This window comes from Gigantopelta aegis, unplaced genomic scaffold, assembly GCF_016097555.1.
Source record: "Gigantopelta aegis isolate Gae_Host unplaced genomic scaffold, Gae_host_genome ctg3438_pilon_pilon, whole genome shotgun sequence".
NCBI lineage: Eukaryota > Metazoa > Mollusca > Gastropoda > Neomphalida > Peltospiridae > Gigantopelta > Gigantopelta aegis.
The window spans coordinates 1-72,089 of NW_024533343.1; the positions used below are offsets into that span (position 1 = coordinate 1).

Sequence of the window (72,089 nt, forward strand, 5' to 3'; positions counted from 1 at the left end):
TATATCTTTAAACAATAGATACTATTAATTTCTATACTTTATTATATCAATGAGACACCCCAGTCCTCCTGGTAACTATTGGTAGTAATGTGACACTCATTGTAATGTATCTCCAAGTCCTCCTATTAACACTACTTGATTCAATGTGGGACCACTGTGTCCAGTGAGTTACATTATCACAACCTATTTCTACTTATTAAAAATGTGACATTGACTGTTCCTACAGGACATACACAACAAGGGAATTACTACTGTATTGTTAAATATAATGGGATCAATATTAGGGAGAGGACATACTCAAATTTCTGTAAAAGGTAAGGAATATAACAATAGCCATTTTCTTTATAAACTATTATTAAAGATCTTTCTAACCTATTGGCAATAAGTAAATCTACTATTATTGGGTCTAATGTCAACTCACAGTTGATATAACTGATAGTTTTATTACTGACTATCTTCGTGAACTCAATTGGTATCATAATGATCAACAGATTGTTAATACCTTCAAACAAGTACAGTATTACTAATGATAATAAGACACTGATTATTACTAATATTACTAAAGAAGATGTAGGAGAATACTCTGTTAAAATTTGATAGTCTCAGACTGTATCACTACAATAGAGACTGTGAACAGAAAGTCCTACAACTTCTAAGACACTATCCAGTATTGAGTCCTACTGTGTTCTATGTCTTTATTAAGGGAAAGCTAGGGACCACTTTGTATAACTAGTATAAACTTTTTATTAATTTAGGAAATGGAGATGCTATTACAAAGTTAGCTAGATTTTAGGTTCTAACTGTACCCTGTCACTGTTTTTAATAAGACAACTCAGAAAGCTGTAGTCATTAGTTTTCTTAATTAAGACAAACAATAAATAATGAGGCACAAGTAATTTGGTATCATGATGGTAGTAGGGTTACCTCAGGACCTGACCAGTAGTCATTTGGGGGTTATATTCTAAACCATTATTATAGTTTTGAGTATTAATAATCCTATTGTGTTACACTCTGGATTTAATGAGTCTCAACTAACTGTTACATCTTCAACAGTACTATCATCTATTGAGTTTTGTAGTACTTATATCAAGACTTCTGACTTCTTCCAATTATCTTAATTATTCAACTATTGTCATAGATTCTATAGTACAAAGACTGGAATACTATGGTTAGTATATACTAATACAACTAAATATAACATTATGATTAAATCTTTATTATAGAAAACTCCATCGTAAATTTGACACAGATTAAAACCAGTTTTTACCCAACCATCTATGCTGAGTTAGTGTGTTCAGTTAGTGGTGGTTATCCTCTATATTATAACATTACATTGATGAAGAATGGACTGTCTATTGCTAACACTATTGGATCATCTCATTTAGTCTATAATACTGAGGAAGATCAAAGTGGTAGTAAATATGGAGTGTATAAGTTGTGTTGTGGACAATACAGTTATTATAGTAACAAAATGATACCGTTACATTAACAGAGGAGACTACCACAACTACCAACATTACCACAAGACTAACACTACCAACATTACCAAACATTACCACACTACCAAACACTACTAACACTTACCAACCATTACCAACACTACCAACATTACCAACATTACCAACATTACCAACACTACCAACATAACCAACACTACCAACATTACCAACATACCAACACTTTACCAACATTACCAACACTACCAACATTACCACACTACAAACACTACCAACTACTAACACTACAACATTACCAACATTACCAACATTACCAACATTACCAACACTACCAACATTACCAACACTACCAAACATTACCAACATTACCAACATTACCAACATTACCAACATTACCAACACTACCAACATACCCACCTGATTACCAACACTACCAACACTACTAACACTACCAACATTACCAACACTACCAACATTACCAACATTACCAACATTACCAACATTACCAAACACTACCAACATTACCAACACTACCAACATTACCAACACTACTAACATACCAACATTACAACATTACCAACATTACCAACATTACCCAACACTACCAACAACTACCAACACTACTAACACTACCAACATTACCAACATTACAACATTACCAAACATTACCAATACTACCAACATTACCAACACTACCAACATTACCAACATTACCAACATTACCAACACTACCAACATTACCAACATTACCAACCACTATCAACACCACATCAAAAACTGATGCTGGTACTGCTAATAATAGTGATAGTTTTGTTAGCTGGGCTGTTTATAGCTGGATTCTTTAGTTCATCCATTGTATTTGTGATTGTCATTGTGATTGGAGTGTAAGTCAAATTGAATGTATATGTTTTAATTTGAAAATCTATTTAGCGTTGGTAAGACAATACTTTATCGTAATACTACAGAAAAGAACAATGAATCAGAAAATGTTCATTTCAGTTCAAGTCAAGGTGTTAGGGTACAAGATGTCAGCCTACCAATAAAGAAAGAAGTATTTTAATAATGATCCACAACCTTTTAATGTACAAAAACCAGCAATGAAACAGCAATGTGAAGTCCAAGTCTGTTGACACATTCAAAGATCAGCTGGCAAACCCTAATGTATGAACTAACCCCGTCACTAACTTAGTGACAAGATAATTAGCTATAACAGAACTCAGGTACACTTCAAATAAGCTACACAGTATTGATATAGATATAAGCTACTTAGAATTAATTAAAATATTGTCTTTTATTTATAGTTTTTAAATATATCCTCCCTTGGCTAAATTTTTAAAACAGTGATTAATCAACAAGGGGTGGAGCCAACTTATGAAAATTAATTAGTAACCCGTAACGAACGATAATGCCACGCCCACTTTTGTATGGGTTACAAGTGTAAATAAACCACAACAAAGTATTTGAAGGAGAACACTTATAGAGCAAACATCAGAGCTCTTCCTGCACTTGAAAGACCCTCCTGCAGAAGAAGGAGGGATTTGTCTCTCAACAAACATTCTACTGTGGCGTTTAACTGATGATCAGTGAATAACAGATCTTAAATAATTTCAGTGATATAATTTTATTAGACATGAAATAATGATTTCTAGAAATGGAAGATTGGTCAAAGCAAAATCTCAAGAGGGAAGCAATAAAATTAATCCTTCATTCAATGTCACAGCTGCTCTTGTCAAATATGATACTGAGCTCTTTCTATATTACATTACTGGAAACTATTGACTCTGAAAATCCATCTTTAAATAGATTGAAGAGAGTATTTGGATGACATCATCATTTGATGATATTGATACCCATGAAGGACTTTACAGTTAAATGCTACTATCTTGTACTAAGTGTTAATAAATATTATAATTTGTAATTGTAATTGGTATTTTTGTAATAAAATTATGTGATTTTTATTAACTTTATTGTATACAGTATGTTATCACAAAATGTATACATAATATTATACCATATTCAAGTAAAAATACTAAGAAAAAAGTGATAGTATATTATTATACCAATAAGTCCTCTTAGATGCCAATCAATACTATCTATGAAATGTTGAACACTTGACTTTACAAATTATACAAAAATCAAGATTCAGTATTTTATAAAACTCCAAAGCATCCATCAACAGCCTAGCTGCGCTTGTGTTTGCTCTAAAGCTAGAATGCCTACTATATCTGAAGCAAAGTTATTTGTTTTAAGAAATAATTATATTGCAATACTTAAGAACAGATACATATCAACTGCTGAAATACAAAGTAAAAATTCTAACATACTTGATGAGTGATTATATAGTTTGTAAACTGTTGATGCATCTAACTGAAGGTTATGTTTTCCTCTAATGTTTTTTTTATTTGTTAATAGAGTTTTAATGACTGTAAACAAACAAACAAAGAATCTGTTATAAAAAGTAAATTGATCTGTATGTAAACATGCAAACTTACACTAATTTGATACCATTTTAACAGAAAGAACAATTCTTGCTGTAACTGGTAGTTGTCCTTAGTACAAAATAGACATAATCTAAGGCACCTCAACTTACTTCACCATGGAAAGTCCAATTCTAACCTTCTTCTAATTTAGCAGGACTCAATGAGAATATAATATTAAATGGCAATGTTAATTATTATATGTCTGTATGTTAACATTAGTATTGTATTCTCATTACAACTTGTATTGTGTTTCTTATAATATAGTGTACTATATTGTTCTATATAACTAAGAGTGACATCAATTTTACAATTATATTACATAAATTCTATTTTATTTTGAAATTTGAGTAATGGACTATAATATACTATTGACACAGTTACTAATTGCCTTCAGACAACTTTCTTAAAAATGTTTAAATGTGCTTTTTTTTCATGATAAACACTTGCAATCATAACGCAGTGATGGAATGTATCATATATAGTGTGTTGTGTGTGTGTATATATATTAATATATATATATATATATATATATATATATATATATAGATATATATATATATATATATATAATACATATACAAAAATTAAAACATGTGGGATGCTGCTATAAAAACTAAAGAAACAGAGCCATATAGGGATGACAATAGTAGGTTATCATCACTACATAGCAGCACAGTGAAACAATACCATTGGACTAATATAACAAACATAAGTTGGTAACAATGTTGATTGTTGGATCTATTTGTAAGTGAATGTGAAAAGTGTGATGAAATTGTTAATCCTGCTTATCAAGATCAGCATCTTGCAGTACTGCAATGAAACGGTACCAAATTTGGTAGTTTTGTCATATGCAATTAAAATAAACTGAAACTACCACTGGAGTAAACTTGAAACTATTGAACTAGCAATTCTGAATCCACTGATCATTGTGTCTATTCATTTAAAACTAATTGAATAATGTGAGGAAATTGTCAAACTTAAGACAATAGAATGAAACATTGTTAAATGTTAACAACGGTTAATGTTTTAGAAATGATATTGTTTCACTGTGTAGTGATGATAACCTACTATTGTCATCCCTATCATCCTCTTGTTTCTTTAGTTTTATAGGCAGCATCCCTACATTTTTTAATTTTTGTAGAAATTTTTTTTATTACTAGATCTCCACTTTTTTTAAAATATATTATTATTTTTGAATGACTTCACGTGACTGCACATGATGTAATGGAGGCAATGTCTAGTTTAAGTAAGGTTGTAAATAATTAGCTTTCTTTTTAAATACAGTAGTATACAAAATTACTGTAATTTACATTACATGTCAGGACACATAAACAAAGTTTTGTTTAAGAGTCTTTTTAGTATGATTGCTTGAGGGATATTGAAGTTTTCTTATCCTATTCCAAGAGTAAATGATATCACTAATAATTATAAAGTATACAGTTTCTAACCTTATTTTGGTTAATGATGTTATTGAAACTTCATCAAATAGTGTCAGCAGATTAAAACTCCAATGCTTCCTTTTCAACATGGATCCAACTCAATGCTTACGATAGTTATAAAAAATAAACTAATAGATTCACTTACTAATAGCAACTTCTAATCTTGGAGTATTTTTATGATAGGTTTCCAAAGTTTCTAATATCTGAGAAACTCGAACAGAAAAGCTCCAGAATTCTCTCTCTGCAGTCAATTAAACAGCTGGTGAATTCTTCTCCCGTTAATCTTCCGTACATGGAGCGTTTACAAGTAAAATGGCGTATTCTATTGAGGACTATAACATTTGTCATAGTAAATAACATTACAAAGTTAGTTCTTCAGTAGCTTTTTCTCTATGACAAAAGCACACAGTGGGTGTTAAGCACTGATCTTTGGTGTTTAAATCAAGAGAATCGGTTTGTGTAGTTAATGATCTACGGCAGTGGGAAAAAAAAAAGAAAAGCAAGAAAGAAAACTTTCGACTTTTTGTGATTTGCTGAATCTAGAATTCTAATTCGTTCTAGTCACTATCGAGGTTTTAGTCATCTGAGGTCAGCTTAGAAAGTGACTTTTAAATAGTTATAAAGCCTAGCACGCAAAAACGATTTTTGAGAGAGATCGTCGTGTAAAGCGTAATAAAGTTCAGTGGAGAATGCCATTTTTTACGGGGCATCCGCACATATATAATATTATAATTATATATATATATATAATTATATTATATATAATTATTATACTCTACTAATGAATAATGTTGCATGTATATTTCATCCATTTGTTTTTGTCTAATTCTCAAATTCTCAATAAGTCAAGAGTTAACAATAATGGAATTTGACAGGACTGTTCTTTGCTAGGTTTCATTAGTACTACAATGCTATGTGGAATAATCATTATTCAAATTATTTAAGTTATATATTATATTATAATAATTTAATCATTTTTATAGTGTTTTTGTTGTTGAAATCAAGAAAAAGCTACAGCAACAAAGACTTCAAAACCATAAAAGAAATACAACATAAAGCAAAGTCTACAACTAGTAGTAAACCATTAGACAAAACACAAGTTACACTAAGAGCAAACATCAAGTACAGGTCCTAGTAGTCAGTACTATTGAACTGACACAAACAGATTTTACTACAGCTAACCATCTCAAATGAAAAATGCAAAGGAAAAGTAAATACCTACAAAGCAATGATGTCAACGTATGAAGACATTAGTTGTTATCAAGGACTTTATACCTTAACCAAAATAATTAGTGTCAAGCTCAACAAATATGTAGAAGTGAAGTATAAATATTGATATGGAGAAGTTACTGGTCAGTTGGTGGGTGTTGTAAGTAATAATTTATCTAGTATTATAGGATAGCAATTGGATGCTGTTAGTATTTAAGTAAATTTTTATATTTGAGTTATGGAAGAGTATGCTTATAGTCAGTTTTAATTCTTAAGAGGAATTCAGACATAGCACCATTAGTACGGGACAAATTTAATTGTTGAAGAAATGAGACATCTACCTCTTGGTTCTAACTAGTAAGCTATGGTATCACAGTTATTATACAGGCTCTTGGATAAATAGTTCAGGCAAAATAAATCACAGTTTAAATTAAATTTTTCCAGAATTAATGTTCAGAAAAAAATACTGCAGTTTGACATTATGTAAAAGATTGTCATACAGATGCAGATAACTGTACTAATTGCATATGCATGGCAGTTTGCTTAGAGATGGGTAGAAAAAGTGGTGATAAATGAAAGGCAAGTTGAGATATATATAGATCGATGGAATATAGATGACAATAAAATCAATGTTATTTGTCTTATTATCAGTTAATTTGAATGTAGACAATAGGGATATTATGCTACACGTAAGATATAATATAGTAATTAATCATTAATTTATTAATACATTACAGGGTCAATTGCTATCAAATATATACAATAGAATTCTAAATATATGGAAGAGTTACATGACTATCGTTATTCAAGTTGTACTAGGAATGAAACGATACTTGTGTGAGGGACATCAGAGCAGATTCATAGTCAGGTATGATATTATAACAACAAACAATACCACTGCAGTTTGTGTTTCAATATTTATAGAATCATGTACAAATATTGGTGCTATACATTTGTTTGATGTAAGTCATTGTGTCTTAATGGATACTGGGTAGTGCATATAGTACTGGATGGAATGAACAAGAATTCTCACTATAGCTAGTTAGTTACATGTAGATAAGTTGGATATCATCCAAAAGGTGATTAGGTGTTTGGATTATGTTTATTTTTGTATAGAACATCTACCAGTTTTACAGCAAAGTCTGTTTAAAACGGCATCAAATTAATGTAAGTGTTCATGTACATGATGAATTAAATATCACTTTACACTCTTGTTTGCATTTCTTGTTGTTTTTTATAGTCATTAACCACTATTACAAAGAAAAACACATTAGTGGAAAACATAACAGTAATGTTTAATGTGTCAAGTCCTGTTCTATTAATATTTAATCATATATAATCATACATTATGTATAAATAATCATACATTATGTATATGTAAGTTATCGTAGTGACATTTATCTGTTCTTATAGTACTGCAATAAGTGCTAATATAGGTAAATAACATGATAACAATTATCTGTTCCTATACCACTGATATAAGAGCATCATATCCTCATTGTTCATACCAACACATCTCATGAATTGATCCAATTCCCCTCCAAAGATACATCATACACTGGAATAATTCCTATACATAGAAGGCAAGAGTATAATAGTAACACAGTGTTGTTGATTACATTTATATGCTGTAAGTAGTATTATATTCTCACTGCAAACTAGTATTGGGTTTCTGCAATAGTGTACTGTATTGTCATTAAAAAAGAACTAAAACTGACATCAAATTTGTGCTATTACACTATATGTATAAATGCTATTAAGTTTGGTTCCTAATAAAATTATAGATCATGACATTAGCAATCATAACAGAATGTAGTATAATAGTATTAAATTAATATTACTATACATACTAAGCATAAACTAATGGAATAATAAATACATGTATATTTATTCATTTGTGTTTGTCTAATTCCCACACACGTGTTCATTTTTACATAAACTAAAAATATCTTAGTCCGACAATTTATAATAATAAACATATATATCTACTAGTAAGTGCTATATATACAGTTTGAGTTACTTTGTGTTAGTTTCATGTTAATATGATGTATTTTATCATGGAGTTGATTCTTTCAATTATCTCATTGTTCCTTTGTGTAAAGGTGGTCTATTTGTCAAATGTGTACTCACTAATAATAAGTGTTCTTTTATTATCATTTTTTTTCTTTGTTTTAGGTCAGTATAATAGCAATTGTGAACAAGGCTCATTTAGACTGGTAAATGGAGGTGGTTAGTTATGGACGACTAGAGATTTGCATAAATTTTTGTTTGGGGTACAGTATGTGATGACTCTTTTAACATTAATGATGCTTAAAGTGGTTTGTAGACAATTGGGATATGAAGTGGATGGAGGACAAAGTGAGAATAAAATATTACTACATAATTTTTTAGTACTTAATAGCTGTGACATACTATCCAAATGCACATTATGGACATGGTAGTGGACCAATATGGTTGAAGTATCTCTAGTTGTACTGGTACTGAGAGTAATCTATTGAATGTCCCAAGAGGATATGATATTGCATATCTTTATATTACTGCTCTCACTATGAAGATGTTAGTGTAGTTGTCCAGGTATAGATACTATATACTAAACTAATCACATAATTATTATAATTTTATATTCTAGTTAACCTCTTGTACACAAGGTGATGTTCGTCTCATGATGGACTGGTACCAAATGAAGGAACAGTTGAAGTGTGTTATAATTGAGCTGGAATTCTGTGTGTGATAGTTATTGGGGATATCAAGAAGCATTTGTAGTCTGTAGACAGTTAGGTCTTCCAGCAACAGGTATAATAATAATAATAATCATAATATAATAATACTAATGATACAAGAAAAAATATATATGATGTTAGGTAGGCAGAATCTTTATCATCTAACTACTTTGGTACTGGACATGGAATACCAACACTAAATTCCTGGAGATGTATTGGAAATGAAACAAATTATTGGACTGCATTCATACCAGTAGTTCATCTTGTTTCTCATATCCTGGTATGTTCATAGAGCAAGTATCAGATGTATGGGAGAAGTAGTAACAGGTAATATTTATTCTATTAATAAAATATTCATCATTTTGTAACTTTCACAATTCAGACAGCTGTGGTTACAACTGGTTCTATTGCGTCTTGTTGGACCTAATGGTCCTAAAAATTATAAGGTTGAGGCAGAGTAGAGTACTGCAGTAATGACATATGGGGACTGTGTCTTATTATGCTTGTGATGTAAATGATGGAAAAGTTTGTTGCAGGAAACTGGGGACATCAGAACCACGTAAATTGAATACAAATTTTGCAATTTATTTTATTAGTTATTCTGTACAGGTGTACTGATATTTAGAAATTATGAACAAGGATCAGGTCCCTGTTCTTTTTGTATCCCTTGACTGTAATGAGGAATGAATTTACTTTGGATGACTGTAGCTTTAACTTAAATCCTTATTCCTATGATCACTCCACTGATGTTGGAGTGAAGTGTATGGAAAAAGGTTTTTTATTTTATATATTTATATCATTCAACCTATCTTCATATATTTCACTGGTTGTACTCATGGTAACATTAGATTAGTAAATGGTTCCACTCCACATGAAGGAAGAGTAGAAAATATTCAATGGAGAATGGGGAACTGTCTGTGATTACTATGGGACAGAAGAGATGCTCCGTTGTCTGTAGACAACTAGATATGACCCAACATGTAAAATAGTATTCATTAGTATATAGATAATATTAACTGTGGATATTATAGGGGCATCATTTTATAGATCATCACAATTTTGGAGATGGAGACTTACAACAACTTATTGGGGAATGTCCAATGTAGTGGGTTCAGAGACATCTCTACTGTCATGTAGTCCCAAAAATTTTTCATCCTGTTATATCATTATAGTTGTTCTTATTGTTATTATGGTCGTACTGCTGGAGTCAGATGTTTATAGTAAGAGAATAATGATATTCATGTGATTGTAGACTTGTTTTTAATTCAGACTCTACATACTGTACTGAAGGAGATATCAGACTAGTTGGAGGAAATAGTACAAATGAAGGAGATATTCAAATATGTAGAAGTGGAGTGTGGGGATTTATATGTGATTACCGCTGGTATTACACAGCAAACAATATCGTTGCATGATAGACACCTTGGATACCTCTAACAGCAACTGGTAAGTTTAAAGCCCATATAATATTATTCAGTTTTTTAACTAATCTTCATTTGAAGGGCATGCTTATAGTCAGTCATTCATTCTTTGGAGAAGTCAAGACTCTGCACCATTAGTATGGGGATAGATTTGTCTGTGGAGGTAGTGAAACATCTTTAAACTCAATGCTCAAAGTATCACTATGGATATAGAAGACATGTACACAGACTGCAGGAATCTATTGTGCAGTCAAAAGTTTGCTCCATACTAACCGTAATTCAATTCCTTTAATTATATCTACATGTAGTCAACTGTACTAATTGGTCAGTTCGTTTAGTGGATGGAGGGAAAGTGATAATGAAGGCAAAGTTGAATATGTATAGATGGAATATGGATGACACAGAGACAAATTATTGGTCTTACTCTCATGCTAAATTGTATGTAGACAACTTGGATATTATGACAATGTAGATATATGTTTGAGCCAAATTATGGACAATTCATTATCCTTTACACTATATGGTCAGTTGCTATCAAAGATATGTTTTGGAAAACTAAGAGTGAAAGAGTTGGGTATGTTATTTAAGTTGTTTGGGAATGAATCACTATTGAGCATTGCTCATATAGTACACCATCTTATAATTTGAACTATTGGTATAATGAGATCAGAGCAGGTGTGGAGTGTAAAATGAAATCACAGTCAGGTGTGGATATTACTAAAAATAACAGTATATATACCATGTCCATTATTTTGCAGAGCCATGTACAAATGTTGGAGCTATTCGTTTGTCTGGGGTGTAGTCATTAAATGAGGGTAGAGTTGAGATATGTCTTGATGGATACTGGGGAGTGTGTGTAGTAATGGATGGGATGAAACAAGATGCTCTAGTAACATGTAGACAATCTGGATATCAGACATTTAGTGAGGAATTCACACTAGTTTAATGATTGACCATTACCTTCTGATGTACAGGAGCTATTCCAATGTATGATGCATTCTTTGGAAGAGGAGTTTGACCAGTTCATATGACATCTGTTTAGTTGTCATGGCAATGAGATAACAGTCTAAACTCAATTGCTCTTATATGAGTGGTATAGGAGTAGATAATTGTTATCATTGGTAAAGATGTAGGAGTCATCTGTTTAGGTGAAGGTAAGAGTCATTATAATATATTTTCTTTATACAATAGATTCTCCGTTTTCTATAATGTCACTATATCATTGAGTTCAACACCATCCTCTATAATTATTGGTAGTAATGTACACTTCATTGTAATGTCTCTCCAAGTCCTCCTATTAACACTACTTATCAATGGAGGACCACTGTGTCAGGAGTTACATTTTACAACCTATTTCTACTTATCCAAATGTGACAATGACTGTTCCTACAGGACATACACACAAGGGAATTACTACTGGTTTTGTTAAATATAATGGAGCAAACATTAGGGAGAGGACATACTCAAATTTCCTGTTAAAGGTAATATAACATAGCCATTTTCTTTATAATTATTATTAATTAGATCTTCTTAATCCTGTTGGCAATAAAATAAAATCTACTATTATTGGGTCTAATGTCAACTCACCATTGATATAAATTTTTTACTGACTATCTCGTGAAACTCAAATGGTATCCTAATGATCACAGATTGTTAATACTTCAACATGAGCAGTACATTACTAATGATAATAAGAATAACACGATTTTTACTCATATTACTAAAGAAAATGTAGGAGAATACTCCTGTTTAACTTTGATAGTCTCAGACTCCTATCAGTACAATAGAGACTGTGAACAAAGTCCTACAACTTTGACAAAACTATCCAGTATTGACTCCTACTGTGTTCTATGTCTCCTGTTGAGGGTAAGCTAAGACACTGTTGTATAACTAGTATAAACTTTGTTAATAATTTAGAGATGGAGATGATATTACAAAGTCCAATCTGCTGCTAAATGTTCTTTTTCTACTAATCCTGTCACTGGTTTTAATAAGACAACTCAGAAAGCTATAGTCATAGTTTTCTTAATGAGGACAAACATACCGTAATGAGGCACAAGTAATTTGTATTATCATGATGGTAGTGGGGTTACCCTCAGGAATGACCAGTAGTCACTCTTGGGGTTATATTCTAACCATATTATAGTTTTGAGTTATTACCAATCCTACTGTGTTACACTCCTGGATATATTTTGAGTCTCAACTAACTGGTTACATCTTCAACCGTACTCTCTCATCATTGAGTTGTAGTAACTCATATCAAGACTTCCTGACTTCTTTTCTTCCAATTATCTTAATTTATCACCTATTGTACCATAGATTCTATAGTACAAAGACTGGAATACTTATGGTTAGTACTAATACAACTAAATATAACAATTATGATTAAATCTTTATTATAGAAACTCCATCGTAAAACTTGACAACAGATAAAACCATTTTAACTCAACATCTAATGCTGATTAGTGTGTTCGTTATTTGTGGTTATCCTCTATTATAACATTACATTGATAAGAATGAAACTGTTCTATTGCTACCATTATTGATCAGCTCAATTAGTCCTATAATACTGCGGAAGATCAAACTGGTAGTAAATATGGAGATTACAAATATTTTTGGACAATACAGTTATAGTATGTAAAAACTGCTATAGTACATTAACAGATAACTAGTAACACAACATCAAAACTGATGCTGGGTACTGCTAATAGTGATAGCTTATTAGCTGGGCTTTTACAGCTGGATTCTTTAGTTCAGCCATTGTATTTGTGATTGTCAGTGTGGTTGGATTGTAAGTCAAAACTGAATTTATATGTTTTAATTTCAATATTTTCAAGAGTTTGTTTTGCAATACTCCGTCGTAATACTACAGAAAGAACAATGATCAGAGAGTGTTTTTCAAGTCAAGTTGTTTAGGGTAACAGATACCAGCCTACAAATAAATAAAGAGTATTTAATAAGATCCACAACCTTTTGAGTGTACAAAAACACAGCAATGAAGTTTCAGTCCTGTCGACAAGTCCAAAGTTTCAGCTGGCAAATCCTATTAATCAAAGCAGGTACAAAACCATCAATCAGACCAAAGCCTGAGCTTAGGCTAAAGATGCGAATATGTAGATATGCCTAGAGGGAGCAGAAGTTTTATGAATCCCTAAAACGTCTTATGACTATACACCATCACGAGACTTTGTGACCAAGTAATAACTATAGCAGAACTAAAGGCACACTTCAATAGCTACACATGTATTGCTATAGAGATAGCGCTACTTAGGATTAAATAAACTATTGTCTTTTAGTTGTAGTTATTAATATATACTCGTCCTGTCTACAGTTTTTAAACCATATATAAAAATTCTTATCAACAAGGGTGGAGATAAATATGAAAATTAATTATAGCGCTAGTCCACGCCTCCTTTTGTTGTTACAAGTGTTTTGAAGGAGAGACCACGAACCTTATCGTCAACCCCAAGAGCTCCTCCGCTGGGGGAAGATCCTCCTGCAAAGAAGAGGGGATTTTGTCTTCGACATAATCTAATTCTACTTGCGGTTTCCTGATGGATCAGTGAACACCAGATCTTAGTGATGCAATTTATATTAACATAAATAATAACTTCTAAGGAATGGAAGACTGGTCAAGCAAAATCTCAAGAGGGTAAACAATAAATTAATCCTTTGTAACAATAGTCATCACATTAATATTACAGGAATGTCTTCATTCACTATCACAGCTGCTTTTGTCAAATATTGATAATGAGATTCTTTCTATCTATTACAAGTTACTGGAAACTATTGACTTTGAAAGTACAACTTCAAATGGATTCACTTCAAAAATGAAGAGATATTTGTGATCTCCATTGATGAGAAAAGAAGAGTCAACAGTCATTGGATATTCTCAGGTTAGAGATATCGCTCTCTATATTGAATGTCTTTGTTATAAGCTCCATACAATCACTTACTCTAATCAATTTCTTTATGTAAACTTATAATCATAGATAGCATGTACTGATTTAGTAAATAACTTTTCACTCATCCTAAGATAGGAATAAGATTTTAATCTTTTGCTTTGCAGGTAGTACTACTTTAACCTTTGGAGTCCCCTCTAACACAGCTGCCAACATCATCAGAAGAATCCACGGAAGGTTTCTCTCTCAACTGATACCCACCACACCAAATACAATTGAAATATCCCTCTTATTGTTCAGAAAATAGTTAGAACATATTTGAAAACAATGGTAAGATCACTTAAAATGAACTACTTATAATAACAGGCATTCATAAGATAACAGGCATTCATATACGAATCAGAATATTTTTAGATACATCCAATAATTCTCAGTTATGTATACAGAAATAATTCAGAATATTTTCAGATTACTAGGCCCAGTCGTGCCAAAGAGACGATTGCCAGATCCTCTAATTCCAGATTGCACAACTAATACAATTGTGTGACTTGCAGGAAAGTGAGTACCACACTACTTTTACAGGATCATGATTATTAATCATTCCATTCTATAGGCCATAGGAGGATCCTACATCAAGTACTATTACTACTCTAAAGAACATTTTTATCAACATTACCAAAACCACACTATCATCTCTTGAGCTATCTCTGTAGACATCTTCTCTAGTATCAGAGCCTCAGGTACATTACACACACACTCTCTCCTCTCTCTCTCTCTCTCTCTCCATCTCTCTCCTCTCCTCTCTCTCTCTCTCTCTTTCTCTCTCTCTCTCTCTCTTCATAATGATCTATTAAACTAGGAACTCAACAAATGAGAACTATCAGTGAGTATCTGATCTGATTATTCTTCTGTCTCCAGTAAGTACAAAAGCTCCTACAGACTTTTACAAAGAAGGAAAAACCAGACATTCCTAAACCTTATCATCAGTACATTGCTGAGAAGCATCAGAAAAATGATACACCAGTAAACTATACTTTATGTATGTCATCACATATAGCTCACATTTACATTTGTTTCTAGACTGGTACATGGATATTCACACTTTCAATGAGTACTGATATCTCTAAAGATGAAATAGAGCCATCCTCTCCTCATGAGCGTAGTGTTGATGAGGCCATAGTGAAGCAATAGTAACTGTTGCAGCAGAAAAACCGAAGAGATGAAAATAAAGAGAAAGAAAAAAGCAGAAAATTGGTAAGAAAATACAACATGAGTTATAATGATGATGTAATCATCCCAAAACCATATCAGCTAAGTTGTCATTCTATTAGTGTGGGGGTTTTTAGTAAACTAAAACTAAAATATTGTTATAAGACCTAAATTTTAGTAACTAAACTAAATGTTATTTAGTAGAACCTAAAACTTTTAGTAAACTAAACTAAAATTTTCATTTCATGACCGAAACTAAAACTAAACTAAAAATTATCATCTCCAGACAAACTAAAACTAAAAAAACTATAACTAGAAATTTTTAGCTGTCCAAAAAAAATTTTTAGAGCGTAAAAAATAATAAACTAAAATTAAAGCTGACATTATGTTATTTTACTAATATTAACTAATTATTAATAGACTGACAACCCACAACTTGGGAACATGAAGTCCTTCTTAGAAAAACAAAAATATGTGTATCTTTGACCTGTCTTAATTTCATTGCCTTTTCTTACATGACTAAAAATTAATTGAATCAAGTAAACTAATATTAACTAAAGTAGAAAAAAGAAAAAGAGAAAACTATATAAACCTACTAACTAATCCTAAACTAATACTCAAACTAAACTTACTAACTTTGAAGTATTGGTTACATACTAAAACTAAACTAAACTAAATGTATTTTATAACCTATCACTAATACTAAACTAAACTAAAATGTATTTTATAACCATTCACTAATACTAAACTAAACTAAGAAACTTTTTTCTTTAATAAAAACAACACTACTTCTAGTAAGATCAGAGAGATTTTTTATGTGAATTCTATCATGAAAAATGGCAATGTTCAAAAAAATGATACTGTTTTATTTTAAATGTCTTTGAAATGAAATGTTATATTTTTATATAGTTCACCATTTAAATTTCTATCTGAAGCTGATTTAAGTGGTATATCATGTTTGTTGGATCCATTAATGTTATAATATATTATATCTAACTAAAAGCCATCAACCATATAATATAACAGTCCTGTAATGCTTTTCCCCTCAAAGACCAATTAACTAAATGGATTATTGTTGACACAAATCCTACGTGCTTTTAGACCTCTTTCAATCAAATATCAACTATAAACAAAGTATGTTTTCATAATGTTGTTATGTACATATATATGTACTATTTTATATATTTTATACCATCTTATATTTGTTTTGTCAGATATCCTTAATTGATCCACACTATATAAAGATAAAGTCATAAAGCTATAGACTAGTTCACACTAGCATGCTAGTGCTTTCACAATGAAGTTTGATATTTTGATAATCTTTTTCTTATGTTTTGAGGGTAATCTCTTGTCATAATTATATATACTCATAGTTTGGCTATTCTCTGTTTTCAGGTCAATGTAATGTTTACTGTGAACATGGATCTTTAAGGTTAGTAGATGGAGGTACTTATTAAGGGACGACTGGAGATTTGTATAAATGTTATTGTGGTTACAGTATGTCATGAATTCTTTTGACACTAATGATGCTAAAAGTGGTTTGTGACAATTGGGATATGAAGTGGATGGAGGACAAAGTGAGATAAAATATTACTACATATATTTCAGTACTTATTAGCTGTGACATACTATCCAAATGCACATTATGGACAAGGTAGTGGACCAATATGGGTTGAACTATCTCAATTGTTATTGGTACGAGAATATCTTTTGCAATGTCCAAAGAATCTTGTTATTGGCTATGCTTCTTCTTATGACTGTCTCACGCAAAAGATGTTAGTATAGTTTGTCCAGGTATAGATTACTATACTACTAATCAACATAATTATTATAATTTTATATTCTAGTTAACTCCTGTACACAAGGTGATGTCGTCTCACTGATGGACTGGTACCAATGAAGGAACATTGAAGTGTGTTATAATGGATCTTGGAATTCAGTGTGTGATAGTTATTGGGGCTATCAAGAAGCATGTGTAGTCTGTAGACAGTTAGGTCTTCCAGCAACAGGTAAAATATATGATAATAAGAATATATCTACTTGATGTTTTGGTATATATAGGTGCAAAATCTTTATCATCTAACTACTTTGGGTACTGGGACATGGAATACCAACACTAAATTATTGGAGATGTATTGGAAATGAAACAAAATTATGGACTGCCCTTCATACCAGTGGTTCCTCTTGTTTCTCATATCCTGGTGTGTATTCGTAGAGCAAGTATTAGATGGTACAGAATGAGAGTGTCTGGTAATACTTTATTATTTCAAGATTAAAATATTCATTATTATGTAAATTTCACCTATAGACAACTGTGGTACAATGGTAATATTCAGCTTGTTGGACCTAATGGTCCCTAATAGGTAGAGGGCAGAGTAGAGTACTGTAGTAATGACTGTGGGGGACTTTGTCCTATTATGGTTATGGGTTTGATGTAAATGGATGGGAAAGTTGTCTGCAGAAACTGGATATCAGGAACCTTAACGTGAATCAAATACAACTTTTGTACTTCTTCGTTTATGAGTTATTTTATACAGGTGTACTGATATTTAGGAATTACAGACAAGGATCAGGTCCTGTTCTTTTTGTATACCTTAACTGCAATGGAAATGAGTTTACTCCTGGATGACTGTAGTTTTAACTTAGATCCTTATGGTATGATCACTCATAGATGTGGAGTGAAGTGTATGGGAAAAAGGTATTGATAGAATATAATAATACATACTTTTTTGCAGACATTAATTAATTAACCCTTCCTTGAGTTCCCACTAGTTGTACTCATGGTAACATTAGATTAGGTAAATGGTTCCACTCCACATGAAGAAGAAGAGTAGAAATATGTCTCATGGAGAAATGGTTGGAACTGTCTGTGACTACTCTTTGGGACAGAAGAGATGCTCAGGTTGTCTGTAGACAACTGGGATATGTTCCCAACTGTAAACTAGTATCATTAGTATATACATAATATTAACTGTGATATTATAGGGGCATCTTTTTATAACATATCACAATTTGGAGATGGAAGACTTTAAAACAACTATTTGGGATGTGCCAATGTAGTTGTTCAGAAGACATCTCTACTAAATTGGTAGTCCAAAAAAATTCTTCATCTGTTATAATCATTATAGTTGTTCTTATGTTTATTATGGTCATTACTGCTGGAGTCAGATGTTATAGTAAGACAATTTCATCATTAAAAACTGCAATGAATATGACTTATGCATTCATTCAGACTCCACAACTGTACTGAAGGATATCTCGACTAGTTGGAGGAAAATAGTCCAAATGAAGGAGATATACAAATATGTAGAGTGGAGTATGGGGATTTATATATGATTAGACTGGTAGTGGTATTACTCAGTACACTTGATTGTTACATGTATACAATGGGATTATCGCAGTGATAACAATTTGTAATTTTTAATGTCGATCATAATATTTAACTATTCTTTATTTGAAGGGATTGCTACTAGTTTGGTATTCATTCTTTTGGAGGAAGTCAAGACATTGCACCAAGAGTATGGGACATGGATTTAACTGTATAGGCAATGAAACATCTTTAACTCAATGCCTCAAATTAGAACTATGGATATAGTACATGTACACAGAGTGCAGTAATCTATTGTGCAGGTCAAACTTGCTACTGCATTTTAACACTAGTTTACAATACTTTCTTTATATCTACAGATGTAGTCAACTGTACTAATTGGTCAGTTCGTTTAGTAGATAATGAAGGCAATAATGAGGCAAGTTTGGTATGTATAGATGGAATATGGATGACAACAGAGGGCAAATTATTGGTCGTACTTCTCATTCTAAAATGTATGCAGACAACTTGGATATTATGAACAAATGTAAAATAAATGTTTTATAGATAGTGGTTAATTTAGCTTATTGTAGGGTCAGTATGCTATAACAGATATAATTTTGGAAAACTAAAGTGAAAGAGTTGGCTATCAATATTTTGGTTGTACTGGAAATGAAACATCGCTGAGTAATTGTTCTGATTATTAATGATCCATGGTATTAAATAAGGATCTTACTGGTTATGACCAAAATCAGAGCAGGGGTAGAATGGCAGAGGAAATTACAATCAGGTATGATATCAGTACCACACACTATGGAATTATTCTTATTATTTTAACGAGTCATTAACAATGTTGGAACTATTTCGTTTGTCTGGTGGTAGTCAATCAATTAAAGAGGTTAGAGTTGAGATATGTCTTGATGGATACTGGGGTAGTGTATGTAGTAATGGATGGGATGAACAAGAAGCTCTAGTAACATGTAGACAAGCTGGATAGCAGACATTAAGTGAGAAATTCGCTAGTAAATGAAGTGACAATTACCTTCTGTATGTACAGGAGCTATTCAAATGTATGGTGCATTCTTTGAAAAGGAGTATGACCAGTTCCTATGGCATCTGTTAGTTGTCATGGCATGAGAAACAGTGCTAACTGAGTGGCTTATTATATTAGTAGTATATGGAGTAGAATAATTGTTTACAATGGTAAAGATGTAGGAGTTTCATCGGTTAGTTAAAAAGTAAGGAGAGTCATTATAATATATTTCCTCTAATACAATAGATACTGTTAATTTTCTATAAGGTCACTATATCATTGAGTTCAAACCAGTCCTCTGTAACTAATTGGTAGTAATGTGACACTTGCATTGTAAATGTCTCTCCAAGTACTGACCATATTAACAATACTTATCAAATGGAACACCACTGTGTCAGGACGTGACATTATCACAACCTATTTCTACTATCCCAATGTGTACATTGATGTTTTTCTACAGGACATACACAACAAGGGAATTATACTGTAACTTGTTAAATATAATGGAGTAAATTTTAGGGAGAGGAACATAACTCAAAATTTTATTACAAGGTGGAGTCACTAGCCATTTGCATTAAACTACTATTATTCTCTTATATCGCTCGTCTTAATCATGTTGGCAAAGAAGTAAAAATCTACTCTTATTGGTGTCTAATATCAACCTCACAGTTTGATCTAAACTTTATTACCTGGAATATCTTCGTGAACCGCAACTGCGTCTACTACTGTCATCCAGATGGTAATACTTTCAACAAGTACAGTATTACTACTGCTAATAAGACACTGATTATTACTAATATTACTACAGAAGATGTGGAAGACTACTCTGGTAAATTTGATGGTCCCTAGACTGTTCACTACAATAGAGACTGTGAACAGAAAGTCCTACAACTTCTAAGACACTATCCAGTATTGACTCCTACTGTTTAATCCTATTCTCTGTGAGGGTAAACTAGGACACTTTATATAAACTAGTATAAAATTTTGAATAATTTTAGGAAAATGGCGATATATTACAAAGTCAGCTAACTTTTCAGTTTCTACTTAATCCTGTCACGGGTTTTAGATAAGACAACCTCAGAAAGCTGTAGTCAGTAGTTTCTTTAAGTGAAGACAAACTATACAGTAACTGAGGAAAAGTAATTTGGTATCATGATGGTAGTAGGGTTACCTTCAGGAAGGAAACAAGTATTCACCGTGGTGATGAGATTCTAAACACATATATAGAGTTTGAGTATTAAACAATCCTACTTGTTACACTCTTGGAATATATGAGTATCAAACAACTGTTACACACTTCAACAGTACTGCTGTCATATTATTTTTTTTTTGTAGTAAAATCAATATCAAAACTGCCTGCTTATTCCCCCAATGAACTCACTTTTCAACTCTGGTGAATAGATTTATATGAGTACAAAGACTGGGAATCTATGTTTAGTTATTAATACAACTAAATATAAACAGTATGATTAAATGTTTCTTACAGAAAATCCAATCAGGAAAATTGATAACAGTATAAACCAGTTTGTAACTCAACATCTAATGCTGAGTTAGTGTGTTCAGTTTTTAGTGGTTGTGATCCTCTATATCTATCACATTACATTGTGAAGAATGGAATCTCTATTTCTAACACTATTGGATCATCTCAATTAGTCTATAATAACTGAGGAACTCTATAACTGGGATTAACATATGAGATTATAAATGTGTTGTTGGACAATACATTGTATAGTAAAAAAAACTGAGGCATAGTTACTTTAAACAGGTGACTCACCAACATTACCAAAAACAACATCAAAAACGGATGCTAGTACTGCTAATAGTGATGCTGGATTTTTAGCTGGGCTGTTTATAGCTGGATCTTTAGTTCAGCCATTGTATTGTGATTGTCATTGTGATCGGAGTTGTAAGTCAAAACTGAATTTATATGTTTTAATTTTAATATTTTTCAGGGTTTGTTTTGCAATACTCCGTCGTAATACTACAGAAAAGAACAATGAATCAGAGAGGCGTTCGTTACAGTTTAAGGTCAAGTGTTAGGAAGTACCAGATACCAGCCTACAATAAAAAAAGAAGTATTTAATAATAATCCACAACCTTTTAATGTACAAAAACCAGCAATGAAATCCAAGTCTGTGACACATCCAAAAGTTCATCTGGGAAAATCCTAATATATAAAAAAAGCAGGTATAAAACCACCAATCAGACCAAAGCCGCAATTTAAAGCTAAAGATGAAGAATATGTAGATGTGCTAGATATAGCAGAGGAAATGGAGTTTATGAATCCATAAATGTGTATGACTAACCATCAACAACTTAGTGACAAGTAATTAACTATAACAGAACTCAGCACACTTCAATAAGCTACACTGTATTGCTATAGATATAAGCTACTTAGATTAATTAAAATATTGTCTTTTATTTGGAGTTTTTTAAATATATCCTCTCCTGTCTAAATTTTTAAACATTATAAAAAATTATTAATCAACAAGAGGTGGAGACAACTATGAATAATTAATTATTACCGATATGTCACGCCCTTTTTGTGGGTTACAAGTGTAAAATAAACACAACAAAGTATTTGAAGGAGAGACCACAAGAACACTTATCGCAACCTCAAGAGCTCCTTCCTGCACTTGATAGATCCTCCTGCAAGAAGAAGGAGGGATTTGTCTTCGAAGTTCTACTGTGGCAGTTTACTAATGATCAGTGCACAACAATCTTAAAATCTTTCAGTGATACAATTTTATTTGACATGAAATAATGACTTCTAGGAGTGGAAGATTGGTCAAAAGCAAAATCTCAAGAGGTAAGCAATAAAATTAATCCTTCGTGACAAGGGTCATCACATTAAATATTACAGTGAATTACAGGAATGTCTTCATTCAATGTCACAGCTGCTTTTGTCAAATATGATAATAAGTTCTTTCTATATATTACAGTTACTGGAAAACTATTGACTCTGAAAGTACAACTTCAAATGGATTCACTTCAAAAATGAAGAGAGTATTTGGATCTCCATTGATGAAGAAAGAAGAGCACAGTCATTGGATATTCTAGGTTAGAGATATGGTCTCTATTGAATCTTTGTTATAAGCCAATACAATCACTTACTCTATCAATTTCTTTATGTAAACTTATAACCATAGATAGCATGTACTGATTTAGTAATAACTTTTTTCACTCAGTCCTAAGATAGGAATAAGGTTTTAATCTTTTGCTTTGCAGGTAGTACTTTAAACTTTTGGAGTCCCTCTAACACAGCTGCCAACATCATCAAAGATCCACGAAAGGTTTCTACTCAACTGATACCCACCAACCCATAATACAATCGAATATCCCTCTTATTGTTCAGAAAATAGTAGAATATATTGAAGAACATGGTAAGATCACATTAAAATGGCTACTTAACAGGCTGGTTTTATTAGTTTAATGAATTTGTCATTCTTACGTTGTCAATATAGGTCTTAATCAAGAAGTGTATATACAGGGTTAATGGGAACTCTAAATTAATAGAGAAACTGAGAACGACATTTGATCAAAATGGAGATGCTGATTTGACAATTGTTGATATTTATTCAATTGGAGGGCTTTTAAAATTGTTCTTGGTAATCCAAAAAAAAGTCATTTCTCAGTACAATAGCTATAATGCATACACATATAAAATGACTGAACTGAAACTAATTAATAGTAGTTTACAACAACTGAATTTTGTTTAAAAATATTATAAATGTTCCTCAAATGTTTAGAATATACAATGTTTGTATTATTATAGTGTTTGTAAATTTGTTTTGAATTTATTTTAAGTGTAGATTTGTCATATCCTTTTGGTTTCTCCCTCCTCCCTCCCTCCTCTCTCTCTCTCTCTTCTCTCTCTCCTCTCTCTCTCTCTCTCTCTCTCTCAACCCACACCACAGAGACGATTGCCTGATCTCCTCTAATTCCAGATGCAACAACTAATAAAATTGTTGACTTGCAGGAAAGTGAGTACCACACCTACCTTTATAGGATCATAATTATTATCATTCCACTCTATAGCCCATAGGAGGATCCTATACACCAAGTACTATTACTACTCTAAAAGACATATTATCGACATTTACCCAAACACACTATCATCTTTTGAGCTATCTCTGTAGACTCTTCTTCTAGTATCAGAGCACTCAGGTACATTATATATCAAATATTACCTTCACTGCCTTATCTTTACATTTAAGATACTAACAAGATGACTTCTGTGTCATTATCCATTGTATTTGGTCCTAATGTCTTCAGGTATAGTATATAGTATAGTATTATTATGATGGTCTATTGTGTTATAAGATGTGGAGGGAGAACTAATTGGTTTAAGGAAACAAGGATATGCTAACTCAGCATTTGCTCAAATGATAATAAACTATCATTCTTTATTTGAAAATAAATTGGTAAGTAACTGGACACACACACACACACTCTCTCTTTCTCTCTCTTCTCTCTCTCTCCCTCTCTCTCTCTATCTCTATCTCTCTATCTCTCTCTCTCTCTCTCTCTCTCTTCATAATGATCTATTAACTAGGAACTCAACAAAATGAGAACAATCAGTGAAGTATCTGATGATGTCTTTCTGTCTCCAGTAAGTACAAAAGCTCCCACAGACTTTACAAAGAAGGAAAAACCAGACATTCCTAAACCTTATCATCAGTACATTGCTGAGAAGCATCAGAAAACTGATACACCAGTAAACTATACTTTATTATGTCATCACATATAGCTCACATTTACATTTGTTTCTAGACTGGTGACATGGATATTCACACTTCAATGAGTACTGATATCTCTAAAGATGAAATGGAGCCAGTCTCTCCTCATGAGCATAGTGTTGATGAGGCCATAGATGAAGCAATAGTAACTGTTGCTGCAGAACATGAAGAGATGAAAAGAAAAAGAAAGAAAAAAGCAGAAAAATTGGTAAGAAAATACAACATGAGTACAGTGATATGTGAATACATTTTGTACAGGATGGCTAGTGTTAAGAGCAAAAATCATTGAAGTAAGTTATAACACAATACAACATTGATATGTATCTTGTAATTGATACATAGTGATGATGCTCTTACAACTAGAGTCCCTTCACCTTACTCTTGGAAAAGCAGGTATGATGCTAATCAATTTTTGTTAAAACATCTCAATCTGATGTTTGTAGTCCTGGAACAAGTCCTTCTGTTTCTCCAGTTCTCACACCTAGAACATCACAGTAAGCCATTACAACAAAACTTGAGTTAAATTTTATATATAATATCCTAATGTGTTTTTCTAAATCATTTTTTCTACAGAGTATATACTAGCTTAATTGATGACAGCATACAAGATCACTTTGTACAAAATACTGCTCCAATTATCTCTCATTCATCCTCTTCTACACAGCAACCCGATACACTTAGCACTCGCTCTGACAATCATCGACAACAGTCCCTTATCAAGTACTCCCTTCATCATCTGAAGGAAGTACAACCACTGAGCTGAACAGAGAAACTGTCCCATCCTCTAGTAATGAGAGCGTCAATTCTCCATTTCGTAGAGAGTCCTTCACAAGACGTAACAGACTTTACGAAACAGGAAAAGTGCTATCTTTGGAAAATGCCAATGAAGGAACTTTAAATGAAATATTAAGGATATGGATGTCCAAGTCTTAACAGTGAACTGTGTAAGGGGATGATACAAGTACCACTCAACAAGTCAGAGCAAAAGAGGGAAGAATGTCAGAGCTAGTTAAAAGAATTTGATGAAGAGGAGAGAGATGAGAAAAATAAGACCCATGATCAGTTTTTGATGGAGATAGAGAACTTTTGTCAAGTAGTGATAGTGTCAAGAAAGCTAAAGATATGTTTGAGAAAACTGGAGTGATGATCAAGGTAACACAAATGACATACATGTCCATATGATTTTGTTCTGCTCTCTTTCCTTCTATAAGCCTGCTACTGAAAAATGTCTATCCAATTGCTTTCAAAAGAAAGAAAAAAACCAACTGCATCATAGATTCAGGTAGCTCCATACCTCCATCATCACCAAAAGTATCTCAAAAGCCTCAAAAATCTTCTGAAGATCATAATAACAAAATTAAACAAGATAAAGTTGATGTAGAAGGAGGATACAGAGCTCATGACTTTGATTATGTCACCCGCCAAATTGAAACATTAGTTTCATGTAAGTAAATATTACAATTATTATATTACTAGTCATTATTGCATTAGCCTACATTACAACGAGCCAAAGGGCCACGTAACAGAGCAGACCTTCTCGAGGGAGACAGATATCAACAAGTACCATAGGTACCAGTGATGCAGACAATCAAAGAACAAAATGTAAAGACACCTACTGAAAAGAAAGTTCACTTTGAAGAGATCACTGTAACAATGTCAAAAGAGAAAAACACCGACTTCATAAGAACAACAGACAAAACAACTATCAGTCCCATAAAAAGCACACAGGATAGCTTGTCACCAACCACTGCCATTTTGTATCCATCATCACATGACCAGTCAAAAACAGGACAGGCTGGTTTCAATATCGTTCACTAACTAGTGTGTCCACAATATCTCGACCAAACTACCTGTCCTCTCCAAGGTCATAAGAATACTATTGAGGACATCTCCAGTCCATGTAGTTACATCACATTTACCACCCACTCAAGAACAAAGTACGGAAGACTCTCCACTTCATGTACGAAATATAGCACCAGAGGGGAAGCCTACAGTGTCACATGGATGGACAGGAGGTGTGAGGATCAGTTTTGCCTAGGCTCTGTTAATTATGAAAGGCATGACAAAGAGGAAGTAGAGGAGATATCAAACTATCAACAATTGAATGAAGAAGCAAAAAGTAGGTCTCTATTCAATAAGAAAATTACTTTATATACTTTCAAAGAATTAAGAGATATTGTCAGAGATTTGAAGCTGACTTTATGGCAAAGAAAGGAAGAAAAGTAACAAAGTTATTATATTGTTCAAGATCATTGGTTTTTCATTAATTGTACAGCCTCTCAATGAAGAAAAAATATCCAGTAGCTGCTGAGCTCTCTTCACTTGACTGTAATCAAAAGAAGCTAAAAGGTATTGACATTATGAGAGAAGTCATAGATTACATTTGCTTAAATCTCTCAGCTCTCAGGTCTACTGAAGATCCTCTCAATAAATCAGCTCCTGCTGAAGTAGCTGGAGAAAGATGTAAGTTAATTGTATTGTATGTCGTTAATTTAGTTATACTATACTTAGCTGGTTGGACGGATAGATTAGCCAGTCTTTCAGCAGTCAAAATCGATGAAGATCTCTCTCCAAGCTTAGAAAAGAAAGAAAGTTGATACAGTTCGACGACATCAATCTCTTATAGTATCTCCAACTCATACCAAAGAGAGTCCACCATTTGAGCAGATTGTAAAAGATGTTAGCAAATAAAAGAGCCACTGATGGTCGACCTGATGATATTAAGTAAGAATTAAACTCAATGTAATTGTCTGTTATCAAGTGGTCTTAGTTAATGACACACAATCAGTTAGTGGTGAAGAGAAACATGCAGTACAAAAGGCACTACTTCACTATGAGAGGAAAACATGGCAGACCAGTAGTGTGCTTGGATAGAGAAAAAAAATAGAGAAATAATTATTTGATGGTACTTTATTACAGCAAAATTCTGACAACAAGAATGTAATGAGGCCAATTTATAATTATTATAGAGACATTAAAAAACTACTGTCAGTACATGAGGGCAGACAAAGAGTATGTTTATTATATGTTTTGTAATAATATATTATTGTTTTTTTATCTAGGGATTACTAAGTCAAAGTACAAATGAAGGTATTATTTTATACTAATAGTTTTAATGTTGTAATGATGTGTTAATAGAATTGGGAGTGACCGGTGATAGTTTTGGTTCTCTTAGTCTCCTTCATTCATCATTGGCACATTCACTACCAACAGCACCACCACTGACTCTACCTAAACTATATAAAGAAGTAACACTCAGTAAAAACTATACCCAGCTACTACAACAACAATCACGAAAGACCTTCCCATAAAGAAAGGTGATCATAATGTACATTCTTGATTTATTAATATAGTGTCATTGTTCTTAGATTTACTGCCATCAAAACCAATTAAAAGGCATAAACCAACTCTTAGTGCACCTGAGGCAGTTCATTTTCTCTGGCAGGAAGTCCAGGAGTCAAAATCAAATTACATCTCCTCCCCCTCTTTTCTCCGCTAGTATCTGATGATATCAGACGAAGTAATAGTAAAAGTGCTAGTACTAGTCAAGTTCCTAAGTATCCAACAATGAATGGATGAGTAACGAAGAAATACAGAAAGCTTCAGTGTATGAAAAATGATGGATGAATGCATTAATGAATAGACAGATACTTTATGATGGATGAATGAATGGATGAATGGATAGATGAATAGAATGAGTTGTATGGATGGATGGAATAATGGGATGAAATGGATGGGACTTGATGGATAAATGGATAAATGTGATGGATAGTTTTAAATATTTGTAATTCTGTTAGAACGGAATTGCATCATCAATTGTTACTGGCACAAACAAGAAGAAAGAATTACGAAAAGAAACTACGAGCATTTGAAAATGAATTTCAACCAAACACAAAGGAAACACACACACTCTACATATTGAACAATAAAAAAATGTCTGTTTATAATAGACCTGTTCAGAAAGATGACAAAAAGACAATGTATAAACAATATATTGATTATCGAGTGTGTTATAATATTTTATTTAGTTGTTACACAACAATATACAATATAAAATGACTATTATACCAATCCATTTTCTTATAGATGGTTAAAGTAAGGTTGTCATTAGATACTCATATGTCAAAATGGAACCTCAACACACAATTGTAATGTAGTCTTTACAATACTATTACATACTATAATGTTTATATATTGTCAGTGTATTCCTATATTATGTGTATGTATTGTTTTGTATCACAACATTATATTTTGAATCATTGTATTTTAATAATAAAGATCTCTAGTTACTATAACTATTAATTTTGTAATCTAGAATAGTTTCAATATATTAATCCAATAAAGGAGCATATACACACTCGCTAGCTTATGTAGTAGTATTTAATCCCATCAATAACTAATCCTATAGCTACCAACTACAGACATGCAATACATTGTTTTCAATATGCAATTATGGTATCACATTACAGTAGTTAACAGTAATTTGTTCTCGAAAATTAATTTAGTTCATCAACTCAATCACGTCAGGAAATATTGACCAAATAAGACATGAAACAAAACTACAAATCATTTTTTTAATTTTCTTTCTTAAAACAAAAACAACATGACAGTTAAAAATAAGACAAATGACAAAAATCATAATAAAATACTCAAATTTGAGTATCAAAAAAGGTCCCTAAATTGTGCACAACATCAACCAGTATGCTGTTCAATACAGTACAAGCATATGACAATATGTAATATAATAATAATTTAGCAGGGCAATTTTTAAGTCTTTCATTTCAAGAATTAAAGAAAATGCTATGAAAAAGGATTAAAAGAATTATTGGAACTGGGACCTTGAGATGCTGGCAGCAAAGGAGGAGGGAGGGGATCTGCCGAGAGTAAAACCCATGGATTAGTGATATAATGAAATGTTATACTCACCAAGTTTATTTTCCATTTTCAAATGAGCCAGGTGTAGGCGCGGTTGCTTGGCTCCCTCAAATGGATTGGTTTTGAACGGCTGGTGGGTGGGAGCGATTGAAGTGATGCCAAATGGATTGATTGAAGTGGGAGGAGGTAGTGGAGCTATGAGAGTGTCTAAATTAACAAGAGGTGCATTAGTACCCAAGAAAGACTCCTCCACTGTGGGTTTCTAAAGACAAGAATAGTTATTAAATGAGCAGACAAATATGGTAGTCATTTTACTAATTTACTTGCATGTATTTTATAATCATTGCCACACCCACTTTAAGTTGTTCAATATATAGTATTGTTATGCATGCCATTTGTATCAAAATATTCTGATCAAAGCATCATAGCATTACACTATACAGTTATACTGTTATGAGACCCCATCTCAAACCTAAAAACCCTAAAACACTTGAGAATATGATGAAAAAGGGAGTAGTGAAACCACTCCCATTACCTCAATATTAATTTTAACACAGGCAGTGTGTCTAGCATTGGTAATCCATCAACAGTTATCATCCACACAAAACCATAATATAGCAAACAAGTAATGGCTTCTTTACTTACATCATTAGTTGACTGTATGATTCAAGAGGAGCAGCAAAACCAGAGAAATCGTAAGGATTAGCTCCTAATGTTCCACCGAGACTCAATGGAGGGAGGAAGGGATATCGATTGGATCAATACTAGTAGGCGCGTAGTTGTGGTAGGAGTTGTATTAAAGGAAGTCCATTGACTAGAGGAAACAACAACAAGAAGTGTAGGGAACATAATAGGACAAATGTGTCTACACTCTATAAATTAAATATCCTCTGTCTAAAGTGTAGCATAGTTACTTTTGAAGAAGTTTGTAGCAAAGCTGTCTGAAAACCAAATCAAGAGGACTACTACTGGTAGGACCGCCCCATGGATCATTAGTAGTGGCTAAAAAAGGATCCTTAACAAATGGATCTGGAATACTGGGGTAGCTGGCTGGTTTCCTCCCCAAGGATCTATCTTGGGTGGACTAGCAACAGCATCATATGAGGGAGGAAGTTCATCATTAGGAACTGCCATGGATCAGCTAAACCTGATATTGTTCTGATAAAGTTAGTGATAATCAATGACACATCTATACCTATTAGATCTGTCACCCCCCCCCACCAGTATTTGATTCTTCTGATCCTGTGTTCATTGTTTCTGCTACTGTTTCTTGTTTACTGAGTTCTAACGCCATCTTAAGACTCTCTTCTTCTTGTTTCCTAACAATTGGTAAATAGAAAACTATTGAAATAGCTGGACAAGTCAATTTTCAGAAGACAAAAATAGGCAATAAAGGAAGTTTGTATTAACAAGTATTACCAACACAAGAGTGCAAAGGTCACCACTGATTAATACTTTGTTAACACAGACACTACACTCACTTAATTTGTCTTCTTCGTCAGCCTGTCTTTTGACCTTCTCAGTGCTAATTGAAGTTTGAAGATCCTCCTTCATCTTTGCATTTGGCCGACTTTGATCAAATTGAGGTTGAAAGGAAGCTGTGGGACTTGCGGTATCTCCAACAACTAAGAGGATGATTGCTCCTATAGAAAACAGAAAGTGATATATAACTGTATATCAGAAACAAGCAGATAATAATAACCAACAGCTGTGTCATTCCACAACTCAAACTAAATAAAGATGTGCAAGGCACCAATATCCTTTTTACTGATTATAATCATGACAGCACTTTAACAAAGTGTAATGTATAGATTACCATATTTGGAGAACACTCATGCACTACCTAATGACATTAACTAAATAATCATTCAATCCCCATACCTACCGGAATCACCATTAATGGTTAAAACAAAAAATATTTACTATACCTTTCTGGAGTGGTAGTTTGAGATGTTTGCCTGTAAATAAAAAATTTATTAACATATAATGAACAGTGTCAATAGAAAGTACCTTGTGGCTGTAGCCCCAGTGGAATTGCTACAAACCCAGTTAAAGCAGTATTACGTTCTAGTGCCTGAATGGAGGGAGTATGTTAATGATATTCAATTACTATCATATATCATAAGTAATATGAGGACTGTCATGATGTAATAATGTATAAGGTAATGCTTACCAGTAAAGCCGGCTCCTTTCATCTTGTAATGTTGATCATCTTTTAATAAAGTAACTAAGTTCTTTGCCTTTTCTCTCCACTAAAAACAATGGAGGCAGAGAGAGGAAAGAGAGAGGAGAGAGAGAGAGAGAGGGAAGGGAGAAAGAAGGTAAGGTTAAGAGGAAGATTCATTTCAAAAACAAGGACAAAAGAGGGTATACCTAATTGCCCATTGTCCTTGCCATCCTTATCAATGAATTGAAAATCTTTAAGAGTTTCAATGGAGAATAAATTGTCTTTGCACTGCTGTAACAACACGATCTGAACCCACTCTTCACTAATATTCTAGAACAACCAGAAGCTAATATAAAAAAGTAGTATACAAAAGTATCACATTAATATATACACTAGTGATAATTTACCACATTAGTACCTTATAAACATGAGCAGTTTCTACCATGATCATTCAGTCTCTTCCAAAGCATACCCCATTACTAAACCATATGCTTGACTAGAGAGAGAGAGAGAGAGAAAGAGAGAGAGAGAGAGAGAGAGAGAGAGAGAGAGAGATGTCCCTATTATTAGTGGATTTAATTCTTACACATGAAATGTAAATTCTTGCTATTCTGCCATAACGGACCGACGGACCCCATGGATCATTAGAGGTAGCCTCTCGCACTTTCACCTCAGCATCCAGTATAATTATAGACAACATTTTTTACTACATAAAGATGAAAGATAACTATCTCTGTTGAGTTTTGTCAAGTAACAAATAACAATTCATGTCATTTTAGAGGAAACAAAAATCAGCAGATTGCTGACGAACAGATTGACGTTAAAATAAACAGCAACTTCTAAAACTTATTGTAGACATATTGTGGATATTAGAACAGGGGCAGATCTTAGAACAACAGCAAGAAATAACAATCGCTATACTGTTATAATTCATTTTAAGGTGAAGTATTATAGCCAGAAAAGCTGACATAGTTTTACGTAAAAATTATTACTACAAACACTAAAAGATACAACAATAACACGAATACGCACGCCATCTTACAATATGACATCATAGATGTTAATTTAACATGTATGTATTTTTAATTGTCTTACAAACTCCTCGTCTGAATTTCGACATAGTTTCAGTTTTCAGGACCAGACACGGCCGATAACTTACTCGATTACTTGAAGACTTTACTCTAGCAAAGGTTTCACAATTTCAGGTTTCTGACAAAGAAAAAAGGACCCTTTCTTCCCCTCCTTTTTTTTACCAAGTGTACACAGGAAACCACTATCAAAACCACTCCCACAATAGTGAGACAATTGACAGACACGCCTATTTATATGTGGAGGTGTGGCTGGAGTAGTTAACATTCTTGAAGAGTTGAGCCCTGACTCTGAAGTGGAATACGCAATGGTAAGAATGTAACTAATCGTTTCGATGTGCAAATTGCAAGATAGCACTGCATTGTGAAATTCAGCTAGTTTAAATGTATTAAGTAGAGAAATAATATCAAGTCAGCCAGTCCCTTTTGTCTATCAATAATAACATTAGTTATAATTGTTCAACCTAACCTTTAAAGTTCTATGTTAAGTCCCCTTTTGGTCACCAATGCAAGTTGCAGAAGTAACATATGCTCCAGCACTTGATTGCATATCACAAGTTCTGTTCTAAACTTTTAAAGATGTAGAATATCGAATACTAGACAGTATAGACTTTAAATAGTAAATAATACAATCAAAAAGAAGCCCTTTATTCTATATCAAAACAAAAAAGGATATTCTCAACTTAAGTAACTTAACATGGTCCAATATAAGTTTAATATATACTAGTGTTGTTTTAGTATGGTAAATTAGTTTTAGTTTTAGTTATAGTTTTTCCTACTCTCTTTACTTAAGTTTTAGTTTTAGTTATAGTAATGCAATTGAAAACAATTTTAGTTATAGTTATTGTTATCAATTCTAAATGTATTTTAGTTTTAGTTATAGTTCTTGTCACCAAATTCTTTTAGTTTTAGTTTTAGTTATTGTTAAAAAATCATCATAAATTAATTATCGTCATACTTAATGAAATAAGACACTATGTATTCTGTTCTCTTCGGGTGGTGGAGGAGAATAAGTACAGAACGCTCAAAAGAACCACTAAATGAGTTATCAGCCATTTGTTAATAGTACATGTGAACAAATGCCCACCTACTTTAAGAAGTCACACCTCTGCTGAATTATGTAATCGTTTTGGTTAATACTGTACAACTTTTAGTTTTAGTTGTTAGTTAATGTCAGTCACAATTAAGTTATAGTTTTTTTATAGTTAGACACCAGTAGTTTTAGTTTTAGTTATTGTTATAAGCACTATGGAGCTTGAATTTTAGTTTTAGTTTTTCGTATAGGAAAGTGCCTTACTAAATATGTTTTAGTTTTAGTTATTGTTAACTAAAACAACATACTATATATCTTATATTTATAATTATAAAACTTCATTATAAAATCATAATCAGTAATTCTTTTTTGCTCCTAATTCAATTTACTTTTCAAAAATTAGGCTGAACTGACAGAAGCAAAAAAAAGCTGAATTCAAAAGTGCCTTCTCTCTGTTTGACAAAAATGGTGACGCCATATCTCAACCAGTGAATGGGCTCAAGTTTATGGCAAAATTGAAACAAAACATGTCGGATGATGAGTGGAGGAAATGTTAAAATCAGGGGATATTGATGGAAGCGGAACAATTGAGTTCAATGAGTTTTGTGTCTACATGATAAAAGACTTAAGGGTCGTCGCCCTGAAGAAAATCCAGGAGGAAACATTTTGAGGTGAGTTGTATCTTTGCAACTTGTACAAGACATTTGACATACAAGCTTTTTACATTTTGTATATGTTATGTCACTAATGTGCGTTCATCATTCATCATTGTCCTTTTTTACTTATTGGTCATAAACATATATGTATTGTAACAGTTCTCTCTCTCATTCTCTCTCTCTCTCTCTCTCTCTCCTCTCATTCTCTCTCTCTCTCTCTCTCATGTCATAGGAATGTGACAAAGATGGTAATGGTCTCATTGGAGCAGAGGAATTCGTAGAATTAGAAGTACTGAAACGCCTTGGAGATGACTCCATCACTTTAGCTCGGCCACTGATATGATCAAAAGAGTCGATAAAGATGGCAATGGAAAAATCAGCTATGATGGTAATGCATATATAGTGATGTCATGTACTATATAAATAAACTTATTTAAACAACTATGTATATGTTCTGATCTTACATTAACTTTAATTGTTTCCTTTACTTCTCTACACAGAATTTGTGATTTTACTGAAAAAATAGATTAAATGGAATTCAGGAAAAAGAATGACGTATTCATTTACTTAATACAATCCCAAAATTTCTAATTTGAACTATTTTTTAATTTTATTGACACTCTAAATAAAATTGAGTTTTGCTAGTATAGTAGTTGATATAATAATTGTAGTAACTCACACACAGTTTGAATAGTTCATTATTATAACAGAGTACATGTTTTAAACAATAAATACTGATTAACAATCGATAATCAATCTAAAACTCTTTTCATATAGTTATTGAATATGTTCAGTCAACTCAATATACACATACTATAATTATGGACTATATTTACATTAAAGGAAGGCCTTTGTCTAATGGTACTGTATGTATAATGATGACCATGAAGCTTTTCCTTTTTTTATTCATTTTTTTAAGCTTGTGAAATGAGTTGAGTATGAGGATGTTGTATGATTTGTATATTTCCAATGCCTGAAATGGCTCATCTTTATTAATTCCAGTTATTAATCAGAGTAATAGTTCTAATATATACTTTATGTTAAGAACAAATGGGAAACTCATAGCCATCAATGCATGTCAATCTAATTAGTACCTATATCTAAAACAAGCTGAAACCAGTTTATGTTGATTCATCTGTAGTAACAAAAATCAGTTAGTCAGTTCCAATAGTTCCTAGTAACAATAACTTTGGAAGTGCTAAGTCATTGTATCACTGCAATGAGTCAGCATTCAGCCCTTAAATCTAGGTGTAAAGCACTGTTAGTGTCAGTGTCACAAGTAATTGCTTATAAAATGTATTAGTGTTGTTATTAGATTATACAAACCTCAAATCTAATTAACAAGCCCACATAGTGCAAATTGACTGCCCCAACAACACTTTTTATGACGGCCTTAAAAAACTAAGGTGGGTGATTCCTTTCTCTACTTGCCATGGAAACCTGAAGGCATCATAAGAATCTGTCATGTACTGAGAGAGTTCATGTTAAAGGAAAGGCTTTATAATTGTTACATATTACTACAGTTTCTACATGTTTAGATATCATACAAGTGTTAGTTCCAATCACGTGACAATGCTAAGAGCCACTCCCATAACAATTACTATAAATTTTTTGGTTCCCAGCTCCTAGTGGCACACTTTATCCAGCCAGCCCTGAATTTGCTGTTAGTGATCTTAATTCTGAACTAAAAAGCTAAAGAAAATGTCAGTTTAAGCAGAGTAGCACACCACTGTATCACTACTCAGCATTAACTGGTACATACTGCAGCCAATAATGCATGTTGCTGCAAGCTAGCTCTTATATTGCAAATATTTATATATGTAGCAATATTTTGCACCACCTATGTGTTGCTCCTTTATAACTATTTACTTCACTAGGCAAAGCTTTCAGCAATTCAAAAGGCAGATCTCAAAAAGATCTTTGACAAGTATGACACTGGACAAGAATGGAGAGATCACAGCTGCAGAGTTGAAGTCAGCCTTTTGCTCAAATGGGATTTCCCATGAGTGATGTGCAGATTGCTAACATCATTGGAAAAGCTGATACTGATGGCAGTGGTACTATTGATTTTGATGCAATTTTGCGCTAGTAATGAAGCTCAATTAGCTGAAGACATGTTCAAGGTATGTACTACATTACAATTGTATCACTTTTCTTTCAATCTCACTCTATTACAGAAATATGACAAAAATGGTGATGGTTTCCTTGGACCAGATGAAGTTGTGTTGGTTGGCTAAAGATATAGGATTTGGGTAATATTACCATTCCTCAGGCCAAGAGGTTGATTGCAACTGTAGACAAAAATGAGATGGCAAAATCAGTTTTGAAGGTAAGATTGTGCAATTAATCATTTGACTAGGTGGCATTATTCGTTATTTGTTTTCTATTTTAGAATTCAAATCACTGAACTCAAAGTAAACAAACAACTTCACAATTAATGGAAGATTAATTATATGAACATAGTTCAAACAGTAGTGATTTTTATAATTATTCTTTAATTTTGTTATGATTGTTATTTTAGTCCTTGTTATTGCATCAATTAAAAAATCACATTCACCATATATGGTAAAACTATAGGTTACTAATTTAGAGTGAACCATAAATTAAAAGACATCTGTATACTCGATCCAATATCCAGCTGCCATGACAAAACCACAGTGAGGTTAAGGGTTGTATGGTGTGCCAATTATGTATCAAGGCCATGCTAAGTCAATTCACAGATAGTCCCTATGAGCTATCATGTACAGGATATTTATTGGAGGACTTGACATATGTTGGTATGAATAAGATAGTACAAATAGATTTTTATAAAGTTACATTATCTCAATAATCCTTGATGTTAGAGTTGTTTTGCAGATAATTGTGCTAAAATGTAACGACACAAAAAGCATTTAGTTACCACAATGTACACATGCTTGCACATGTTACAGTAACCATAGCAATGTCACCTCAGTTATAGATCGTGACAATGTATTACAAAAGAATAGTAATATGATCTATTATTTCAATATAATAGTCTGTTGGAGCATAGATAATAGGGTCAAGAGTTGTGAGGTAAAGTGCATGAAGATGTTTCAACATTGTAAACTAATTTCCTGACAGTCAAAAGTAGTATACTAGTACACATAAACTATGTTTACAGAAATAACAAAAATTCCAAAATGGCAATAATATATAATAATCTGTTTTCCTCTAAAATAAGAAACCATGTAATTACATCATTGTTTTATCAACCAGAGACTAGTCCATTAACAGAAAAAGTCCTATAAAGTCTAAATAATTATAATATAATTACTCATCACAAATATTATATATACAATATATTCATTCCTAATTAAACTCTACATAATAATCCCAGACCAAACCCAAACCTAACAACCTCTAATTCAACAATTGATAGATAACGGGAAGATATATCTCATGATAGTGTGAAGATGTTGTTGATACTGGTATACAATGGAGCAATGCTACAGTTGTTGTGTATATTATACATATATATACAACTTTCTATATTTTCATAATCCAACAATAACAAAATTACTTAGTTTAACAAATGGTATTGTTATAAATGTATATAAGCTGAGTTTTGAAAGCAATCCTGACATTGTTTAGGGTAATAGCCAACAACTAATATCTGGACTGTCAGATCCGTGATTGTTTAAAATTATATAATTTCAATCTCAAGGTAATTCAGACTGGTCGTTTTTATGACCATGGTTACTACAAGTAGTCAACAAATATGCTACAAGGCTACTAATACATAGCTGTATAACACAGTGATCAGTAATTTGTACTTTGTAATATATAGTAAATAATCCTGATATGTAAGCAACTAATATAAACTGATAATCCGTTGATAATTATATCCTTAAATGTACATATGTGATCAATTGATCAAAGAATCTGAGCACCTCAGCATATAGGCCAAGTGAATTTTGATAATTAAGTGTGATGAAGCTACAATTGAATTCAATAATTTCATTAACTTTATGCTATCTTAATCTCATACATTAAACTGAGTCTTGTTGTCTGAGTTTTCTTTGTATACTAACTGTATTATACTCAACACAACATCTGTCAATGTTTTATTTTAGCAACTGGCATTGCCCTATATTAGAAGATAATTCTACTAACATAATAAAAGGTTTACTACCTTCTCCCACTCTGGATATGAGGATGCTTAATTCCTTATCAGTAATAGGTGCTTACTCCTCCTATAAGAGCATTGGTGTAATTATCAAAGCAAAATGTTTACCTTTACAGAAAGATTTACGTTAATTGTGCCTTTATTTTGATTATACACTTGACCTGGTTTAATTTTGTAGTAGTAAAATGATCATCACCACTGCAATCAGAGAAAGAGATAGCCAGTGAATATACCTAAGAAATGGTTGTGGTTTAGCCAAACCTTTTCTCTAAATCAGGAGTTACTCTATGTATAATCATGGGTGTTGTCTTCTTGAATAAAACATGACTGTGATCTAACCCTAATATAAATATTTCAAGATTTCAGCCTAAAAATGATTCCTAAATAAAGAATGTAGTTTTCCACCAAAAAAATAGAGAGGGAAGTCAACGGATGACATACTTTCCCTAGTAAACTACAAATTGACCTCTAAAATATTAGTCATATCTTTTAGTAAATAGCAAACAAGATATTATAAAAAGGCTGTTTGTACTCATAGTGAATGTATTCAGCTACACCCTTAAGTGTCAAATACCAAAAGACAATCATTATTTAAAAGATGTATCAAGTTCTAAAACCTAAATTACAAAAAATGTTAACAATCTATACTGTATACTGTACTAACTATACTTTATGCACAATAGATATTATATTATATTATTTATATAAGTGCAATATGTCATGGTGTAGCCACAACAGGAGTTGTTGTTTGTATTATTGATTTAAAACTAAAGTAAAAGAAAATATCCATACTAATTAACATTGCAGAGGTCAATTAGTACTCCTATGAGATCAAATTCCCATGACATCAACTTGTACAAAATCAATTGGTCACGAATCAATTTTCTCACCTGTGTCAACTGTGGTTCCCATCCAACCTTGCCATAGTAGTATCTAATAAAGTGATATCCTCAATTTGAAGAGAACTAGAGAAGAGACGACATCTATTTACAAGATCTATGATGAACTTTTAACAGATCAATTGTAACCATCATATGAATCTTAGAAGTTACAAGCTAAAAGGATTATAGTAGTTTCATATATTAATTGCTACTAAACTGTAAACTATTATAAACATCTAATTTGAAGTGAAAGTACCTTCCCTGTTTGTAATACAATTAATTTAAGCAATTTGTTTCATGGAAATTGATCTTGATGTTTAATGGCAATTTGGCTCTTACAAGTTGACCTCACAGGAGGAAATTGATAATACAAGTGTTAACTGACTTTATTTGTACCTTTATTATTGTAAAATAGAATGGTTTGTTCTATATTCTATTATATTTCGCTGAATGTCATAAAAACTCATCCCTCGTTTGTGACCCGAGAGATTGTCATGAAAAATGATAGTGTACTTGCAGTCAAAACGTGTTGAATATTCTCAAATCTATATCAAATACGATGAAGTGGTTATATAGTTAGCCAAATCACTCTTTTTACCCAAGTATCTCCTTTAACGTGTTTGTTTCCAAAAGTTATAGAGTTCATTAGCTGCATTCTGGGATAAAGAAAACTATTGTATGACAACTTTAACTTTGCATAGCAAAGTATAGACTTCTTCATGTAAACCAGAGCATTAGGCATTATTAAATTGCACCCTACTCTAATATCACATGACACCTGTTATACAGAATACTAACTTGGTTTATATCTTGACTAGGAACTAAGTATGGTCTAAATTTCTTGGCAAAAATATACTGTAAATCTGGTTATTCCAAAGAGAGTCATTAGGAAAGTTAATACCTTTCCACATTTAGCGGGCGTCTCTATTGCCACCGCCCAAGCTGCTACCAATATGTATCATGTAATCTATAAATAGAAATATTGCAGAAGTACTGCAGGTTTTAGTTGTTATTAAATTACATTGTGGTTGAGTTTGTAGTTTACTATATTTAAATCAAATGTTATCATTTTACTGATATGAAATACAAACTGAAACACTAGAACTTTGACATGAAAAGAATACCCGCCATTCAATGCTCACTTTTAACAATTATACTAGTGTCTCTGTAGAGTTTACTGAATGACAAACAACTTATATTTATTATAACTTTGATTTTAATTTTTAGCATTATACTATAAGCCATTAGTCTCAGTATCTCATTCCATGGTTATCGTATTAAACCACGCACAATTGATGACCCTATAGTCAACAAAAACATTATACAGATGATTATAATCCTATATCATATATACTACCTTCTGGAGTTAGGATTTGTTTCACGAAAGAATTTTGATGTGTGGATTTTGTAACATTCCTTCAGTTTAAAACAGCATCAACTTTCATCCTATATACAAAATCATACACACATATTAAGCATATTTTAGTACTGTAAGTTGATTATGGATTTACTTTCACAACTGTATCTTCTTGATATATGATACCTCTTCACTGTCATAGGCTCACTCTCTTCCAGTAAGATCTAGCCTGATCATCCATATACTAATTATAATATCTCATACAGTACTACAATGTACTAATTATTAGTACCTTTTCTCTAAGCATTCAGAGGAACTCTGACTTTATAATTTGGGTAACAAAATTTAAAAACATTGTCTTATCATCTACAATCAACAAGTACAAGCTAATGGAATCAGTAAAGTTAACAACTTACCAAATACCCTCTGTAATAACATACCTTCCCACCAGTATATAGATGGAGTGAATGATGTAACACAAGACTCTAAAAGCAAATTTCATGAAATGTTGACTATATATGACGTGAATGGTGTATAGTACCTTTGATTAAATCCCAAATGAGTACTTTTAAAATATATTGCTTCCACGATACTTTCGGGGGAAGGACTTTCGTTGAAAAGTACGCCATACTATCAAAAAAAATAACACTATAATATAGCTAGCATCTGTCCCTCTCATATTGTCCTCACTGGTATTAAGGTATATTGGTGCCATCTTTTGCCACTTGTTTCCTACCACAATACTATGCAATGCAAATCCTTGAAGAGTACCAGTGAGAGGTTCACGAAGTAAAATCACTTCATCATCAAATTTTTGAAGTAGCCCATGATAAAAGTCTTTCCAACTATGTTGAGAAATAATAATAATACCATTTTAAAAATGTTAAAAATGAGATGATAAAAACTATAAATTAATACAGTGTCACATTATGAGAAACGACCAAACGAGTTTAGAGATTTAATTACTCCATATGTGCCATATTGGTGATACTGAACAGCATAAGTTTTGCATAAGATAAAAAAAACAGATGATCTATTTGATTAGTCCTTCCATATATCTATAACAGCTCTTGACCAATCAATAGGACGTATAGCATGATAATGAAATCCCATAAATAACGAACTGTATCATCTCTTATATATTTACATAGCAGACTCTAAACTTGTACATGGAATTGTACATTGACATAACCTTTTTTCTTTAAGTTCACCTCTGGTTATTTCAAATTTATATTTATTACTTACCTTAATTTGTAACAACATGTTGAGTCCATAATTCATACAATTCTTGATAGTATCCTAATAAACAATACTTAATACATATAATAATAACTTACTTATTACCCTCTTAATCTATCTGTTTCACAGATCCAGATTGTTAAATTTAGTCTTTTGAAACATAGCAGTCATATAACAATGGTCCACCTCTTCCTTTTATTTAGTTTTATACAGTATTAGTGTCAAAATATAAGGTTTCATGCAACAAAAATTCTTGATGTCATTGTGATAAGGAGTTAAATTGTTATTTCATAGTTTAGTTTTAACAATTCAAATAATAAAAGTACTTAATTATGACTGATTTGAATTCCATATTAATTAATGATGTGATAAAACAGTCTATAATTTTGACACTTCAATGCTTCCGCTTCACACATAAGACAACGTTTTAGTATTCAACTTCAAGATACTAGATAATGTAAACAGAGTATAATATGATCTTAAAAGTAAAGTATACAAGCAATGTCATAAGACTATGCACACGACACAAATGGACTTTTACTGATCCAAGATTCATTTCATAATATTAATTTTTTTATTAATAAGTGTACATGTAGAAATAGTTTATTAAGTAAACTGAACAAACTGAACTATTGGAAGTGTATTAATTAAACAACAGTATACAATGTATTGCTCACCTTTTTATAATTTAGTATTGATAAAAAGACATTTAAGTAGTAGACAACACTTTGAGAATTTTAATACTGGAATGTTTATGTGCCAATTAGTCATTGTTTTACTCTCTCTCTACAGCATACAGAAAGCTCTTGAGACTATAAGAATGGAAAGAAATAAACAAGTCTTAAGTGAATGTTCAACTTACATATGATGACGTATAGAATTAGCATTGACATCATTGAGATAGGTTGCAGAGAACAATATCAGCGTTGTGGTGCATCAATTTTCTGTACAAAGACCGCGCCGTCATACCCCTCAGCCCTCCTCTTCTGCAGTGGAATATGTCTTTACACAAAGAAAGATCCAAGTTGGGCGTGCTGGGTTTACTGAAACAGCACAGCTTAGGAGGTAAACTGTGTGTATGATATTTGTAATACATTAAGTATCATTTAGGATATGTCAAGGAGTTATATAGATTTTGGTGTCTACATGTTATTACCAAAACTAAGGTAAAGATATAGAATTACATATATTAGATGCAAAAAGAGAGAGAGAGAGAGAACAATCTCCTATAGTATTTTATAGTTGGAAAGATTTTCAGGATGAGATACTTTTAAAATACAACACAATAACTCTTTTTCGGGAATCTCTATCTGGTACTCTTCAAGGCTTATATTAAGTAGTGTCTTCAGAAAACCAAAGTGGCAAGGATGGTACCAGGTATACCTTAATACCAGTGAGTTGAAAGATGTTTAAATTAATTATCTTTTATTTGATGCATTAGCTAGCTGCACATATTTTCCAACCAGGAATTTCGAAGAAGCACTCTTTGTTAAATCTATTTATATGGGATCTATTTAAAGGTTTGTCAATTCACCACATAATATATCGAAATATTCATTTCAGAGTTTTTTGTTACATCCGTTCACTCGCTATTATGTTGGTGGAAGAGTATTTAGTTACAGAGATACTTGGTAATTGTGAAAGAAAATAATAGAAGACAGTTTGTGTTACTATAAATTATTAATAGTTTGTAGCAACAACGACGTATCAAATACTTCTATCCAAGTTATGAACTCAGAGTTCCACCTGAAGTAAGAGAAGAAAGGTACTATTAGTTAGTACATTGTTACTTCTGTATGAGATAGTTACATGTAGTATTATGGATGATCAGGCTAGAACTTACTTGGAAGAAGAGAGAGAGATTTATGACAGTGAGAGAGGTATTCATATATCAAGAAGATACAATTGTGAAAGTAATCAATTAAAGTTAGTATGGATGGCTGAGTCCGTCCATTGTTAGAATGAATTCTGGTGTCACTGACTAATCAAGAGATACTACAAAATCCTCATGTGAAATTTTTTTATGAAAAGAATCCTGATACAAGGAAAGTACGTACAACGACAATAATGTGAATATCTGTTTATGTTTATAAATATTGATAGGGTCATCAACTTTGTGTATTGCAAATTAACATGGAGTGACTTATTGAATTTTCTTTGCTACAAAGATTAAAATGAAATCAAAATTATGACTAAGATTATAACAGGTTCTATAATTTAGAAAAATGGTGATGGTGGATCTATATATATACATGCACACGTAAAACAATTTTATTCTATACCTCAATGTGCATAATTTATGTTGTCTGTACTGATCATTCCTCCCCCTATAATGCTTGAGTGGGATTCCTACAAATAGATTTTATTAATTATTAAAAGTTAATTAAAAGTTATTAAGAGTATTCGTCATGGTTTGGAGACTACCCAGAAGGTATGAAATTTTTTATATACCAACATTAGCGTACGACATTATCGATCTTTATGTTTTGTCAGCGCTAAACATGTGGTCAAGACGAGAGTAAAGCTACCACTATTTTCGCTGTGAGACTACAAAATTGTATGAGGTTTTATTTACTTATTATAATGCCATATAATAATATATTGATATTAATTTAATACAGTCTCTAGTAATCCTTCAAGAAGTCCATACTTTGTGAGTAGGCTATAACACTGCCTATTATATAGTGATGAACATAATGTTCTTATTTTTAGTTATTATGATTGAACCATTCATAGTTAACACTAGCATTGCTTTTAAAAGATCAATTTTTAGACAGAAACTTATGTTTCAAATGAAGTATTCACTTTCAGAAATCTTATTTTGAATACTTCAACAACCAAAGTAATGATTTACTATAGAGTTTGGAAGTAGCCTTCATGAGAGACGCCATTTTAATGCATCGATGGACTTCTAATTATTCATTAGGAATACCTAAGCTCGTTAAAGGTATTGTCCTGCATTATACAGATTAACAATAGTAATACTGGATATGTTGCTGTAATCTGTTTATGAAAAATGAATATTATTATCATATTCAACTATTCTAAGTATAACTGATTTATATTTAGTTATTTGATGCTTACTATTTGTAGCTTCTTTATGCTCCAATACAATTCCTTTATATCAATAGAGGTTAAGAAGAAAGACAGTATTCTATTTACCACAGAGTCTGTTTACCCTGTTCTAAGTGGAGTTGTATATTATTATTAATCACTATAAACTATACCAATGGTTTATGCTTGTGTAGCTATATCTAAGTATACTGTAACAATCATGTGGATATCCTTATTAGAATCTTCAACACACAATAAGTAAAATTTTTTAGGAAATTCATTAAATAAAGGGATAGCAGTAAAAATATCTCAACACAACCCTAAAGTGGTAATTGGAAGTACACCACCCTTTATATAGAGGTACCTGAACATAGTATTATATTTGAAAGCTATATTTTGTTTATGTTGTGATGACCCACCACATTCTACATTTATTATTCAAACTAACAGCTTTTTACCTGAGACTCATTATGGAACTGGTTACCTCAAAATTTTGTCCGTTACCACTATTTTGACAATGAATGCCCTTGATATTATGGCCACCATGTAAGAATGTCCATGCTATATTAAGTATGTTTAACGAAAGTTTTTAGAAATTTTTATTTACTTGTTGTATTATATAATAAAGTGCAATATTTAAAAGTATGGCGTTTTTCAAATAATCTTAAGAGTAGAGTAGCAGAACTCCATGTGAAATCAATAACATTTACATGTAGTTTAGGGTCTAGGGTATATATAATTCATTAATGGATATTATAATAGGATGCTGTTTAAAGAGCTATACACATTATGGTCGTGTCAACATGTAACTACTAACGAAGGTAAACTTGATGCTATGGACATGTACTGATTACAAATTCAATATTTTATTGTTGGTGGAGTTTATATTCTAGTATATAGTTGGCCCCCCAAAGATGTTTCATAATGGCCTAATATTCTGAAGTACAATGAAGTTACTCCACTTTGTGAGTTCTCTCAATGGTACTCTTCAAGGGTTTTCATTGCACAGTACCCTTCTCAGAACCAAAGTGGCCAAAGATGGCACCCAAATATACCTTAATACCAGTGAGAGCGATAAGAAGATATAAGAAAAGTGCATATTAATACTCCATTGTCATGTTAGAAGCTGCAGCTATGTCAGTCTAGAATATCGGAGAAGTTCCTCATTTTTAAAAACACGTTTTCAAGTGTTTCGCAAAGGCTCTGCCTATTCAATCAAGCTAATTCGTTTGTTAATAATTTCCTTAATTTCAGAGCCCAAAGTCCCGCCAACTTTATCTTCACCCATTTACCGACCTTATTCTTGGGCGAGAGATCTTAAGTTGTTCTTAAAGGTTATTGAGAAGTACATAACACACTATATTAAACTACTGTTATTCTCAATATTTATATTTCGGTACACTACAGCTAGGACGTTCGACTTGCTCCAATAAACTTCTATCCAAAATTATAAAAAGTTCAACTCTCAACAGAGTTAGAAACACGTTCTCTGCTTATACTCTGCCGCATCTAAATATTTTAAATGCATGTTGACCATACGACATAAAGTTAACAATGCTATAACACGTTTGTCATAGTCTAAAAATGTGGAGGAAGTCTAGACAGACCTTAATCAAGAACGTTATTTTCTTTTATGCATGTATAACTGGATGATCTATGTCTATAATAATTATTGTTCTTGGAGAAACGAGAGCCTATGACAAAGTGAGAGAGCATAATATGTAAGGACCAGATCACAAGTTATAAAGAAGTGCTGTTGTTTCCAAAAATTTCAAAACACCTCCATTGTGAATTCTTTTATTGCAAAGGAACCTAATTAAATAAAGGTGGTTCTTAATGATATGCTGTGATTGTCAATTCATGCATCAATAATTATAGGGTACATTCAACTTTGTTTGGTTATAACGGTCACCTTGGAGTCCAATTCTCCCCCCCCCAAACTGATCATCAATGGTTTACATGCCCACACAAAATTAAAGATATAATTTTGACTTGAATTTTTTTTAGCAATGTTATTGTATAGTATAAAACTATAAAATATACTACTATGCAGCACCGCGCCAAGCCTCCACCTATAGGGGGAAGATAGCTACGGCTACTGTCGATTAAAGTATAATATCTTGTAGTGTATGTCTCTACCTTAAAGATGAGTAAAGCTATGCGGAGGAAAGTAATACTTGGATCCGGATCATTCGCGATTTATGTCCCCCCTTTCTGCCCCATCCAAAATCAGTGAGTACCCACCCTAAGCTAGTTTAAATGGTAGATCTATATTATTTACTTTTGTGCCAGCCTAGAAAACTGGTGAGAGAGATAGCTCTTAAAGAGATGAGGACAGATGCATTGCGTGATTTACAACCATGTGAACGTGAAAAGACATAACAATGCGTTTGATAACCACTGAGGATCTACAGATCATGTGGGAACCTACTATGCCCAATCCTTATTACAGCACTTTTTCAACCATAGGTGCTGCTCCAGAGGGGATGAGTGCCGATGGTAGAGGGGATGATGGATGGATCAATGGGTGTTCAAATGGACTGATGGACCCCTTTGAGGAGCAAATACAACGAGATGATCTAGATGGACATTTACAAAGGATTATAAGAATTATAACTTCTGACTGTTTTGTTAGGACATGTTACTATAATCCACCTACTACACTGTTATGCCGTCTGGATGGAGTACTGTGAAGGCGCGAGACCTTACGAACGATGTAAGCTGTCTGATATAATTTATTGTCAGTTTTGTAAACATTAGGGTGTATTTGCGGTGCCTGGAACGAAAATGTTGTGGACTTGATTAGGGGACCAAGCTTGCACGAGTTTTTTATGATATCAGTAATGTGATGCTGACTTGAATCTGAGGTTTACTTTTGTTTTCTCTTCTCTCACGTAACACGCAAGATTGTGGCATTAGAGGTCTTCACAGTAACCCATTATTATTCATGGAGCTCGTAAACCAGAGCATTTACTCATACAAAACATGGACTCAGAAAGCTAAGCTAGCGAGTACTCTCTATATTACAATTATTAGCATCTGTCATACTTAGGTTACGCTCTACCTATTATCTTTATAGTGTTGTCGCTATAACTCACTGACTTTTGGTTATTGCTAAAAGTTATGATTTTTCAAGGGTAAAGCAGAGTCTCTGGTTGGCACTCCACCTTTAATTGTAAGTTAAATTCCATCTAATCTACTGATAATGACCTAACTTATTATTATTGTTATTATTATTGATAGGCTCCCTGAAATTATCAATGCGGGTCGTCATGGTAGTACGGTAAGTTGGCCACTTACAGAACACTCTCTACCATACTTGTAGTAAACTGACCCAATGAAATGTCGAGATTTATAGCTCAGGAGATTGAAAAGTACTAATAAGCCATCCAGACTATTTCTATATTGTAGAAACAAGCTATAAATCTTGGTACATTTTACTAACTTAATGAACTAAGTAACTGCTGTAATCTTAGTCTAATGGGTGTGGCTTTCTTATTGGTAACATACTTTTGTTATTTTAGGTTGATTTTTTGGAGTTTTGGTGTTGTAGCATTTGAATTAGTAACAGGTAATCAGACCACATTTCTTCACAGATCTAAAACGACTCTTTTGAATGGTACGTGTATTGTCCATTTTATATATTCATAGCAGTATATTATTATCAAGGCACATGCACACACTAACACCGCATCCACACACACCACACACACACATGGATGCATCTGATGTAAGTTTTTACCATCCTACTATGTCATAATGTTCTCATAGGATTGGTCCTGCAAGTACTACAACCTAAGGATGATGTATCACATATCTTTAAGTCCTTTAACACACTTTAACTGTCTTTCTCAACCTCATCAATTATCAAGTAATTAACTAGTTTATTATAGGGAGATACTCTTTTGTTAACTTTATTTTCAGTGTCTTTTCTAAAGCACCAACAAAATGGCTTCAAGTTGCTCTTCAATACAATCCAGGAAAACAGAGGATGGTCAGTCGATGATGTCTCTTCTGGTGAAGCACCTTGTCTTTTACAAATGGAGTCTGTTTTGCATACTAAGGTAGATTGTGTTATATATTTAGTAACTTGTACTAATTTTTAAATGTATTTTTGGTTATAATCTAGGTACTGAACATTGTAGTATGTCTAAGGTCCATATTGTCATACGAAATGAAAAAAAATCAGATTGGTAAAGGAATGCTCTTATTTTCACTGTCTAATGTCCATCTCTCTCTCTCTCTCTCTAGTTTGTCCTTCACTTGAATGAATCGTTACATCAACCAGGCTATAATATCAGTACTTGATAACTGAAGATGGAAGCTCTTGGACCCCCAAAATAATGCAGATCACAACTAGACACTGTGTTAAATGGGTAAAGAGCATTACTATATATATATATTATATATAATATATATATATATATATATATATAGATATATATATTATATATATATAGGTACACATGCACACACACACACTGGGGCATACGAAGCAGTTCTTATAGTAATATGGCCACTGAATGGCAATGGAGTGTCCCCAAAATACTTTACCATCTGATTAATATTCATGAGACATTTGTCAATTTTCCATGGCATATATGATGGTGCATGAAGTTTTTGGGCCATCTGCAGCACTTCAAAGAACCATAGGGACACTGCTTCAAACTTTTATTTAAGGAGGAACATATTGTTCTATAGGTATTCATAAATCAACTCAAAAATTAAGCTAAAAAATTTATTTATGATATAATCACACCCACTATAATGAATAAAATTATAGATGAATAGCTGAGGCTGTACCAGGCGTCTTTAAAGCCACACACATACTCTCATCTTCTCTCTCTCTTCTCTCTCAACACACACACACACACATCCACACACACCACACAGAAGGCTAATTCTAGCATTCTCTATCTGTTCAGCAAAGATCAAGAGCCCTCTTTTAAATTAGTAGAACAAGTTATACCCTCTGTTGTTCAACTCTTAGTAAGAATGTCCTTGAATTGACCTTTGAACCTTTTAATTATAAATATTTATTATTGTTTACAGTTGCTACCTGTGAGATAATCTGACACAAAGATGTGAGTAAATTTAAATGGAAAAGAAATAAATTTTAACTCATGCCTTAGGATCGACAGCCTCACTTTGGTCATGCTTATTGTCATTTGAGGAGAGCAATGGAGGCATTTCGAAAGGCTCCATGTTGGACACAAAGCTATACTGTAAGACATTGACTTGTCTTTAACAAACTATATCTATTTTAAGATAGACTTTTAATTGAGCCACTTGAATAAAGAGTTAAAGGATCTCATGACAACAGGACAAGTGATCAACTAAATGTCAGCAAGTACTGATGTAGCTGAATTATGAAGAAAAGGTCAGTCATAAAGATTAGGTCACATGATAGTCACATGAACTATGATGACAATCAAATGATAATTGTGTTCATTTAGACACGCTACTGACATTGTGAAACTGGAAGAGCAAGCTAAAAAGTGTGTTGTTTGGAGAAAGTTTTATTCAGTATTTTTAAATGTGTTTTTACTGTAGTGCAAACAACTACCTGCTCGGCTATGTCTCGTTGTCACTTGTCTTGGAGTCAATCCTTGATGACTCTGCAATTAACATATTCAGGTAGCTGCCACACTTGATATATACTGTATATCTTTCTAAATGTGTCAGGAATTTAGAAGAGATGCTTCGTTTAAACAAGATGTTTACAAGATTTCTTACTACAACTGAAGTGTTGATAGAAAGACAATTTAAGTAGTAGACAACACTTTGAGGATTTTAATACGAAATGGTATGTAGGTTGAATTAGTCATAATTTGTACTCTCTCTCTCCTCCTCTCTCTCCTCTCTCTCTCTCTCTCTCCTCTCTCCTCTCTCTCTCTCTCTATCTGCAGTTGTACAGAAAGCTCTTGATATTATTAAATGGAAAGAGAAATAAATCATCACATTCAAGAATGTCCCTGATCTACTTTCCTTAGCTTACCCATAATTGCCCCCCCTGAAAACATCATAAACCAGATCGACTTAATAGAGTGTTTATAAATGCAATTATGTTAGTTTTTGATCAAAACATGTCTAGTAACTTTCTTGATACATATCTTAATTGAGGAGTGTTACTACTCCATCAAGTCTTGTAATGAGAGACTAGATATTCTGAGGAAGAATGTTCAAAAGTAAGAATGGACAGATGTAATGATGTATGGATATATATTTAATGTAGGAGGAATGAGTTGGTACATTAATGGATAAATTAGATCACAATGGATGGTTGAATTAATGGGTGGATTGGTAGATGGAGGTATAATCATTTGGACCAGAGATGTGTATGAAGGCCAATGAGGCAGCAAAGTTAACATATTTTAATATTGGTTCTTACTCTAAACGTTAAGTGTTAAACGATGTGGTTTGAGAGTTTAGACTGTATCCCATTAGGACTAGGTCCAAATTTGGACTGTCTCATTATGATACCATACATTGATGTAATTCTGTATGTCTGATCCATTTCAAACTTTCTTAGATCAGTTGAAGCCATCCCGAAAGATATATGGTCATTGGTGGTCCATAACGGGGGTATGCCTCAAAACAGTATAAGCTATCAGTGACATCTGGTTATTACAGGTGTGAGAACAGCTTTCAACACATCACTCACACAGATGATATTTTACTAGTCCCAATATTGTGTTGTTAGTTTGTGACACACATATACACAATACATACCAACATAACTCATTACTATATATCTACTCTTATTTACTACACCTAACAACCACAACTTAAAGATATGTGTATACAGAATATTCCATAATTTAAATACCATTATACAGTAGTGGTGTTTTTTTAAAAACTATTACTTGGTTCTGTTACAGTTCAACAACCACAGTTAATGAGGACATGAGGACAGTCTCTAGAGAGAGCTGACCTCTGTAGCAAGTTGCAAGTCATTCTTGTTAGACTTCGTAGGTAAGGCCCCATTTTTCCAATAGTTTCCATTGTCATTAGAATTTACTCATCTTTATAGTCAACCTAGTGTCTCATCTGAGTCGGTTGACTCCGAGGGAAGAGGTGATGATATTAAATTATCTAATGAGTTCACTGAAACAGGAATGTAAGTTAATATTGTAATATTCATATTGTGATTTATTTGTGACTATTAATATGTTTGTTATCCTTTGCTGTACATGTGCTGTAACACTGTTGTCATTTTGTTTCTGTAGGGGAATAATGTCAAGTTTAAATGCTAAGAGATTGAAAAAAATGTTGACATTTTATCAAGGTAATATAGTTATTCTTGAAAACAAGATTGGTACTCATTAACAATTGACTTCCACTGAAAAGTAGCCTCATGCTCAGTAACACATTCCTGACTAGTTTGGATATGAGGTACTTATAAACAATTATTCTCTCTACATACAGAGCAGACACTATCCTTCCTAGACAAGAATCACAAGAAGATGACAATTCCAGTTTGATCAAGATCCATTACAATCTCTTGTCCCTTCTAGTACTCAATAACATAATACTTGTATGTATAAACATTGTTCTCTTCTCGTGTAACTTATTTTGGTAAGAGATTTATTTTCTTGTTATTTAGACTTATAACATGAGTGCTCTAAGTACTCCTTTTTATATTGTAGAGAAATTTACATCCTGATGTCTTTATGATAACAAATTGAATTGGTTTTTCATTATTATCAGTTATTAGTATTACCTTTAGTTTATTAAAATTAATGAAGATATATAAACTCACACAGTGACGTGTTGTCTGAACACGTGTAATCTGCAATACTGTCTACTAAAAATTTGTTCTGTCAATTACCACCAAAACTTCTTTCCAAATGGCTACATAGTTTCTGATACAAAAGTTACAAGTACTGAAATGATTACCACTGATATTGGACTAGGTTATGATGCAGTGAGATCAATAAAAGTTAGTATCTTTATATTTGTAATGGTACTTTTGATTTTTCTTAGGTTTCTATTGCAGGGAAGCATTTATTAGTCAACAACCTTTTTTTATTTTTTCAAAGTGTTTTCAGTTAGTTCTGGTGATATATGTATGAGGGACATATCTATAGACATTATCAAATTGATTCTACATTAAAAAATTAAAGGAGATTATTCTGCTAATTATCCCAGGGAGCCTGCTTTTTGATCCAACTACTTTGATAGTTGCTACTGGAAATTTGACAATGACCAGAGTAACATCAGGACAAGTTAATAAACGTAAGTAGATTGTTTAGTTTAATGTTGTTTACTTTTAGTTAGTATTAGTTAGTATTGCTCCTATAAAATGTGACCTGATTTGCAAAAAAGGACCACTTCTGTCTTCAAAACATTTGTGACCTGATTTGTGATAAAAAAACAATGTTAAAAATACTAACACAGTTTGCATACCTATAGAATAGTTATCATATATAACAACTGTATGTATACAAACTGTTTTTTGATATGTTTGAACAGGTGATTTTTTCACAAATCAGTCACATATGTTTTGACAGAAGTGGTCCCTTTTTGCAAATCAGGTCACAAATAGTCCTAGTTAGTTATTTCTAGCACTCTGTATGTTTAGTTATTATATGTGATTTTAAGTAATGTAGATAAAGTACTGACAATATTCTAAATTGAAATGTTTAGATAGCTGTACAAAAAGTAGTTATTGCTCAAAGTTTTCTTTGTCAATACATTCATCTCTATATTACTTTCATTTGGTTAGCTCCTCCTCCCATTACTACACACAGTAAGTGTTTGGTCCACAATATAACTTGGACTAAAGTCTATAAACATAGATCTGAAAATCTATTAGCTTTATATTACTAGTCAGCTTTATTACTATTGAAAGATTAGTCATTTTTTTTCTATTATCAATTATATATTATGGTTTAATATTTGTATGCATCAATATAGCTAGCAGAGGCTTAGTTAGTTACAGTTGTGATATGACTCAGTGCCATGAGTATGGAATACAAACTATGACAAAAATAGGCGATTCACGATTATTATATATTCAATTCACAATTGTTACATATTCAAAATTCCAAGATTCTACCGGTAAATTCACGATATTGCATATTCAAATTTCATGATTTTACTAAGAAATAGGCGATTTTCATTGAGAATTGCAAGTTCACTATAAAAATCGTGAATTCGCAAATTGCAATAATCGAGAATTCTCATAAAATCGTGAATTATGATATCATGAATTTCCAGTAAAATCGCGAATTTTAAAATACACAATAATCATGAATTGGACGCCTATTTTTGTTGTAGTTTGTATTCCATACACAAGATCAATTCCCAGGAGATCAACTGTAGGTGCTAACAACTACAAATTAATTAATATTAACATAGCAATAGTAAGTGAACTATTAATACAATGTTTACTATACCATTTAAACTTCACCATCACCAGAAACTCATCTCATATCTTTGTATGTATATGTAGTCTTTATAACAAAAGGCTTTTCAACCTCTATGTGTTTCAATAATTTAGTCATACAAACTTATAATAGGCAAGTGTGATGATTATATTTGAAACAGATTGCTTTTTGTACTTACTTGTGATGCTATGACTAGGTTTTGATAAGTTATATTAATTGCTCAAAGAAATTGAACTTAAGTGAATAATGCTCCCGATAATTATTTATGGAGTTATCTCATGGGATTGATCTAAAGGAATTGATCTCAAGAGAGTTGATCTCAAGGGAGAAACCTACTGCATAAAGGTATTAAAATGCAAATGTGTGATCTAGTGGTCTCTCTCTCTCTCATACACACATATTCTCTCACACAGATATGATAATAGATTGATATATAGATGAATGGATGATACTTCGAAAGATGCATCTGCAATGCAATTCTATGTGGGACATCCACTATGTTTTTAAAGCCATCCACACTGTTGTGGTCATAAGGTATGTATAATATAAACTATTAGTGACATCTGTCATTATAGGATATTCTCAAGACAACATCATCTAAATTAAGGTTCTACTAACTCAGTAGTAAGTACAATACACAGAACACTAATTGTAATTCAGTACAGTTACAACTGATGACCATTCTTGAATGTTCTAGTTTATATAACACTTGGTATGCTATATAATAATACAATAGTTAATTAAACTATGAATAATTTTGTTTAATTAGGAATATAGTTAGTTGTGGTGTGAGAGATCGAACTTTACAGTTACTGACTGTGGAAAGTACGTCTTCTTCAATCTTTGCAGGTTTGCAGGTAAGACCTCAATTAATCAATGTCATTAGAATTTGCTTTTTTTTATAGTCAAGTCTCTAACTAGTTCTGTGGAATTGTAAGTTTAAACTGTAGCATTTGTCATACTAATTATGTTTAGATTTACTCTTTCCAATATTTGATATAAGTTCAACAAGAAATACATTGTTAAAATCATTAACCAATATAACTTCCTATTCACAAATACTATCATGGTAATTTCTTTCAAAGCTAACATGAGTATTATTATGATAACAACAAACTGACACTATGCTAACCGTACACTCCCTCACAGTAACAATACCTGATGCTTACATCTAATAAAGTGATGTATATATATATATATATAAACTATATAGTAAAATACTGAATTATTTAAGACAAATATCATACAATAAAACACTGTTGTATCTCAGAGGGAGTGGATATTTTGTCACAGCTCTGTTTTGTTACTTATAACAAATTTCTCATGGCAGGTTTGTTTGATAGGAAATCTACTGACACAATATCACATACTAAAGAGTAGTTTCTTTCATGGAAAAGACAGTTTTTAACAATGTTAATCTCTAATTATTAGTTCATTGTCTATACATGTATTGTTTATATAGGGAATAGAATTTCAGCTCAATACTAAAGACATCATAAATGTTTTTATTAAGGTAACATTGTAGATTAGTTAGTAGACCATTACAATCTATTTCTACTTTTAGTTTTTCACAACACTTATTAACAAGTGATATTGGTTTCTCTATTACTCTCTGCTGGTATACTTTTCCTCATTTTGGAAAGAACATTATTTTTATTATTCAGTAGATTTATAACATGAGTGCTACAAGTATTCCTTTTTGTAATGTAGAGAAAAATTACATGACTGGAATATTTATAATATGAGAACACTAACTTATAATAGTATCATAAACAAAGTAAATAACCGTAAAATTATTTTAAACACATTGTCAATTTTATTGTTATTGTAATATACATAGCACAATATATTTGATATATTAACATAAACTTAATGGAATTGAGGATTTGAATTGGATTAATGATACTATTAAAGACTAACTGGTTTTAGAATCCAGTTATCACTTGCACAATTTGACCTGGTAGTTATTAGTGTATTATACTTAAAGAATTAGTGTTTATTTTAGTCCAGCTAACAGAAGAAGCAAACTGAATCAAATTTTCAACCCACCATTATAGTTAACATCAACATACATGCCTTTAAAATTAATTGTGAGTGACATATCTACCACTATACCATTAGGCATAGTGGTAAATATAACAATTCACTACTGGTATGTACTATATATGTACTTCGCAATGTATCAATTCAATTAACTACATAAACAATCATTTATCAGACAAGTAATTCAATTAGCACTCGACAAGTGTCAGTGGGTAGTAGGATGTATCTGCATGTGTAGCAAAATTAATATAATTGCATGCATTCCTTACTTGTGTAGGCTTCATTTTACCTATTGAAGTAACACTGCATACTTGTGAGTTCAGTACACACAGTAAAGTGGGTTTTTTGTCTTCTCTGCCACTATGTTTTGTAAGAGTCTACTTCTGCAGTGCTGTCTACTAAAATTTGTTCTGTCATTTCCTACTACTAACTTCTTTCCAAATGGCCAAGTAGCTTCTGATATAAAAGTTACAAGTACTGAAGCAACTCTTAGTTTTTCCCCTGATATTGGACTAGGTTGTGGTGCAGTGAGATTACTAAAAGTCAGTATCTTTGTTATATTACTTAGTGGTACTTGTGATTTTTGCTAGGTCTCTATTGCAGGAGAAGCATCTCTATCTCCTTCTGCCCAACACCTTCTCTAGTTTTCAAAGTGTTTTCAGTTATTTTTTTCTGGTGATATTGATACACACGAGGTCTTCTATAGACGTGCTAACATTGATCTTATATTAAAAAATCGAGTTAAAGGAGATTATTCTGCTAATTATCCCAGAGAGCCTGCTTTTTGAGCCAAATACTCTGATAGTTGTTACATGGAATCTGAGCAGTGATCTGGACTCTTCAGCAGGAGTTATAATGGTAAGTATATTGTTTTGTTCTAACATTATCTCATGCACAGTTATGAAGATGGTTGTTTCATTTCTTACAGAAAGATGTTGTTCAGTTTAGTATAAGCCATGGAGGTAATCGATCACTGGTGTACTATTATTATAATATACAGAATGGGCTATAAATGGGAATGGATATGCCTCAGTGCAATTAAAATCCTGTGGATCTTACATGGACTCAAACAGGCTCTAATACAGCAGCAATATCCAAGTATTTCCTTGATGCAATCAAATGTTGATGTGCCAGGAAAGTGGCTCTTTCTGATTGGTGATAAAGGGAGATTATTCATCCAGGTTAGACAGCTTTCCAATTTGGTTAAAAGTTTAATGTCATTTATTGTTAGTATGTGTAAAGTTTAATGAACTATAGATTTGTAGTAAGTACACATATGCTCAGAAACTTATACTTTGTAGCTCAAAATTTGAACCACAATTATAATGTTGTTATTTCATTTACATAGTGAAATGTCGAGCTGGTTGCGTCTAACTTATGGTTTTTGTACAACACCTAACACTTGTACATGTAGGACTGGTTTGGAGTGGTCAAACTTGTACACAAGCAGTGTGTTCTCCACCATGTGTCAATGGAGACTGTAACAGTCCTGGTGACTGTACATGCCAAAGTGGGTGGTCTGGAGATACCTGTAATGTTCCTAATTGTCCTGATAATATCTGTAATAGAGATAATGGTGTTTGTCATACTCCAAATGTATGTACCTGCAATGCTGGATGGAATGGAAGTGACTGCACAGTAGCAATCTGTTCTCTCAGCATGTGTCAATGGTGCTTGTATTCGTCCTAACACCTGTTTTTGTGCCAACCGATGGACAGGATCAATATGTGACACTGGTATTTGTTCAATGGGATGTGTTAATGGAACATGTAATGACCTGATGTATGTACCTGTAACCGTGTGCTACATGGTGATTCTTGTGAGACAAAATTGTTGTTGATGATACTGATAGCCCCTCCCTCTCTGGATCAGGTATTTACTACATAAAAATGCATTTTCAATTTAAGAGGAAAAAAACACTTACAGCATCAGTTGAAATCAGTGACTAGTAAATCCTAAAATGATTTATTTGTAAAGTTTACAAGTTAATAGGTGCCTGAATACATACCCATATGTCAGAGCCTCCTTCCTTTGTGCCTCTGCAGTAATTGTACTACATTAATTTAAATTGATAAACCAGTGTTTCAAAACCCCAGCATCATAAAGTTAATTTATTATAATCATTATAAAAATCATATGTTCTTTCTTTCACTCTCTGTAGCTATTGGTGCAATAGTTGGTGGAATTGTGGGTTTTGCAATTTTAATCATCGCTATTGTTGTGGTTGTCATAGTTGCTACAGTAACGTGTTGTTAACTGAACTGTTTTATTAGCTAAATTTTGCCTGCTTTAAACACATAAACATTAATGTTGTTATAGTTTATTTGATTCTTTTTACTAATGCATACTCTATTTCTATATGCGGGTTGACCAGTACATCAAATACGAGACAATAATTCAATATCATTTAAGGTAATTATACAGAATGATGACTAGTTGTTGATTTAACAGAAATTCTCACTAGTTCTAGTCAATACTTCAAGTTGAAGAATACCTACTTAAATCACATAGCACCGTAATAGAGTTTATTTTATAGGTAGGAAGACGCTCCAGTTATATTAGCCACACCTACTTTTTTTTAGGGGTGAGATTATGGCTGCAGACGCATCACAGAGAAGACTAGAGACACTTTTAGGACATCTCAGAGGTCACCATCATGATCCTAGCGTCAGCCTCAGCCCTACTAGTCAGACAGAAGGTAGTTCAGAGAGAGAGTTATACATGTTACTAATTATCGTCTTTACAGCAGTCAAATTTTAGGTACACTCTTAACAATACTTTCCTGACCTCGTCACAAAGACAATTTTATGAAGACAATGGTTTCTTGATCATCCGCCGGTTAATTCCACAAGAGCAACTAGAAATATATCATGAACGTTTTAGAAAGATTTGCTGTGGCGATGTTAAAGTATGACAATACAATGTCATAATATAAGACTTGTTTACTTAATACTGTCACATTATGTCATGTGATTAGTCCTCTTAAAATGTCGTTTACTATTCATTTATCAGCATAGCTATTCTGTCAAAAAGACCAACAACAAATTTAGATTTAGTAGTTAGTGTCCATTAAAATTCTCCATTAAATAGCTAGTCTTGATTCATTACATAGTCATCATCATATATTTTGTCACATGATAGTCATATGATATTGTCGCTTGTACACATGCAGGTACCCGGTCTGACTATCATGAAAGATGTTGCTATATCTAAGAAAGAATTTAATCCTGATGACAAGCTATCACAAAAATACAAGATTATCTGGTAGATAGTAATGAATCAATTATATTACTTTCAAATCTTTTTTTAGTTGATCCTGTTCTAGCTGAGTACTGTTCACAGCCTGAGATATTGCCTTATGTAGAATGCATTACTGGTCCTGATATTATGGCAATGCATACAATGCTTATTAATAAACCACCAGATTCTGGCTCTAAGACAAGCAGACATCCACTACATCAAGGTCAGTTTGATACCTAAGAATTAGAGCACAAGACAAGGATTTGTGGATTTATAATGATCATTACTAAATACCTAGTTTCTAATAGTTCATTAAAACTGATCTTTGATAGATAATGCTTTTGTGTTTTCAATACAACTTGAGACCATGAAAACAAAGTAACAGACTTTATTGAAACAATTGTAACCCAGATAGATCTTCTCCTAACACAATACTATGACCTCATCTCTCCCTCAGACCTTCATTACTTTCCTTTCCGACCAGCTGATCGAATTGTTTGCTCAGGACAGCTATGGAAAAAGTTCACCGTCTTAATGGATGCTTGGTTGTTGTGCCAGGAACTCATACAGGAGAATTACTTCGACATGAGTATCCAAAATGGGATGTAAGTCATGGTTGCTTGTTTCGTAAGGTGCAGGTTCCATTTAAAACATAGGGTGGAGTCAATAAGATGTACCATGGTATCATTGACTTTGATCCTTCAGCTAAACGGATTCATTTGGAAATGGAAGCAGGTGATACTGGTCTTCTTTCATCCCATACTCATTCATGGTTCTGGAATGAACAGAACAAAGGATTTCGTAAGGTCTGAAATGAGAATCATTATAATGACTTTGCAATCTAAGCTTAGGCCTTAGTCTAGCTCAGTAATCCAAGCTTACATCTTAATCTCAGTAATCCAAGGTTAGATGTTAGTCTCCATAATCCAAGCTTAGGTCTTAGTCTCCGTCCAGCTTAGGTCTTAGTCTCCGTCCAAGCTTAGGTCTTAGTCTCAGCAATATAAGCTTAGGTCTTAGGCTCGGCAATATAAGCTTAGATTCTCTTAGTCTTTATATTGTAGGGTTACTAAGTAACAATTATTGTAAGTATGACAAAGTTGTCCTGTCAATGAGGAGAAAATCTTTCTATTTGTATTATTTCATATCACAGATAATAAAATGTTTTGTTTTATTTTATAGGCTATTTCCTGCCATTATGCTAGTTCTCATTGTCACTATATTGATACGCAAGGTACAACACAAGAAAATATAACCAAAGAAGCAGAGGAACTTGCTAAGAAGAAACTTGGTCCAGATGTAGGAATCACTTACCAGGTTAAGTATTGAAAAAATTGGTGATTAAGTCTATACAACATATCTCTTTTGTTCCAATTTTTAATGGTAGTAATCTTTAAAGTAAACATGTTTTTATAATATCTTACAAAAGATTATAGCCAACATTCTTGTTATATAAAATTTCATGACTTCCATGTCAAGCAAGGCAAATACTTATGAGGCATATGAACCAGTCTACAGTGATACAGTGACACTTTCATACAAAGTTATTTTTTTAAGTACTTCATTTATATTTTTCTCTTTTTAGAATATATGGGAAATTAAAAGTTTGTGTGTACGAGGAAACAGAGTCATTTATAAGGAAATGTAGTTTATTTACAAGTTTTAAAATATTTTATTTTTTGTAATATTTGAAACACATATATTTTGTGTAATTGTTATTGTTGAATTCTTGTGTTAGTAATGTTGAGTAGATTTGAGGATGTTAAAATGATTTAATAGCATCATTTTTAGAGATTAAAATTCTGTGCTAGCTGGTCATATATTGTTGTACATCTATTTTTCTCAATAGTTAGACAGTAGTAAACTAAATGTTATCATTCCTGGAGCTAATACTGCAAAATAGTTTAGAGCCATCAAAAACCTGAAGAGAGAGAGAAGGAGCAACAACATTTGTGTACCATAAATGGTAAGAAAAGTAGAACGACCCTACAGAAATAGCTCATCAGTAAATCTGGCAACATTTTACCCACCAAACATTAAGAAAGAGAACAGATCCTATTAATGACAATCTTCTTTCTCTGTTTACACAACCTAACACAGGGAGCATAGCAATCATTAAGACTCTGCCTTGCATTCTTCAGTAGGCGTCAGGAATGTCCATGATGTGGCTTTTTCTTATGAATGTAATGTGTAAGAATGGATCGACTGTTGACTTACAAACCACACCCTAGTGACATCCTATGAACAAGATCAAATTACTAGAAATAAACTGTAGTTAGATAGTGTGATTGTTATTTTTAATCATGAATAATTAAATAAATAGAGTGCAATAAGTACACAATTAGCTGGAGGTATCTTGTCTGTCTCTTCTTCTCAATAGTTTTAGGTAGTAATAAACTAATAATATAATTCCTAAAACTAATACTGCTGTGATTTCAAACATTAAATGATAATTTAGAGGCCAACTAAGACCTGAAAGAGAGAGATTTTCCATGATTTGTATATGAGATGACCACAATATATATAGCTAACCATTCCCTTCACTCCATGCAAAACTGAGTGAACCAACAGTGAGGACCAATTGATCGAAATATGGCCACTAATGACTGACCAATACATTAACTGTTCCCTTTGTTTCTGGAAAAGATGAATTATTGACCATCACAATTATACAAGTAAAGCTGCTTGTTCTAAGAAGTAAAAAAATAAAAATAAAATTATGATATCTATTCAAACCCTGAGAGTATCATCATTAGTAAAGACAAGAGAACAATGGCCCACACTTTTGCTGGTATCTGACAATGGAGTTTTGTTCACAGATGACTTCACTATCAAGTCTTCCACACAAAAATCAGATAACTGATATTGTCTCCACTTCCGATCCTGAACTGATGACCAGTGGATCAATAGGATCAGTGATAGTATTACACCATGGGTAACAATAAACTGCCAATAATGAAGATTACAAACCAATTCTCATCAAGTGACGATATCCAACACACACCTAACTGTCTTTGGATAATTATAGGCTGAATAAAAGAAATATAACTTCTAAATTTAACATCATATATCCTTACCTGATAAAAAATTTGTACAATAGCTACAATCATCACAAACATTCCTAATTTCATTGTCATCCATTTGATATCCACCATGTTTCATGATTAGTTACCATTAACAAAGGAAATACAACTAAAACAAAGAAAATGACAGAAATATCCATTTACTATTGGCCTTTACCTCATTGGACATAACAGCTACAAATCCCAGAAATCCATTAATAATACTGACACTATCACACATCTATCAATCAAGAGTTTTAACTTGCTAAAGATTCTTTGATTCAAATTTTAAAGATCCGTGTTCTGTTATGTAGTAGTGATAAACAGGTTTCGTTTCCTTTGAACAAATAACAACATTCAATGCATTGTTTCTTTGTGATGATGAAGAAATCGTTTTCCCCAGAAGAGATTGGGTCTAGAGATCTTTTTCATTTTATTTCTGATTTTCCAATGAAGTGGTTGTTGCTGTACATTGTACTGTATCTTTTCTTATGAGAAGTTCTGTATCCGAATTCATCAGTTAATGACCATGTCTACATCAATACTTAGATCATATTCTACATGAATGCCATTGGTCAGTTCACTTTCACTTTCATTAGTCATGAACACCATTTTCGATATCAGTTTCATGATAGTCACTCTTCAGAATCACTACTCTCATTCCAAGATTTGATATGTGACTGGTCAGGACTGCTTATTCCACTTAGATTTAGATTTATGAAGTGTTTTCACTAAGAAAACAACAATCCAGCTAAAGAAATGCGCAGAAGATAAATCAATGTTATTACTATCCATGAACTATACATACATGTGAAGCTAATCATGTTCCCATTCCAACTGCTACAAATATTGGAGAGAACATAGGGAAACGACAGAGAATTTGTTTTTAAAGAGAGAGCTATTACTAGCTGGTTGCAGCTAAGAAACCGCCTAAACAGCATCCCTAGATCCCAACCCTGAGAAATAGAGGGAGGAGGTAAAAATCGTTCCGGCTAAATACTAACTTACCCAAAAGACGACCAAATGCAGCTGCAGTTGCCAATAATAGTAAATCCTTGTGCTGTGATTTGTATCATCACAATATCTATTATTATAAATTATTATATCAATATATATTACAGCTAGGTAAATTATCTTGTATCATGCTTACTTCTGATAATACGTGTCTTGGACAACACCCAACCACCAAAGTACCATTGGCCAGAAACCCCCATCGAAAACCTGGCTATTATTGCCACCAAACCCCCCAAAAATTCTGACTATATATGACCATAGCTTTTTTTGTGGTTTAAATTTTTTTTAAATATTTTTTTGCTTATTTTTATCCTAACCTAAAAGCACAACAAGAGCTGTGAGAAAATGGTTTTTCCACATATTCCCATCAGTAACATTCAGGTCTGAGTTCCCAATAGAAATCCATCCCCACATTAAACTCCAGACAAAATGCAACAAAGAACGCAATACCTAGTAAAACCAGCTTTTCGCCCTGTAATAAGAAACATTAAATCACATGTTAAAAGATTAATTCATCTGACAATATACTGAGACTGACCTAATTCAATCTCTACTCAATTCTGGGAAGAAGTCATGTACCATAAATGGTCAAGAAAGGCCAAACTCATGGCAGTCCTACAGGGAAATTGTAGTTTAGCAATAAGTTTTAAGATATTTTATCTACCAAATTGATTTGAAGAGAACAAACAAATCCTCTAATGACTTTTAGTCTTATAGTATGGTTGTTATTGTTTAAGACTTAGTGGGTTAAGTCTTTGTCTGAGTACAGTGTTGTTGATTCTCTTGACAAAATGATTTATAGCAGCATTTATCGTTTAAGTCCAGAGAGAAGAATGGGCATGATACTGGTGATAGAGGACCTGTTAAACAATGTACATCATTTGTCTCCTAGATATAGACAGTCATAAAACTAAATTGCATCATTGTACCTGACAAGACAGCTGCGAATGCTGTTTTATCATGCCAACAGAATTTATAAAGCAAGATAGTGGCGCTAGCATACAATCCAGGAAGTGTGTACTTCAATAGAATTAATAACAGACTATTTATAGAACTAGAATGTATTAAAATCGCTCCGCAGTACGAAATAGCACTCGTTTACATTTAACCACCAAACATAATGGTTGCGAGAACATAAAAAAGAGCCTATTAATGACATTCTATTGTTTCCTTCTAATATTGCTGATTATAACATCAATTATAGCTCTAGTTCAGTGTTTCATATCAATCATTAAGATCTGCCTTGTTGCTTCTTCAGTAGCATCAGTGTTTTCCCTGACTGTTGCTTTGTATCTTATGAACTTTGCTAGTGTTAAGAGTGGATCTCCAAAACCTCAGCAGGCAATTTACAACCACCCCCCTAATGACATCCTGATAATTACGAGAGTCAAATCAGTTATAAAACTAAAAATTAGATAGTGTGATCCTGAATATTGTGATTAGATGCTTACACCTTGAAACAAACCAAGTGCAATAAGTACACCATTAGCTAGTTGTATTCTGTTGTCTCTTCTTCTCAATATTTTTAGGCAGTAGTAAACTAAATAATATAATTCCTAAAGCTAATACTGCTGTGATTTCAAACATTAAATGATAATTTAAGGCCAACTAAGACCTGAAAAGAGAGAGATTTTCCATGATTGTATATGATATGACTGCCAATATTATAGATACTCACCATTCCCTTCACTCCCATGCAAAAACTGAGTGAACCAACAGTAGGACCAATTGATCGAATATGGCACTAATGACTGACCAATACCATTAACTGTTCTTTGTTTCTGGAAAAGATGAATTATTGACCATGCACAATTATACAAGTAAAGCTGCTTGTTCTAAGAGTAAAAAAATAAAAAAAAAAATTATGATATCTATTCAACCCTGAGAGTATCATCATTTAGTAAAGACAAAGAAAAACAATGACCCACACATCATTGCCCACTGGTAATCTGACAATGGAGCCCACCCACTTTTTGTTCAAAGATGACCTCACTATCAGTCTTCCACAAAAATCAGAGCTGATATTTGTAATCCATTTCTCACTTCCAGATCCTGAACTGATTGACAGTGGATCAATAGGACGGGCAGTGATAGTATTGACACCATGGTAACCATAAACTGCCAATAATGAAGATTACCAAACTAATTCTCATCAAGTGACGATATCCTAACAACCTAACTGTCTTTGGTGTATATTATATTGCTAGCATAAAAGAAATATAACTTCTAATTTACCTCATATATTCCTTGACCTGATAGTAAAAATTTGTACAACAATAGCTACAATCATCACAACAACATAGCAATTTCATTGTCATCCATTGATATCGCCCCATGTTCATGATTAGTTACCATTAACCAAGGAAATAACTAAAACAATGAAAATGACATAGATATACTTCCATTGTACTATTGGCCTTTAGGCCCTCATTGGATAAAACAGCTACAAATCCCAGAAATCCTATTAATAATACTGACACTATCACACATCTATCAATCAAGAGTTTTTAACTTGCGTAAGAAGTTCTTTGACAGGGGGAATTCAAATTTAAAAGATCCGTAGTGTTCTGTTTTATGTACTAGTGATATAAACATCGGTTTCCTTTGAACAACAATAACAACATTCAATGCATTGTTCTTTGTGAGATGAAGCAAAATCGTTACCAAGAGAGATTGGGGTCTAGAGATCTTTCATTTTATTTCTAATTTTCCAATGAAGTGGTTGTTGCTGTACATGTACTGGGTTATTCTTTTGATTATGAGAAGTTCTGTATCAGTTAATTCATCAGTAATACAACATCTAGGCCTCGAGTACTTAGATCAGATTCTACAATGCCATTGGTCAGTTCACTTTCACTTCATTAGTCAATGACACCATTTCGATATCAGTTTCATGATAGTCACTCTCAGAATCACTACTCTCATTCAAAGATTGATCATGTGACTGGTCAGGTGACTGCTTATTCCGCTTAGATTTGGATTTATGAAGTGTTTCACTAAGAAAACAAAATCCAGCTACTAAGAAATCAAAAGAATAAGAAAAAAAAATTAAATCAATATTATTATATATTATAATTATGAACAGATACATACATGTGAAAGCTAATCATTCCCATCCAACTGCTACAAATATTGGAAGAACATAGGAAACTGACAAAGAATTTATTTTTAAAGAGGAGAGTATTTACTAGCTGGTTGAGCTAAGAAACCACCTAATACAGATCCCTAAGAAATAAGGGAGGAGTCAAAAAATCAGTTCCTCTAATACTAAACTAAAAAGAGACCAAATGCACCTGAAGTACCAATAATAGAAAATCCTGGTGCTGATTTGTATCATCACATATCTATTATTATAAATATTATATATAATATATTACAGCTGGTAAATTATCTTGTATCATGTTACTTCTGATAAATACGTCTTGGCAACACCAATGTTACCATTGAGAACCCCCATAGAAATCTGGCTATTATTGCCCACCAAAAATTCTGACTATATAATGACAATAATTTGTGATTTTTTAAAATAAGATTTTTTTTGCTTATTATCCTAACCTAAAGCCAAACAATAGCTGTGAAAAATGGTTCCACATATTCCCATCAGTAACACAGGTCTGCGTCCCCATAAATCAGAAATCCATCCCCACATTAAACTCCCAGCAAAACTGCCAACACGATAAAGCACTACCTAAAAACCAGCTTTTCTCCCGCCTGTAATAAGAAATATTATAATCAATGTTAAAAGATTAATTAATCTGACAAATACTGACCTAATTCATCTCTACTCAATTCTGGAAGACGTCATGTACCATAAATGGTAAGAAAGGAAAAATCATGGCAGCTCCTATAGGAAATTATCTATCAATAAGCCAGTAGATACGTATTACTCCAAATGATTAAGGAGAATAACAGATCCTATTATATACCTTTAGTCTTAGGTAATGGTGTGTTGCTGAGGTGCCAGTCTTTCTCTTTCTCTGCTTATCATTGTTGTATTCTCTTGACCCATGCGTTAGCAGTTTATAATTTAAATATAAGAGAAGAGATCCATGATACATGAGAGTATTACCTTTTAAGAGAGTAAGCTCCACCCTCAAACTAAATTATAAATAATACATTCATGCATTACTTTGTCATATTGTACCTGCCAACGCTGCGAATGTTTTTTATTCAAAAACAATAAAAAAAAATTTATACCAGCAATCGCCTAGCACAGGAAAGCGCATGAGATTATAAATAAAATATTAGAGAAAAAAATAAGTATTAATTGTTTTTCTTGCGCCCTACGTATAGCCATTCGTTTTAAAAACCCTTACAAAGTCTTTGCTTGTCTCGTCTTATTTCTATCATAAATATTATCATTCCTCAAATATATTTGGCTGATTATATTTATCATTATAGCTCTCAGTCAGTGTTTCATTGCGATAATCAATATCTTATAAACAAAGTAGATGGTGTTTTTTTTTTACCCTGGTTTTATATATGTTGTTCATTGCTCAGTGAGCTTTTGCTCAACAATTTATAATTTAATTTATAAAATTTATCATAAATTTTAATAAAGAGTGAAATAATGATTATACTAAAAAAGAACCTTAACTGAATGTGTGGTGATAAAATTTGGCTTAAACACACTGAAAAAAACCAACCACATAACCCCATTAGCTATTGTATCTTGTTGTCTTTTCTTCTCAATAGTTTTAAGGCATTAATTTTAACTACAATAAAATATAATTGCCTAAAGCTAATGTTACTACTGAATTTCAAAACATAAATGATAGTTTTGATGCCAAGTAATTACCTGACAAAAGCGAGAATTTTTTCCATGATTGATATGATATAACTGCAATCATCTAAACATAGCTCATTGTCACATATATGGATACGCAATGTACAACACAAGATAATTATATAATCACAAAGAAGCAGAGGAACTTACTAATAAGAAATTGGTCCCAGATGTGTAATCAATACCCCAGGTTAATTATTGAAAAAATTAGTGATTAAGTCTATGCAACAATCTCTTTTTTTTCGCAATTTTTAATGTTAATACTCTTTGAATATAAACATGTTGTTAATAATACTTACAATACGATTATAGCCAACATTCTTGTTATTATAAAATTTTCATGATCCATGCCAAGCCAGGCAAATACTTATGAGGCATAATTAAACCAGTCTACAGTGATACAGTAGACAAGTTTTCTACAAAGTTTATAATTTTAATCAGATTCATTTATATTTTTCCCTCTCTTTTTAGAATATATGGGAAATTAAAATTTGTGTGTACGGGAGGAAACCGAGTCAATTTATAAACAAATAAATTATTTTACAATTTATAAAATATAATTAATTTTTGTAATATTTTAAGCACATATCTTTTGTATACATTGTTATTGGTGATATTCTTGTGTTATTAATGTTGACTAGGTTTGACTATGTTCACAAATGATTTAATAGCATTATTTTAGAGATTAAAATATCGGTCTAGTCTTGTCATATTGTTGTACAACTATTAAAATATCTCATAATATGTTAGATAGTAAGAAACTAAATGGTTATCATTCCTGGAGCTATTACTGGCAAATAGGTTAGAGGCCATCAAAACCTATAGCGGAGTAAGAATGAGCAAAAACACTTGCGTACCATAAATAAATTAAGAAAATGTATACAATACCTATAAGAAATAGGCTAATCATCAATCTGGCAACATTTTACCATAACCAAACATTCAGAAAGAGAACTAGATCTATTAATGACTATCTTCTTATATCTCTATTTAATCACAACCATAACACCGGGAACATAGCAATCATATAGATAAAGCTCATTGCAATCTTCAGTAGCGTCAGGAACGTTCCATGAGTTGTACGTTTTCTTATAAATGTTTATAAATTGTATACGAATGGATCGATATGTTAACTTACAAACCACACCCTATGACATCCTAATAAACATTATTATCAAACCTTACTAGAAATAACTGTAGTTAAGATAGTAGTAATTGTATATTTTAATCATTGAATAAATTAAATAATAGAGTGCGAATAGGTACAACCATTAGCTGAGGTATTTTGTGTCTCTCTTCTTCTCAATAGTTTAGTAGTAATAAACGAATAATATAATTCCTACAAACTAATACTGCTCTGCTTGAAATTCAAACATTAAATAATGTAATTTCTAAAGGCCACTCAACGCTGAAAAGAGAGAGATTAATCCATGATTGTATCTGATTATACACAATATATATAGCTAAACCATTCCCTTCACTCCATGCAAAAATAATAATATAGATATAAACAAAATATCTAATTTATATAATAAAAAAAATACTGAAACAACAGTAGGACCAATTGATATCGATTACATGGCCACCTAATGACTGAGACAAATACCAGTTAACTTGTTATCCTCACCAACTTTCTGGAAAAGGATGAATTAATATTACATCACAATATACAAGTAAAGCTGCTTGTTTCTAAGAAGTAACAAAATAAAAAATAAAATTATAATAAATCTTCAAACACTTGAGAGTATCATCATCTATTAAAGACAAGAGAACAATGCCCACACTTTTGCCTGTAGATCGGACAATATGTTTTTGTGTTCACTAGATGACTCACTATCACGTCGTCCACAAAATTCAGAACTGATATTGTCTCCACTTCCAGAATCCTAAAATGATTGAATATATAACGTGGATCAATAGGACCAGTGATAGTATTACAAACATTAACAATAAACTTGCCCAATAATGAAGATTAACAACCAATTCTCACAGGGTACGACTATCCTACATACCTAACTGTCCTTTGGATACATTATAGGCTGAATATAAAAAAATATAAAAACTTCTAAATTCCCACAAACATCATATATCCTTACCTGTCTAAAAAAGTTGTACAATAGCCTACACTCATCACAAACATTCCAATTTCATTGTCAATCCTTTGAATATCCACCATGTTCATGATATTAGTTACTATTAACATTTATAAATAACTAAAACATAAGTCAAATGACAAGATATACTACTATTGGCCTTTACCTCAGTGGACATAACAGCTACAAATCCCAGAAAATCCCTATAATAAACTGACCAAAAAAATCACTACGCAATCAATCAAGAGTTTTAACTTGCGAAAGCATTCTTTGAATTCAAATTTAAAGATCACCAAAAAATAATTCTGTTATGTATTAGTGATAAACAGGTTTCCTTTGTATAACACAATTAACAACATGTCAATGCATTGTTCGAATGTGCTGATGAATAACTCGTTTCCCACGAGAATTGGGTCTAGAGATCTTTTCATTTTATTTCCATACCTACCGATCAATGAAATAGATTGTTAAAATGTAACATGTACTGTATCATTTTCTTATGACTACTCAGTCTTCCTATCCGATTCATCAGTTAATACATTTCTACAAATCAGTACTTAGATCATATTCTACAATTGCCATTGGTCTCCTTCACTTTCACCTTTCATTTGAGTCAATGACTATCACATTTCGATATCTATTTTCATGATAGTCACTCTCATAAATACACTCTCTCGCATTCAAAGATGTATATAGTGACTGGTCAGTTGACTGCTTATTCCACTTAGATTTAGATTTATGACAGTGTTTGCACTATAGAAACAAAATCCCAGCTAAAAGAAGATGAAATAAGATACTCAATGTTATTAACTATCCATGAACCTATACATACATCTATGAAGCTATCAGTCCCATCTCCAACTGCTACAAAAAATTATTGGAGAAACATAGGGAAACTGACAGAAGAATTTGGTTTTTAAGAAGAGTATTTGTCCTAGCTGTTGAGGCTAAGAAACCGCCTAATACCGATCCCTAGCGAAATAGAGGGAGGAGGTAAAAATCAGTTCCTCTAAATAACTACCAAAAACATACGACCAAATGTACAGAAT

The 72,089-nt window shown here is 32.4% G+C and overlaps 2 protein-coding genes across 2 annotated transcripts; one reads left to right on the plus strand and one right to left on the minus strand.

The window, feature by feature from the left end:
- Positions 1-14,178: 14,178 nt before the first annotated feature.
- LOC121392164 (epsin-2-like) lies at positions 14,179-32,658 on the minus strand (the record flags this gene model as incomplete). Its single annotated transcript, XM_041523512.1, has 6 exons — positions 32,545-32,658; positions 32,165-32,288; positions 31,720-31,749; positions 31,247-31,434; positions 29,843-30,053; positions 14,179-14,222 (listed from the first exon to the last, which is right to left on the minus strand). Coding segments are annotated over exons 1-6 (711 nt in total), but the record flags the coding sequence as incomplete, so codon positions are not given.
- A 26,951-nt stretch (positions 32,659-59,609) lies between these two features.
- Positions 59,610-61,402, plus strand: LOC121392166 (phytanoyl-CoA dioxygenase, peroxisomal-like; the record flags this gene model as incomplete). Its single annotated transcript, XM_041523513.1, is given in 8 exon segments — positions 59,610-59,756; positions 60,021-60,084; positions 60,087-60,311; positions 60,546-60,590; positions 60,593-60,693; positions 60,745-60,831; positions 60,833-60,889; positions 61,268-61,402. Coding segments are annotated over 7 exon segments (696 nt in total), but the record flags the coding sequence as incomplete, so codon positions are not given.
- Between the last annotated feature and the right edge of the window lie 10,687 nt (positions 61,403-72,089).